Raw genomic sequence first — 72,089 nt, 5'->3', positions numbered from 1 at the left:
GGGCCCATTCTCCCTAGCCGGTCCTAACAGTGACTCCTCAGGAACCTCCCCAGCTCCTGGTTCATCCTCTCCACCTGCCCGTTGGACTGAGGCCTATACACGGAAGTGAGGCTGACAGTGACCCCGAGCTTCTCCATAAAGGCTCTCCATACTCATGATGTGAATTGGGGGCCACGGTCAGAGACGATGTCCTCCGGAAGGCCATAATGCCAGAAGACCTGCTGGAATAGTGCCTCTGCGACCTAGAGAGCAGGAGTGAGTCCAGAGAGGGATAAAATGACAGAATTTGGAAAGTCTATCCACAATCACCAAAATGGTGGTGAAACCGTCAGAGGTGGGGAGATCAGTAACAAAGTCAGTGGATAGATGAGACCAGGGATGAGGAGGCACAGGAAGGGGAAGGAGTTTCCCTGCTGGAGCATTACGGGGGGATTTGGTTTGGGCACATATGGAACAGGAGTTATTGGGTGCAGGCTCCAAAAAAAACATTGTAACCCCTTTATTGTGGTTGGGACCGGCCGCATCCACCTTCTTGACGTCCATCCTCACTCCCTGCGCACTGATTTGGTAGCCTAGGAAGGAGACAGCCTTCTGATGAAACTGGAACTTCTCGGCCTTGACGAACAGGTGGTTAACCACAAGGCGTTCCAGGACTGCTCAAACGTGAGCAATGTGATCCTCCAGGGTAGCCGAGAAGACCAGGATGTCATCGATATACACGACCACCTGGCGTTCGAGCATGTCTCTGAACACCTAGTTAACAAATTCCGGGAAAACTGATAGTGCATTGGCTAAGCCAAATGGCATCACCAAGTATTCGTAGTGACCAGTCATCGTGCTAAAAGCTGTCTTCCATTCATCCCCCTCCCGGACGCGGATGACATTGAATGCACTCTACAGGTCCAGTTTGGCAAAGAACCGGGCCCCGTGGAGCTGCTTGATGGCTGCCGGCACCAACGGGAGAAGGTAACGGTACTTAGTGGTGATTTCATTGAGTCCTCTGTAATCAATACATGGACATGGATGTAACCCTCCATCCTTCTTGGCCACGAAGAAGAAATCAGCTGACGCAGGAGAAGTAGAAGTGCGGATGAAACCTTGTTGGAGTGCCTCTTGAATATGCTCCTCCATGGCCTGGGTCCTAGTGGCTGATTATCGAGGGCTTGAATCGGGAAAGGAGAGGAGAGAGGGTATGATATGATGTTAAGAGAGGCAAGGGTCTGTTCAATAAAGTTCCCTGCAGCACCACTAACACTGTAGACACAGTATATGAGGGACAGTGAACTAGTGGGATGGACACTAAAAAGAGTTTAGCAGAAAGTGATGAAGAGGGATTACTCACTCCTGCCCCAGGAGGTGGAAGATCACGTGACCATCCCTCTGCTCTCGTGGATCCCGAGTTGGGAAGTACTGGACACCGCTGGAGCTGGTGCACTCCTTGACCACAATAAAGACAAAGCCCCGCTGTCTCCATCTGTGTCGCTCTGCCGCGGGAACGCGTGTGACCCTTACCTCCATGGGTTCAGGCTCTGATCCAGAGTGTTCACTGAGGGAGGGAGAAAAGCGATGAGAGTACTGACGCTCCCGAAGTAGGTTATCCAGGCAGATGGCCATCGCAATGAGTGTGTCCAAGGAGAGGTTGTTGTCTCGACAGGCCAGTTCCATCTAGACCTCCTCTCGCAAACCTCTTCTGAATAGAGTACGTAGCGCCGGCTCATTCCATCCACTGGATGCTGCTACTGTCCGGAAGGTGACTGCGTACTAGACGTCTGGTCCCCCTGCCGTAATTGGAGTAGGCGCTCACCCCCTTCTCTGCCTTCCGGTGGATGATCGGAAATACATTTGAACAGAGCCATGAACCCATTCAGCAGAGAAATAACCGTGGCAACCTTGTATTTGTATTTATTATGGATCCCCATTGCATAATCAGGGTTTCAAATGTGGGGCAAGACACATCAGTTGACCATTGGCCAAGGCAGCAGCTACACTTCCTGGGGTCCAGCAAAATTAAGGCAGTTTATACAATTTTAAAAACATTACAATACATTCACTCCAGCACTACCACATCTATACAGTACAAAATCCATGTGTACGTGTCTGTATAGTGCGTATGCTATCTTGTGTGTGTGGATGCATGTGTCTGTGCCTATGTTTGTGTTGCTCCACAGTCCCCTCTGGTCCATAAAATGTTTTTTAATCAGTTTTTTAAATCTAATTTTACTGCTTGCATGAGTTACTTGATGTGGAATAGAGTTCCATGTAGTCATGGCTCTATTTAGTACTGTGCGCATTCCATAGTCTGTTCTGGACTTGGGGACTGTGAAGAGACCTCTTGTGGCATGTCTTGTGGGGTATGCATGGGTGTCCGAGCTGTGCGCAAGTAGTTCAAACAGACAGCTCGGTGCATTCAACATGTCAATACCTCTCATAAATACAAGCAGTGATGAAGTCAATCTCTCCTCCACTTTGAGCCAGGAGAGACTGACATGCATATTATTAATATAAGCTCTCTTTGTACATCCAGAGGCCAGCCGTGCTGCCCTGTTCTGAGCCAATTACAATTTTCCTAAGACCTTTTTTGTGGCACCTGACCACACGACTGAACAGTAGTCCAGGTGCGACAAAACTAGGGCCTGTAGGACCTGCCTTGTTGATAGTGTTGTTAAGAAGGCAGAGCAGCGCCTTATCATGGACATACTTCTCCCCATCTTAGCTACTGTTGTATCAATATGTTTTGACCATGACAGTTTACAATCTAGGGTAACTCCAAACAGTTTAGTCTCTTCAACTTGTTCAATTTCCACATTATTTATCACAAGATTTAGTTGAGGTTCAGGTAGTGAATGATTTGTCCCAAATACAATGCTTTTAGTTTTAGAAATATTTAGGACTAACTTATTCCTTGCCACCCACTCTTAAACTAACTGCAACTCTTTGTTAAGTGTTGCAGTCATTTCAGTCGCTGTAGTAGATGACAGGTATAGTGTTGAGTCATCCGCATACATAGACACTCTGGCTTTCCTCAAAGCCAGTGGCAATTCATTAGTAAAGATTGAAAAAAGTAGTGATTCTACCAGGATTATGTTGGAGAGGCTTCCATTAAACAACACCCTTTGTGTTCTGTTAGACAGGTAACTCTTTATCCACAATATAGCAGGGGGTGTAAAGCCATGACACATACGTTTTGCCAGCAGCAGACTATGATCGATAATGTCAAAGGCCGCACTGAAGTCTAACAAAACCTTGGACCTCTCGGTGGTGGGGGATCCCATCTGGTGCACAAAGAAGAGGGATCACTGAAGTAGGAGGCCACGGCATTTAGATGGGGTGCCGTCATATTTATCCGGGAGGGACAAACGGGCATCCATGACCTGAGTGGGTTGCTGAATGGGCTGTTGTGCTGGCTCGCTGGGTCGACTGGTCATAGAGTATCCTCCGCTAGTTGACGACAACGCCTCCTGGATATGTTCGAGACATTGCACACTGCAAAGAACCTCTTCCATAGCCGTCCCCAGTTGTGCCAGTTGGTCGTGGTGTTGACGAAGAAGGTATCCCTCCTCGTTGACCGCCTGGGAGATATTCTGTTTTCCTGTCACTGAAACATGAGGTGATGGCGGCGGATGAATGGCACGACTATGGGCCTCCGGATTTTATCACGGTATATGTGAGCATTCACAACAATGACACCAGCGAACCGCACGCCCATACGATACCATAAACACTCTCTGCCATTTGCCCGGTACAGTTGAAACCGGGATTCATCCGTGAAGAGCACACTTCTCCAGTGTGCCAGTGGCCATCGAAGGTGAGCACTTTCCACTGAAGTCAGTTACAAAGCCAAACTGCAGTCAGGTCAAAACCCTGGTGAGGATGACGAGCAAGCAGATTAGATTCCCTGAGCCGGTTTCTGACAGTTTGTGTAGAAATTCTTCGGTTGAGCAAACCCACAGTTTTATCAGCTGTCCGGGTGGCCGGTCTCAGATGATCCCGCAGGTGAAAAAGCCGGATGTTAAAACAATTAAAAATACAAAATCAAGCTATGTAGCCTATTGATCCCTTGATCCCAAACTAAAATGTTTTGTTGTTTCTCTGTAATACTATCCACCTAGCAATTTTATGAAGTTGGCTTTAGCTAGCCAGCTAGATATAGGTTCCCAATTTCCCAATCTCATTACTACATTACTACATACCAAGCCATTTCAGGCCATCAATCAAGTTACCGTAGCTTATAACTTATTATTATTCTTATTTCTGATGCAGATCGCGCTGCAAGTCCTGCCTCTCCCATCTCCTCATTGGTTTATAGAAGCAGATACCCAAGTGCCATCTCCTCATTGGTTATACCCACGTGGGTGATTGAAAGACGAACTGTTTTGCCGGTTGTCGTGGTAAAACTATGAAAGTGTAGATGCCAATCACCATATAAGTTCAAAGATGGAAAAGCCTGGAAGGAGGAGAGATTACTAGAAACAATTCGGTTGGCCGTTTTATGTGTGGATTAATTGTCGGAGTAGAGGACCTTGTGCATTTCAGGTAAAATAACAACTCAATGTTTCTATTCCAGGACCAATTAGCTAGCAACAGCAAGCTAGCTAAATAGGACAAATTAGCTAGCAAGTGCAAGCTAACTAGCTAAATTGCCATACATGTTTAATGCTTTTCGACCTGTCCCCAAATTAATGTAATTGGTTCAGAGTTTGTTTTGATATTTTAACCTGCGTGTCGTGATCACGTTTGGTGTAGGAGGACAAAATAAATGTATGCACGATAGCGCACGATGGTGCACGTGCGCAACTGGTTTGGGTTCCGTGTTAGGGATTGACAGACATTTAGATTGTTATTTTCAAAACTGAAATGACAATAAATAGATACACAATTGACAAAAAATACTTTAATTATTGGGTTATGATACTATATACCAGTATGGCAGTTGTACTATATTCACAAGGCATAATAGTTATTAAAAATCAATGTGCATCATTAATTAAAATGCAAATTGAACAGGTAAAGAGGTAGGCTTAGATAACCTATGCAGAAAAATAAACATTTTTATTTTTACAGGTTTTTTTACACAGAATTGGGCATAATTATTATGGCTCTAGATTGCAGGAAAAAGCTGTTTCAGTTGTTTGAAAAATGCAAAATTGCATGATGCCCCTGCACACACCCATACAAACACACACACACCCTCTGGGTGAGCCATTTTGAAAGAGGCCTTGATTAGTGTTAATCCTGGATCAGATTGGGTTAACAGGAGCTGCTCAGTCTTGACCCTGCAGTGCACACTGTTGTTGGATAACAGGCTCTTTTGAACTACTTTTGGAGTCTGTAGTGCAGACCTGCTGTGCTTTATTTGTACTACTCCTGCTGAGACTGAAGCTGTCCTAATATGGACACCGTACTTATGGATAACACAGTGGCTTCATTGTGATTCATCCCGGTCTCCTTTACTTGTATTGTACAAGTCATCATGGGACAGTGTTTTATCATACATCCATGTGGGTCATCATGTACTGTTCTGAAAGAGCTGCAAAACATGGACCCGTATAAATCAGCTGGGCTAGACAATCTGGACCCTCTCTTTCTAAAATTATCAGCTGCCACTGTTGCAATCACTATTACTAGTCTGTTCAACCTCTCTTTCGTATTGTCCGAGATCCCTAAACATTGGAAAGCTGCCGCGGTCATACCCCTCTTCAACATTTTTACATTTACGTCATTTAGCAGACGCTCTTATCCAGAGTGACTTACAAATTGGTGCATTCACCTTATGATATCCAGTGGAACAACCACTTTACAATAGTACATCTCTATCTTTTTTGGGGGGGTAGGGGGGGTGGGTTAGAAGGATTACTTTATCTTATCCCAGGTATTCCTTAAAGAGGTGGGGTTTCAGGTGTCTCCGGAAGGTGGTGATTCACTCCGCTGTCCTGGCGTCGTGAGGGAGCTTGTTCCACCATTGGGGTGTCAGAGCAGTGAACAGTTTTTACTGGGCTGAGCGGGAACTGTGCTTCCGCAGAGGTAGGGAGGCGAGCAGGTCAGAGGTGGATGAACGCAGTGCCCATCTTTGGGTGTAGGGACTGATCAGAGCCTGAAGGTACGGAGGTGCCGTTCCCCTCACAGCTCCGTAGGCAAGCACCATGGTCTTGTAGCAGATGCAAGCTTCAACTGTAAGCCAGTGGAGTGTGCGGCGGAGCGGGGTGACGTGAGAGAACTTGGGAAGGTTGAACACCAGACGGGCTGCGGCGTTCTGGATGAGTTGTAGGGGTTCAATGGCACAGGCAGGCAGCCCCGCCAGCAGCAAGTTGCAGTAATCCAGACGGGAGATGACAAGTGCCTGGATTAGGACCTGCGCCGCTTCCTGTGTGAGGCAGGGCCGTACTCTGCGAATGTTGTAGAGCATGAACCTACAGGATCGGGTCACCGCCTTGATGTTAGCGGAGAACGACAGGGTGTTGTCCAGGGTCACGCCAAGGCTCTTAGCACTCTGGGAGGAGGACACAATGGAGTTGTCAACCGTGATGGCGAGATCATGGAACGGGCAGTCCTTCCCCGGGAGGAAGAGCAGCTCCATCTTGCCGAGGTTCAGCTTGAGGTGGTGATCCGTCATCCACACTGATATGTCTGCCAGACATGCAGAGATGCGATTCGCCACCTGGTTATCAGAACGGGGAAAGGAGAAGATTAATTGTGTGTCGTCTGCGTAGCAATGATAGGAGAGACCATGTGAGGATATGACAGAGCCAAGTGACTTGGTGTATAGCGAGAATAGGAGAAGGCCTAGAACTGAGCCCTGGGGGACACCAGTGGTGAGAGCACGTGGTGTGGAGACGGATTCTCACCATGCCACCTGGTAGGAGCGACCTGTCAGGTAGGATGCAATCCAAGAGTGAGCCGCGCTGGAGATGCCCAACTCAGAGAGGGTGGAGAGGAGGATCTGATGGTTCACACTATCAAAGGCAGCAGATAGGTCTAGAAGGATGAGAGCAGAGGAGAGAGAGTTAGCTTTAGCAGTGCGGAGAGCCTCCGTGACACAGAGAAGAGCAGTCTCAGTTGAATGACCAGTCTTGAAACCTGACTGATTTGGATCAAGAAGGTCATTCTGAGAGATCGCAAGAGAGCTGGCGAAGGACGGCACGCTCAAGAGTTTTGGAGAGAAAAGAAAGAAGGGATACTGGTCTGTAGTTGTTGACATCGGAGGGATCGAGTGTATGTTTTTGAGAAGGGGTGCAACTCTCGCTCTCTTGAAGACGGAAGGAACGTAGCCAGCGGTCAAGGATGAGTTGATGAGCGAGGTGAGGTAGGGGAGAAGGTCTCCGGAAATGGTCTGGAGAAGAGAGGAGGGGATAGGGTCAAGCGGGCAGGTTGTTGGGTGGCCGGCCGTCACAAGTCGCAAGATTTCATCTGGAGAGAGAGGGGAGAAAGAGGTCAAACCATAGGGTAGGGCAATGTGAGCAGGACCAGCGGTGTCGTTTGACTTTACAAACGAGGATCGGATGTCCTCAACCTTCTTTTCAAAATGGTTGATGAAGTCATCCTCAGAGAGGGAGGAGGGGGGGATGAGGATTCAGGAGGGAGGAGAAGGTGGCAAAGAGCTTCCTAGGGTTAGAGGCAGATGCTTGGAATTCAGAGTGGTAGAAAGTGGCTTTAGCAGCAGAAACAGAGGAAGAAAATGTAGAGATGAGGGAGTGAAAAGATGTCAGGTCCGCAGGGAGGCTAGTTTTCCTCCATTTTCGCTCGGCTGCCCGGAGCCCTGTTCTGTGAGCTCGCAATGAGTCGTCAAGCCACGGAGCAGGAGGGGAGGACCGAGCCGGCCGGGAGGTTAGGGGACATAGAGAGTCAAAGGATGCAGAAAGGGAGGAGAGGAGGGTTGGGGAAGCAGAATCAGGAGATTGGTTGGAGAAGGATTGAGCAGAGGGAAGAGATGATAGGATGGAAGAGGAGAGAGTAGCAGGAGAGAGAGAGCGAAGGTTGCGACGGCGCAATACCATCTGAGTAGGGGCGGAGTGAGTAGTGTTGGAGGAGAGCGAGAGGGAAAAGAATACAAGGTAGTGGTCGGAGACTTGGAGGGGAGTTGCAGTGAGATTAGTAGAAGAAAGGCATCTAGTAAAGATGAGGTCAAGCGTATTGCCTGCCTTGTGAGTAGGGGGGGACGGTGAGAGGGTGAGGTCAAAAGAGGAGAGGAGTAAAAAGAAGGAGGCAGAGAGAAATGAGTCAAAGGTAGACGTAGGGAGGTTAACGTCACCCAGAACTGTGAGGGGTGAGCCATCCTCAGGAAAGGAACTTATCAAGGCGTCAAGCTCATTGATGAACTCTCCAAGGGAACCTGGAGGGCGATAAATGATAAGGATGTTAAGCTTGAATGGGCTAGTGACTTTGACAGCATGGAATTCAAAGGAGGAGATAGACAGATGGGTCAGGGGAGAAAGAGAGAATGTCTACTTGGGAGAGATGAGGATTCCAGTGCCACCACCCCGCTGGGGGTGACACTCTAGACCCAAACTGTTATAGACCTATATCCATCCTGTCCTGCTTTTCTAAAGTCTTCAAAAGCCAAGTTAATAAACAGATTACTGGCCATTTCAAATCCCACCGTACCTTCTCCGCTGTGCAATCCGGTTTCCTAGCTGGTCATGGGTGCACCTCAGCCATGCTCAATGTACTAAACGATATCATAACCGCCATCGATAAAAGACAGTACTGTGCAGTCGTCTTCATCGACCTGGCCAAGGCTTTCAACTCTGTCAACCACCGTATTCTTATCGGCAGACTTGGTTTCTCAAATGACTGCCTCGCCTGGTTCACCAACTACTTTGCAGACAGAGTTCAGTGTGTCAAATCGGAGGGCCTGTTGTCCGGACCTCTGGCAGTCTCTATGGGGATACCACAGGGTTCAATTCCCGGGCCGACTCTTTTCTCTGTATATATCAACGGTGTCGCTCTTGCTGCGGGTGATTCCCTGATCCACCTCTATGCAGACGACAACATTCTGTATACATCTAGCACTTCTTTGGACACTGTGTTAACTAACCTCCAAACAAGCTTCAATGCCATACAACACTCCTTCCGTGGCCTCCAACTGCTCTTAAACGCTAGTAAAACCAAATGCATGCTTTTCAACCGTTCGCTGCCCGCACCCGCCCGCCCGACTAGCATCACTACCCTGGATGGTTCTGACCTAGAATATGTGGGCAACTACAAGTACCTAGGTGTCTGGCTAGACTGTAAACTCTCCTTCCAGACTCATATCAAACATCTCCAATCCTTCACTCACGCCGCCAAACTTACCCGAGTAAACTGACTATCCTACCGATCCTCGACTTCGGCGATGTCAACTACAAAATAGCTTCCAATACTCTGCTCAGCAAACTGGATGTAGTCTTTCACAGTGCCATCCGTTTTGTTACCAAAGCCCCTTATGCCACCCACCACTGCGACCTGTATGCTCTCGTCGGCTGGCCCTCGCTACATATTCGTCGCCAGACCCACTGGCTCCAGGTCATCTATAATTCTATGCTAGGTAAAGCTCTGCCTTATCTAAACTCACTGGTCACGATAACAACACCCACCCTTAGCACACGCTCCAGGAGGTATATCTCACTGGTCATCCCCAAAGCCAGCACCCCCTTTGGCCGCCTTTCCTTTCAGTTCTCTGCTGCCAGTGACCAGAACGAATTGCAAAAATCGCTGAAGCTGGAGACTTACATTTCCCTCACTAACTTTAAACATCAGCTATCTGAGCAGCTAACCGATCGCTGCAGCTGTACATAGTCCATCTGTAAATAGCCCACCCAATCTACCTACCTCATCCCAATATTATTTTTATTTACTTATCTGCTCTTTTGCACATTATCATCTGCTCATCTATCACTCCAGTGTTAATCTGCTAAATTGTAATTACTTCGCTACTATGGCCTATTTATTGCCTTACCTCCTCACACTATTTGCAAACACTGTATATAGAGACTTTCTTTTTTTTCTATTGTGTTACTGACTGTACGCTTGTTTATTCCATGTGTAACTCTGTGTTGTTGTTTGTGTCGCACTGCTTTGCTTTATCTTGGCCAGGTCGCAGTTGTAAATGAGAACTTGTTCTCAACTAGCTTACCTGGTTAAATAAAGGTGAAATAAAAAATAATAATAAAATAAATGTACAAACCTTCATGGACAACCGTTGTACAGTCGGTCAACCTCAGCTGTAGTACAGTGACCTCCTGGGTGTTTGCTTTGATGCTTCGTTGTGTGACAAGTTACAAGTAGAGCAATCATTTCAGTGAAGAATTAGTGTTTGCAAAGAGTAAAGTCATGTGTGTACACACACAGACGCATGCACACATGCAGGCACATGCATACAGTGAGGGAAAAAAGTATTTGATCCCCTGCTGATTTTGTACGTTTGCCCACTGACAAAGAAATGATCAGTCTATAATTTTAATGGTAGGTTTATTTGAACAGTGAGAGACAGAATAACAACAAAAAAATCCAGAAAAACACATGTCAAAAATGTTATAAAATGATTTGCATTTTAATGAGGGAAATAAGTATTTTACCCCTCTGCAAAACATGACTTAGTACTTGGTGGCAAAACCCTTGTTGGCAGTCAGAGGTCAGACGTTTCTTGTAGTTGGCCACCAGGTTTGCACACATCTCAGGAGAGATTTTGTCCCACTCCTCTTTGCAGATCTTCTCCAAGTCATTAAGGTTTCAAGGCTGACGTTTGGCAACTCGAACCTTCAGCTCCCTCCACAGATTTTCTATGGGATTAACCTGTTGAGGACAGACGTTCCGCTAGCGGAACCCCATTCCGCCTGCGGAACCCGTAGGTAACAACCAATGGCATCGCACGGCACGAAAAACAAAACCAACTAAAATACCACAATTCAATTTTCTCAAACAATCAACTATTTTACACCATTTTAAAGATAAGACTCTCGTTAATCTAACCACAAAGGCTTTACAGCGAAAGCAAAACATTAGATTATGTTATGAAAGTACCCTGCCAAAAATAATCACACAGCCATTTTCCAAGCAAGCATATATGTGACATAAACCCAAACCACAGCTAAATGCAGCACTAACCTTTGATGATCTTCATCAGATGACACTCCTAGGACATTATGTTATACAATACATGCATGTTTTGTTCAATCAAGTTCATATTTATATCAAAAAACAGCTTTTTACATTAGCATGTGATGTTCAGAACTAGCATACCCACCGAAAACTTCTGGTGAATTTACTAAATTACTCATGATAAACGTTCACAAAATACATAACAATTATTTTAAGAATTATAGATACAGAACTCCTTTATGCAATCGCGGTGTCCGATTTTAAAATAGCTTTTCGGCGAAAGCACATTTTGCAATATTCTGAGTACAAAGCTCGGCCATCACGGCTAGCTATTTTGACACCCACCAAGTTTGGGACAACCTAAACTCAGAATTACTATTAGAAAAATTGGATTACCTTTGCTGTTCTTCGTCAGAATACACTCCCAGGACTTCTACTTCAACAACAAATGTTGTTTTGGTTCCAAATAATCCATAGTTATATTCAAATAGCTCCGTTTTGTTCGTGCGTTCAGGTCACTATCCGAAGGGTGACACGAGCACATTTCGTGACAAAAAAAATCAAAATATTCCATTACCGTACTTAGAAGCATGTCAAACGCTGTTTAAAATCAATTTTTATGCTATTTTTCTCGCAAAATAGCGATATAATTCCAACCGGGCAATGTTGTATTCATTCAAAGGCTGAAAGAAAAAAATGGAGTAGTCTCGTGACCGTGCATCTCCAGTGTCACTGTCTCCAGGCTGACCACTTACAAATTCTGCTGCTGTTCTTCACCCTGAGACAGCAGACACCCCATTCCACTTTCTGGCGGCTTTAGAGACCCAATGGGAGCCTTAGAAAGTGTCACGTTACAGCACACATGCTGTATTTTCGATAGAGATGCAACAGAAGGACAACAAATTGTCAGACAGGGCACTTCCTGTATGGAATCTTCTCAGGTTTTGGCCTGCCATATGAGTTCTGTTATACTCACAGACACCATTCAAACAGTTTTAGAAACTTTAGAGTGTTTTCTATCCAAATCTACTAATTATATGCATATTCTAGTTTCTGGGCAGGAGCAGTAACCAGATTAAACCGGGTACGTTTTTTATCCGGCCGTGAAAATACTGCCCCCTATCCCAAAGAAGTTAAGGTCTGGAGACTGGCTAGGCCACTCCAGGACCTTAATGTGCTTCTTCTTGAGCCACTCCTTTGTTGCCTTGGCCGTGTGTTTTGGGTCATTGTCATGCTGGAATACCCATCTACGACCCATGTTCAATGCCCTGGCTAAGGGAAGGTTCTCACCCAAGATTTGACAGTACATGGCCCCATCCATCGTCCCTTTGATGCGGTGAAGTTGTCCTGTCCCCTTAGCAGAAAAACACCCCCAAAGCATAATGTTTCCACCTCCATGTTTGACGGTGGGGATGGTGTTCTTGGGGTCATAGGCAGCATTCCTCCTCCTCCAAACACGGCGAGTTGAGTTGATGCCAAAGAGCTCCATTTTGGTCTCATCTGACCACAACACTTTCACCCAGTTGTCCTCTGAATCATTCAGATGTTCATTGGCAAACTTCAGATGGGCATGTATATGTGCTTTCTTGAGCAGGGGGACCTTGCGGGCGCTGCAGGATTTCAGTTCTTCACGGCGTAGTGTGTTACCAATTGTTTTCTTGGGGACTATGGTCCCAGCTGCCTTGAGATCATTGACAAGATCCTGTAGTTCTGGGCTGATTCCTCACCGTTCTCATGATCATTGCAACCCCACGAGGTGAGATCTTGCATGGAGCCCCAGGCCGAGGGAGATTGACAGTTCTTTTGTGTTTCTTCCATTTGCGAATAATCGCACCAACTGTTGTCACCTTCTCACCAAGCTGCTTGGCGATGGTCTTGTAGCCCATTCCAGCCTTGTGTAGGTCTACAATCTTGTCCCTGACATCCTTAGAGAGCTCTTTGGTCTAGGCCATGGTGGAGAGTTTGGAATCTGATTGATTGATTGCTTCTGTGGACAGGTGTCTTTTATACAGGTAACAAACTGAGATTAGGAGCACTCCCTTTAAGAGTGTGCTCCTAATCTCAGCCCGCTACCTGTATGAAAGACACCTGGGAGACAGAAATCTTTCTGATTGAGAGGGGGTCAAATACTTATTTCCCTCATTAAAATGCAAATCAATTTATAACATTTTTGATATGCGATTTTCTGGATTTTTTTGTTGTTATTCTGTCTCTCACTGTTCAAATAAACCTACCATTAAAATTATAGACTGATCATTTCTTTGTCAGTGGGCAAACGTACAAAATCAGCAGGGGATCAAATACTTTTTTCCCTCACTGTACATCCACGCACACAGACATGCACACACACAGACATGCACACAGACAGACACTTTTAATATGAAAACCAGTTGTCTGTTTTGTGGAATGCAGGATCAGTCATGGGACGTGTTTGATGGCTCTAATAAACACCATGGATCATTGTAGAACATTAGATTAGGGCAAGAATGTGTCACAGTAGCTAGTTGCCATGATGACGGAGGAGCTTTATTGCCAAGGAAGTGATGTGGAGATCAGAGGATCAGAGAGAAGCCTTGTTCCTAGAGGAAGTAAACAAGAAAATGGATTCCGCACCATAACACATTACACAATACCCCATTGTGTCTTCAGAAACATCAAACCATGAAAGGTCCCTGAATGTCTGGTCTATGGCCTTTCTCCTTGTCAGGCAGGCAGAGAAAGGGCACACACCACACCTCCAGTGTAGGCTGTATATCCTGTGTTTTCTTCCCCTTTGTAAATGTCATATTTTATTTATTAGGGATTCATCAAGCAAACAGTGGATCTGTGCCCATGTCTACATCAGGGCTAAGGGGGGGGGGGGTCTGATTGTTTTTTCATATTGTTTCACATATCTCCCTGGATGTAATCTGCTATTGTGACCCCCCCCCCCCCCTTTAGCACAAGTGTTTAATAACTGAGCAAAATCTGCTTACATACCCCTCACCGTGATAGTCAGGATTTTGCACCCTTCCACCCCAACACACACACACACTCCCACCCTCACGGAATAATCATGTGTTTTGAGACCAAGGTTATCATATTATTAAACTAAACTATTATTTTTGACACCAAAACTAACATCATAAATTATGTTCCGCTTTATTTTTTTCTCTTCTAAACTTTGGGCAAAAATCCCAATGAGGTTTTCGTGCTTTTTTCAAGCAGGTAAATGCTGCCAGGAGATGGCGATGTTTCTAATAGGCCTAGTTTGTGCATCACTTTCACTTGCAGTTTCTCTAGACAGACGGATTTCCTCTCGCAATGTACCAATGTTCCAGCATATTCGTCTGTAAAAGTACCTGCGTCAGTCAAGGCAGAAAGGAGTCAGAACAGGGAAGACAGTCCCTGACTTTTCCGGTGACGTCACCCCCTTGTCCGCTTGCTGCCCTAGCATAAGCATCCCTGCCGGACACAAAGTAGTAGCTAGCCAGTGAGATGGAGAATGCAGAGGTTATTTTTAATGAGTGCATTTTGCTAGTTTGAAACTTAATAATATAAAAACGAAATAGAAATGTTTTATCAAACTAAAACTGAATAAAAACGAGTAAATTAAGTCAGAAAACTAACTGAAACTAAACTGAATTTTTTATAAAAATAGAAAAACACAAAAATATAATAACCTTGTTTGAAACTAATCACTTTTAATTTAGCCACACACAACAATAAACAAGCTGAGTCGTTGAGTTAAGATGACATGAATAGAGTGGGAGAAACAGAGGGATTTAGACCAGCTTAGAGAGAGCGAGAGAGAGAGAGAGAGAAAGAAAGAAAGAAAGAAAGAAAGAAAGAAAGAAAGAAAGAAAGAAAGAAAGAAAGAGAGGGTAGGTCAGTAAAGCAGGCATAAGCAATTGAAAAGCGAGGTTTGGATATAGGAGGTTGAGAGGTTGTAAGGCATGTGTTTTTCCTGATGCTGCTTCTTACTTTATCCCATTTCTCAGTGTATGTTTTAGTTTTGTTTAATTGTACTAGAGGTTACTCATAGGGCTGAGAGTCTCAGTGTCTAAGCCTGTCTACTGGATTAGCAAATCAGATGAGGAGATTTCACACACACAAACACACACCATCCACACTCACCACATTCAAATTATACACACACAAACGCAGACATGCAAAGTCTACAAACATACAAACCTCCCACAAACAAACAAGAATATACAAATACTATGCTGTATGCACACACACACACACACACACACACACACACACAGGGCCATTAGTGTGAGTATAGGCCTATATAGGGGCACATGACCGCAGCAAGTTGCCATTATTAGCCTGAGTTAGGGTATTTCCCAAAGCGTGTATTCATTAGTGTTAAACAAATGCTGTTTATCCAACTACGGAGCCATCTTTGTTCCCCTTGAGCTTTACAGTAACCCATGTCACTCAGATCACTGGTTCATTATAACTGAGCTCTCTGTAAAAACACAAAGTGAATGCCTTTTACAGAGAAACGTTTCAACGTACAGAGACGCATCAAAAGTTGATTGAGATAAATAAAATTGTTTTATTTTACAGACAAAATAATCTTATGCGGTTGAGTGAATTGACAAGTACAGCCCAGAAAAATACTGCTTTCTTTGTTATGTCGTCAGAAAGACAACGTTTCAAAGAGAATGGGGAGATCAAGCAGAATGCCCTAACATACATTAGCACTGTGATGGTGTTTGCTTGAAAGAAAATGTACTTCTCGTGTGTGTGTGTGTGTGTGTGTGTGTGTGTGTGTGTGTGTGTGTGTGTGCGCACACACTTAACCCCCACCACTCTGTAGGGAAAACATGACCAGTGCAGTTCAAACCACAACAAGTCCCAAAAAAAAGCACAATACAAACACACACTGGTGCTGGTACTCTGTCCTAACTGCACATAAGTACTTCTACGTTTCATTGATGAAAGGAAGAGTCTGTCTTTATGCTTTTGATAAATGTCATGCCCTCCACCGGTTAGAGAAATGTGAGCAGAACAGGGTTGCAGTACGGCCTATGTGTTGTTGGGTGGTGTTAAGCATTTCTAATCGGAGGGCAAAGCCCCATCTCTTCACAGAGAGTTTTATGAGCCACTCAGGCATTGGACACCTGATTTGCGTTATGAGTTCCACAGCTACACGTGTAAGGAAACACAGACAGAGCAACCACCACCACCCCTCCTTCTCATCACATACACACGCATGCACGCACGCACGCAACCATGTCACACACATGCACGCACACACTGTTATATTCACAAATACCCTACTGAAAGTATCTAATCTGTGCAGGACACCCATCAGAGCGGCTGTCGCCCATCTGGGCCCAATATCCCGGTCGGAACCAAAGCAGCTCCACATGTTGCCTTTGAAGTGGCTCTGAGCCCAGCTGGGGCTAATAAACCAGGGGGTTTATGTTGGTTCAGAGGTCGGCCTGGAGGGGGGAGGTGGGGGTGCACAGCGTGTCATTTCCATTTGTCTGGTACTCGCCCCCCACATGTTTTCCGTTTTTTTTTTTTTTTCCAGCCCTCCTGTGAAATCTCATAGCCCTTCTTGGGATGGGGCTGCTGTGGCTGCTATGTCGCTGTGTGATCATGGGGTCCGTCTGCTAGTGTCTCTGGTGGATTCACTCACCCCTTTGTGCTGTTCCTAAGTCAGTGCTAGACAAACACACAGACAGAGTTTATTTTTGTCAAATTCTGCCCTTGGATATTAAGACAAGACAGACAGGAATTGTGCCCCCTTTTTGTTTTCAGTTTCATCGCAATCAAACACAATGCATTCAGGGGTTATAAGGGAAATTTGTGAAATATAATGCGGTACCATCTATCAAAAATAAATATCTTACTTAGTCTTCACAATTGAATAACACCATCGTGTGGAACGTCCACAGCTGTGCCTGAACTACTGCACCATAAAGCCGAGTGAAACAAATGACTGGCTCCATAGAACAGCTCAACTGAAAACCTCAAGAAAATGTCCATTGCTGACACACCTCAGGACCATGAATCCTGCGTAGCAGCCCTCTCCTCCTCTATTGTGGTGTGGTGAGTGACTAGAGTGGGATCACTCCATTTAGCCTCCCACACGAAGTTGCTTGTTCAGCCATTATCTGTGAGAGTTTCTCATCACTACAGCAGGACTGACACGGTCACTGTTGAAAAAGCCACTTCTCCTGGCTATCTCTCTTGTTCTTTATAAAAGCACAGTCATTTGTTTAGCCACCAAATCAGAAATGAATGAACATTTGCAAACCAAATGGGGCTTGTTTGCTGGTTATATCTGTCCTTCAAAGCAGGCGATAATGGTGTGCGTCGCCACTCTAAACAAATGTAGGTGGGGGGAACAGAGAAACAGGCCAGAGAGTGGTTTTCGAGGGAAATGAAGTGACACTGATCATGTCATGATCATGTCATGTCAATATCTACCCTGTCTGTCAAAATACAAAAAGACCAAACGTTGTTGAAAATGTCAGGCAGCGTTCTACCTTTGGGGTTTGCCTGGAATACACCTTCTTGTTTACTCTAAACTGGATAGCACAGATGGAATCAACATATAGGATTGGATTGTAGGGTTAGTAAGTCCATGCACTTACATCACTTACTAATTTCGACAAGCATAAGTACTTAGATGTATCTACGGATAAGGTGTACGTATCTAGACGTACAGTGGGGGGAAAAAGTATTTGATCCCCTGCTGATTTTGTACGTTTGCCCACTGACAAAGAAATGATCAGTCTATAATTTTAATGGTAGGTTTATTTGAACAGTGAAAGACAGAATAACAACAAAAAAATAAAGAAAAACGCATGTCAAAAATGTTATAAATTGATTTGCATTTTAATGAGGGAAATAAGTATTTGACCCCTCTGCAAAACATGATTTAGTACTTGGTGGCAAAACCCTTGTTGGCAATCACAGAGGTCAGACGTTTCTTGTAGTTGGCCACCAGGTTTGCACACATCTCAGGAGGGATTTTGTCCCACTCCTCTTTGCAGATCTTCTCCAAGTCATTAAGGTTTCAAGGTTGACGTTTGGCAACCGAACCTTCAGCTCCCTCCACAGATTTTCTATGGGATTAACCTGTTGAAGACAGACGTTCCGCTAGCGGAACCCCGTTCTGCCTGCGGAACCCTTAGCCAACAGCCAATGGCATCGCACGGCGCGAAATACAAAACCAACTAAAATACCACAATTCAACTCAAACCTTCAGCTCCCTCCACGGATTTTCTATGGGATTAAGGTCTGGAGACTGGCTAGGCCACTCCAGGACCTTAATGTGCTTCTTCTTGAGCCACTCCTTTGTTGCCTTGGCCGTGTGTTTTGGGTCATTGTCATGCTGGAATACCCATCCACGACCCATTTTCAATGCACTGGCTGAGGGAAGGAGGTTCTCACCCAAGATTTGACAGTACATGGCCCCGTCAAATGATGCGGTGAAGTTGTCCTGTCCCCATAGCAGAAAAACACCCCCAAAGCATAATGTTTCCACCTCCATGTTTGACGGTGGAGATGGTGTTCTTGGGGTCATAGGCAGCATTCCTCCTCCTCCAAACACGGCGAGTTGAGTTGATGCCAAAGAGCTCCATTTTGGTCTCATCTGACCACAACACTTTCACCAGTTGTCCTCTGAATCATTCAGATGTTCATTGGCAAACTTTAGACGGGCATGTATATGTGCTTTCTTGAGCAGGGGGACCTTGCGGGCGCTGCAGGATTTCAGTCCTTCACGGCGTAGTGTGTTACCAATTGTTTTCTTGGTGACTATGGTCCCAGCTGCCTTGAGATCATTGACAAGATCCTCCCGTGTAGTTCTGGGCTGATTCCTCACCATTCTCATGATCATTGCAACCCCACGAGGTGAGATCTTGCATGGAGCCCCAGGCCAAGGGATATTGACAGTTCTTTTGTGTTTCTTGCATTTGCGAATAATCGCACCAAATGTTGTCACCTTCTCACCAAGCTGCTTGGCGATGGTCTTGTAGCCCATTCCAGCCTTGTGTAGGTCTACAATCTTGTCCCTGACATCCTTGGAGAGCTCTTTGGTCTTGGCCATGGTGGAGAGTTTGGAATCTGATTGATTGATTGCTTCTGTGGACAGGTGTCTTTTTTACAGGTAACAAGTTGCGGTTAGGAGCACTCCCTTTAAGAGCGTGCTCCTAATCTCAGCTCGTTACCTGTATAAAAGACACCTGGGAGCCAGAAATCTTTCTGATTGAGAGGGGGTCAAATACTTATTTCCCTCATTAAAATGCAAATCAATTTATAAAAAATGTTGACATGCGTTTTTCTGGATATTTTTGTTGTTATTCTGTCTCTTACTGTTCAAATAAACCTACCATTAAAATGATAGACTGATCCTTTCTTTATCAGTGGGCAAACGTACAAAATCAGCAGGGGATCAAATACTTTTTTCCCCCACTGTATATGTGTGGCAGAAAGCGCCCTCTAGTATACTTAACAGCTTGTTAAAGTCTACCCAGAACTCCCAATCCCGTAATCTACTCACTCAATACTATAGTTTCCAAATCTTGCCACAGGACAAACATCAATGAGAAAACCATCACATATTCTAAGGTTGAAAACATATTGTAAGGCTTATCCCACCTGTTTTATGACAAGTCCCTCATTGGGTAAAGATAGACATTATGATTGAATCTTGCATATCTATTATCTATACATGTCTATTATGGTTGGGAGAGGCTATACGGACACGTCTGCTGCCCAAATTGATGACGTTTGCGAGTCGAGTGGATACGAACGACTTCGGTTTAGGCAGTTCAGGCAGTGGCAACACTATCTAGCTACTTCCCTCTCCTTACTGCGGCAAGTGGGAGCGACGGACACTGTGTCCGGTGTTGTTGTGTTGTAGACTTGCAGCGCAAACTCTCCCCATTGAGCAGTGTAGACTGTTTCCCTGTGACATCAGACAGTTAGTATCAACATTACAAGCTATTAGTCATGTAGGCTGCTATCCTACTCAAAATAAAAAGAGGGATGGAACAAATTGGAAATGATGACCAAATCCAAATGGTGACCAATACTACAAGTTTTTTCTCCCACGCCCATCAAAATAGACATCACTTTGTTTGACATGTTTTAACTAGCGCCATGCTGCTGTTGTTGCCATCTAGCCAGCATAAACTAGCAAGCTGCGATGGGCTTATCAGGACAACCGACTGAACCAAATCCATTTGTCGCCACACTCAACTGTTGTCATGTGTTGTGTTGTTGTCTTAGGTTTCTCTTTATGTAGTGTTGTGGTGTCTCTTGTCGTGATGTGTGTTTTGTCCTACTTTTTTATTTATCCCAGCCCCGTCCCCACAGGATGCCTTTACCTCTTGGTAGGCTGTCATTGTAAATAAGAATTTGTTCTTAATTGACTTGCCTGGTTAAATAAAGGTTAAATAAATAAAAGTTTTAATTCTTCTTCTTTGGTATTATGGCGGTCCGCAAACAAATGTTATAGGTGTGTAACAGTGTAGGTTCCGTCCCTCTCTTCGCCCCAACCCGGGCTCGAACCAGGGACCCTTGCACACATCAACTACTGACACCCCCACGAAGCATCGTTACCCATCGCGCCACAAAAGCCGCGGCCCTTGCAACGCAAGGGGAAACCCTACTTCAAGTCTCAGAGCGAGTGACGTTACTGATTGAAATGCTATTAGCGCGCACCACCGCTAACTAACTAGCCATTTCACATCGGTTACAGGTGCATGCCGCCACCTACTGTATTGGTTGTGTATCAGCCTACTATTCTGTACTATGAATTCATTACACTTTGTGAGAGAAAAAAGTGTGCCCTACCAACTAACCCTACACCCATTAAAACCTCACCCCTATTCCATTACATTGTCCTCATCTAATCCTACAGAAGGCCAGCAGACTGTGAGGACAAGACATTATCGTTCAAAACACCTTGTAACTCTTCTGCAGTAAAATCTCGTACACCCAAGTACTTATCTGCTGCTGCCACCGCAACATCTAACATCTGTGATTTATGTTCCTTTCCTGATGTACAGTTGACAACCATGGCCATGAACACAAAAAAACAAAAACAAAACATAAATTACTGGAGCACATGTTATTTCTATCACTCTTTATTGGCCTTGGCCAACTCACAGGGATCCTCTTGGGATTCCTCACCCTGGACCCATCTTCCTCTACTACTGTCTTCACTGCCTCAGCATACAACACCGTCTGCACAACTCTGATACTATTCTGATCCTGGCAACCTCAAACTGCCTTTCTCTCACCGGCCTCCTCTGATCTCCAGCACCACGGGTACCCCTACAGTTTACACATACAACTTTTTCCACCGATACTTACTACACATTCCTTTGTCTCATGTCCTCCTGCACGCTTCTCACATCTAAGAATCTCCCTCCTACACACTACTGCCACATGACCATAAGCTTGACACCTAAGACACTGTAATGGGTTCGGGATAGCTCTCACGGGATAACTGACACATTCTAACTTGACTTTATCTGGTAAAGTCTCTGCATCAAACCTCAGTAGTACAGACAGTGTCTTCTCTGTTTCACCACTCTCTCCACTGGGTCTGCGTTGCACGAAATGGCGGGCATCACAGACACCGGGAATCTTCAACTTCAGTTGACCCTCCTCAACATTTAACGCCACTTCAGTACTGACTCTTTTCAACGGCGCCCTGAGAGGAAAGCTAGTCACAGTTCTTGTCCCCAGTTGCGTGGGGCAGAAAACAAGCTCCCCTCTGGATGACAGAAACCCAACAAAATCTACACAATTCCACTTCGAGTCACTTTCACCGACCCAACATTCCCCAACCTCTTCTCCACCCAACCTGACACCACATATGGATCAGCCAGAAGGGAAGGATCCATTCTTCAAAAATCTTACTCCAACTGGGATCAAACTCGGCGGCCTTCACCGCACCTGCCAGAGCAGTTAATTCATCCTCACTCTCGTCATGTTCAATTTCCTTCTGCAGCACTCTATATTTACTCTTAATATGTTCCACTTTCTTCCTTTTTCCCCCTTCCAGCCTTCTTACCAACCTCTATAGGTTCCTCTGACTCCATTCGGGCGTACTTGCCATCTTCCCCTCTTCCTCAAGACCGCTGAGAAAACTTGAGACCACAACTTGTTCTTCTATACTATTGTTGTTTTTATCCCCATCAAGTAAATTATGTTTATTTTCGCCTCCCTCATGGAACCCAGCCCTGTCCATGAATTCGCTTTGTCAACCAGGCTACAGGAAGGGGGTCATCACTGGTTACCACCAAGCCCCCAAACATGACTCTCAGCTGCGTGACATACATCATCCATTTTGGAACCAGGCGTGTCTGTATAGCCTCCCATTATGGCTACAGTAAATTCAACTACAAACTTCAAATAGTAGGGCGTTCAAGGAATTGGTCTGATGGGGGATTCGTGATGTCATCGCGCATTTAAGGACGTTTAACGGCACCACGTTACTTTGATTGACAGCTGAGATCTGTCACTCTTCAGTACGCTAGCTGCTTTGTGCGCCATTCCTCGCTAAACCTATCTGTCATTCGGGATTGGCTAGTGTCTGTGTAGCTCAAAATAATCGCCAGGCTTGAATAGACAATCTATTGGTGGATTCTACAAATCGCATAATTTTGCTACGTGAAAAGACCTGTGGCTATTGGCCTGTGCAATTTTCGGGGGCGGTTCCTTTTCCTGGTTAGCTGGGTGGGGGGCTCGATTATCTGGCACTGGCTTTCCTATGATGGGAGTTTGAACCTGGGTGGAAAGGGATTGCATTCGTTATGGAACTGGGCTACCTCCGGGTGTGTGCCAGGTTCCCCATTAAAAGCCCACGGCTAGATAGGTTCAAAACAAAAGTGAAGTAGCCTAGGCTAGATTAAGCACTTGTAGTAGAGTATGATTCTGTGTTCTGACATGCAAAAGTGATTGCTTATTTGCTTGATAAAAACGCTTTATCTACCTTCCCAATGAAAATTCGTTTAAAAAAAATCGAACATATATTTTATGGAAAAGAGATTTTTATGGACGATGGTTCTATGCTGACAATTTGACCAAGCGGTGCAGACTGTTGTTCGATTTTGAGAAAGGCGCTCCTCACTGCTTTTGCCCGTTCACCATAGAGCGGTGCACCGCGGCTCGGGTTAATAGAACTCCCTCAGTCTGAAACCGCGTGAGAAAGTTGCCTTTGAGGCAAGCTAACGTTATATTTTGTTGTGCTAGTAGTGGGGGTTGTTATTATCAAAACACCAACATTTACGAAACCTTTCTTGCACTACAGCCCCCCCCCCCATTTAATCGAATACAGGTTATTCTTCGGATACCGAATATTAATTTATACCGAGCATTCACCACAAGATATTGCGGCAAGTCAAATTGCAATTAACTTCTGTGGATTTGTTTCAGTAGCCTACGCTTCTCATGATGACCGCGTTGTGGGTTTGGCTTGTTGACTAACTGGAGTTTCTGGCTATTCGGATATTGCTGCGTGGACAGGATTACACAGTCTACATGAATAGGAAGACTAGTAAGGATACTTTTTTTTTTGTCCTCACCTGTTTTTTTCCCTCCTTTTTATGGTTGATATATGATCGTATGCTGGAATAACCTACAGCGAGAGAAAAGGAGATTCTTACACGCATCATTCACCGGAGCACCGCTGATAAAGAGTTGACGGGAGATCTATGAGGACAAATGGTCGGACGTGTTTGTGTCATTTAACGGACAGTCTCGGAAGGAGCTAGGATGAATTTATCGTAATCTGGAGCATCCCCGCGCCTGTCCCTATTTTGTTAGCAGACGGGGTTATCAGGAACCGGGCATCTGCAGAGGTAGAACGATGTATCCCCAGGGTCGACACCCGGTAAGGTTGGCCAGTGAAACGCATTCCCCATCCGTAGATTCTCTGCACTCATGTGTCATGTTGAACCATTTTAGCGTTTGTGTAACTCTGTATGCCCACGATGGCGGGTCGGTCGGAGTTCCTTTGTTTGTCATTGCCTTAGCGGCTGTCGGCCTGTAACATTTCTGTAATGAGTTTATCATGATGCACTCCCAGTAATTAGGGCAAGGCGTATATCGCACATGGCAGCGAATGTCGTATTGCTTTTTTTGTAATTCACTACTAATTAGCCTACAGCTAAAGTATTTGAAATGCTTTATCAGATGCAGAAACACAGGTTTTGAATGATGTGTTTTCTTATTTAAATGTTCTCATTTTTACAGACACCCCACCAGGCCCCAGGCCAACCTTTCAAATTCACCATCCCAGAGTCACTGGACCGCATCAAAGAGGAGTTCCAGTTTCTCCAAGCTCAGTACCACAGGTGAGTGGCAGTTCAACACACAGACACACACACATACTCTGAGGCCAAGATGTCACCGTTTGTGTGCTCAGACTGTATAGGTCTAAGCCATGCAGATGTGCTTGAGCCAGAGGGGTGGCGTCTGAGGTCAGATTATTATAAATCCCCTCTTATTCCCCATGTGTGCAACTGCATGTTGCTGTATTTGGGACTAGTGAGAGGTAAAGCAGTGAGCTGGAATGCCCTGTGTGATCACAGTAGCAGGCAGTAGGCTATATTGCTGCTACTATAGCCCTAGACCTATAACTTCTGTTACTGGAAAAAGGTAAACAAGTATTGCTCTTCCATGATTCCAAGAGGTTTTCCTGACCATGTTTATCTGAACCGAATTTTGAATGTTTTCTGGTTGTGTTCAGGATTGGTGATGGTATCTGAGGCCTCTTGCTTTGTTTTGATTGTGTCCCTGTCTTCGGCAGTTTGAAATTGGAGTGTGAGAAGCTGGCCAGTGAGAAGACAGAGATGCAGAGGCACTATGTTATGGTGAGTCCAATCAGCACAATCTATGTTCAACTCTCAACCAATCAACTCTAGATGTTAACACTGTCAATGTGTGGCTAGATATTATTGCCACATTGTGCAAGCTTACTGTTAACTATTGTTGTTGCTCACACACACATGAACAGGACTACACACACACTCATCATTCACAAACACACATTGTCTCTCACATTCTGTGCTCAATGATCTCCAGTACATTATTGAGTTGGAGTGAATACCACATTTTGAGGTTGTTTTGTCCTTTCAAACACCTGTAGTATTATTCACGTATCTCTCTTATGGCCAAGAAGCAGTCTACATTGAGATGTAGGAAATTGGAATTTACTGTAATTCTAGTAACTCCAACTCTGTCATCCACAGTACTATGAAATGTCTTACGGGCTGAACATTGAAATGCACAAACAGGTAAGCATCACACACTCTTCTCTCTCTCTCCTCTATAGTGTGTGTGGGTTCACCCAGGGAATGAGCTTTTAGCCTGCCAGGGAACTGGAGTGTGTTTTATCAGAGTTTATCAATGATAGATGGTGCTCTGTTTCTCTCTGGTTAGACCCGGTGGCACGAGCCCATAGGCAGGATGAATTACTCTGATTGATTGGTATTGTCTTGGGGAGTAGCCTGTTTTATTGCATTGAAGAGGCTGGGCTGGGGAAGGCATAGGAATCAATCACAGAACTCCCTGATCCAGGAAATGGAAAGGAGCACTCCCATATATCTCACACACACACAGGTTTGCCCCACAGGACCAGAGCACTCTGGCTCACAGCATTTACCAGTAATTACCACAGAAATCGATTGGTCAGGACAGAGGAAATTGGAGGTGGATTGGCCTGGGTGGTTTGCTGAGGAAAGATTTATCTCTCCCCCTCTCTCTGATTCTAATGCATGCCTTCTATTGTGAGGGAGATGCCGTTTCTGCTCATTGTCTCCAGAGGGGGGCGTATTGTGAGTGACGTATCCCTGCTGCCTCCTCACTGTAGCCTGTTGCTCTGGCCACTCCAGCCCCAGGCTAATGTGGCCTCCCCTTGGAGCAGTGGAAGCTGCTGAGGGGAGGACGGCTCATAATAATGGCCGGAACGAAGCAAATGGAATGGCATCAAACGCATGGAAACTATTTAAACTATGACATTTTTGTCCGATAGCTGATATTTTCCTTGCCAAAAAAAACAATACCGACATTTAGAATTTTAGCGGCCTTTTTAAGCATTCTAGTATAGTTAACACATTCACACGTGGACGCAGCGGTCTAAGTCTCTGCATCTCAGTGCAAGAGTTGTCACTACAGTCTCTGGTTCGAATCCAGGCTGTATCACATCCGGTCGTGATTGGGAGTCCCATAGGGCGGCGCGCAATTGGCCCAGTGTCATCCAGGTTTGGCCGGGGTAGGCCGTTATTGTATGTCCCCATTACCAGTAAAGCATAATCAAAACCTATTTCTTTCACTTACTTGCTGTGCTGTTTCGTTGTTCCGTCGTTTCATTCTGAACCAGGATTTCATCATGCATGTCAAGCAGTAAAGTTTCAGCTGTGTCTCTCCGTGGCCTCTCTTCCTCGGTGCGCACTGTCAATGTGTCTGTTTCCATCTTCTCCAGCTGTGTATGTAACATTTCACATAAACCCTGATTTTTGTCTGCAGTGAAGTAGCGGTCCTTGTACATAGCATCGAGCATGGTGGCGACACAGTAAATCGAGTGCCACCGAATCGCTTGTTCACAGCCTGTTTCTGCAGTTTTGTTGCGCAGGCGTTTCAATGCCAAGACAGTGGGTATCACATCTGCTGCAGGCGCAGTTGATGAGCTTATTTCTCGAGTCAGTTGTTCGAATCGAGCTAGTGAGTGTGTTCATGTTCTCAAATGCCATTGAAATGGCAGCAGCGGTATGACAACCAGCACATTCATGAGCATGCAATACGACTTTTCTCAGTACGAAATCCTCAACGACCCGCTTTGCTGTCAGACTCCACATGGTCATGGGGCTGATATCGCTGGTCCAAATGTCAGTCGTGAAGCTAATAGCAGTGACGCAATTGTATTAAAATGGTTATTTTTTTATTTTTTTTGCAGTGACACTATTACTGTGTAACTCCGGTAGGGCAACATCTGAAAAATAGCGCACTTGGTAGTGTGTACCAGTGCTCGACCAGTCGGCGAAAGCCAACATCACCCACGACAGAGAACGGTTGATTGTCAAGGGCAATGAATTCCATTGTCTTGACGTTTTAATGGATTTCGCCTTTGAGTTGTCTAGATGAAATTTTCTTACTCTTTCAAATGACTGATCAACTTGTGGGCAGATATTGTGGGCTAGGTTAGGAATGCTGTGTTGCACGTGTAGCGCAAAATTTTACATTGCGTCATTACATCATGTACCTACATTATATAGGTATGCACATCAGCTTTGATATCGGTTTTGCACATCGGCGTTAAACCAGACATCGGGCTGATGCCGACGTTGCCATTTTTAGCTAATGTTGGCTGATTCCGATAAGTTCACCGATATATCGTGCATCCCTAATGGAAACCATGATGCTCCATCTTGCCCTCTGATAGGTTGACATTTAGCCTATCCAGTCCTCAGGTGAACCAGCAGTACCTGGGAGATAAAGGGCGACTGCACTTCCTGATTTGGCCTTGTTTTTCATCATTTCTTATTAAGAACTGCTAGCGGCCATGACTGAAGGTAAACGAGACTTTGATTTGGGAGTCTTTGACATTCAATCACAGCAAACAGTAGCTAGTCAATTTGAGTTACAACATTATTGAAAGCAAGCTGGCAACATGCATCAAACATGTCATCTGGTTTGCTTGATGATGAGCTAGCTAACATTAAACATGCAGATCTTCCTCTCACATTACACGTTAGGGAGAGGCTATGTAAACTCAGCAAAAAAAGAAATGTCAACTCCATTTATTTTCAGCAAACTTAACATGTGTAAATATTTGTATGAACATAAGATTCAACAACTGAGACATAAACTGAACAAGTTCCACAGACATGTGACTAACAGAAATTGAATAATGTGTCCCTGAACAAAGGGGGGTCAAAATCAAAAGTAACAGTTAGTATCTGGTGTAGCCACTACCTACATTAAGTACTGCAGTGCATCTCCTCCTCATGGACTGCACCAGATTTGCCAGTTCTTGCTGTGAGATGTTACCCCACTCTTCCACCAAGGCACCTGAAAAAGTTCCCGGACATTTCTGGGGGGAATGGTCCTAGCCCTCACCCTCCGCTCTAACAGGTCCCAGACGTGCTCAATGGATTTGAACTCTGGGCTCTTCGCTGGCCATGGCAGAACATTGACATTCCTGTCTTGCAGGAAATTACGAGTAGTATGGCTGGTGTCATTGTCATGCTGGAGGGTCATGTCAGGATGAGCCTGCAGGAAGGGTACCACATGAGGGAGGAGGATGTCCTCCCTGTAATGCACAGCGTTGAGATTGCCTGCAATGACAAGCTCAGTCCGATGATGCTGTGACACACCGCCCCAGACCATGACGGACCCTCCACCTCCAAATCGATCCTGCTCCAGAGTACAGGCCTCGGTGTAACGCTCATTCCTTCGACGATAAACGCGAATCCGACCATCACCCTTGATGAGACAAAACCGCGACTCGTCAGTGAGGAGCACTTTTTGCCAGTTCTGTCTGGTCCAGTGATGGTGGGTTTGTGCCCATAGGCGATGTTGTTGCCGGTGATGTCTGGTGAGGACCTGCCTTACAACAGGCCTACAATCCCTCAGTCCAGCCTCTCTCAGCCTATTGCGGACAGGCTGAGCACTGATGGAGGGATTGTGCTTTCCTGGTGTAACTCGGGCAGTTGTTGCCATCCTGTACCTGTTCCGCAGGTGTGATGTACCGATCCTGTGCAGGTGTTACATGTGGTCTGCCACTGCGAGGACGATCAGCTGTCCGTCCTGTCTCCCTGTAGCGCTGTCTTAGTTGTCTCACAGTACGGACATTGCAATTTATTGCCCTGGCCACATCTGCAGTCCTCATGCCTCCTTGCAGCATGTCTAAAGCACATTCACGCAGATGAGCAGGGACCCTGGGCATCTTTCTTTTGGTCTTTTTCAGAGTCAGTAGAAAGGCCTCTTTGATGTCCTAAGTTTTCATAACTGTGACCTTAATTGCCTACCGTCTGTAAGCTGTTAGTGTCTTAACGACCGTTCCATTTGTGCATGTTCATTAATTGTTTATGGTTCATTGAACAAGCATGGGAAACAGTGTTTAAACCCTTTACAATGAATATCTGTGAAGTTATTTGGATTTCTACAAATGATTTTTGAAAGACAGGTTCCTGAAAAGGGACATTTCTTTTTCTGCTGAGTTTATTTGGCTAGTTACAGCACAGTATCATAGGCTATGCCGCTATGATACTAAGCTATCAAATAATGACCTGTAGCTGTTAATGAACAAAACTTAGCTACTTACCAACACACCAGTCTCAGGTTTGACAGTTGACATCCCGAGTAGAAACTAGTCGGATGTAATCCATATCCTGGCCATCTGCCCATGATTGTTGAACAACTTTATGGAATCCCATTTTCTATAGAGTAGCTATTTCCTGAGAAAGGGCAAGTACTAACCACACGTTTTGTCTGGTGAAGAGGTTCCAGTCGATGGGTTTGTTTTGCGTGACCGGGTGCCCTTGGTGGGCAGGACTTGCTCATTTTCAACCATTCCATTGGTCCTCCACCCGCCCAGGGCACCAGGCCATGTAAAGGCAGCTCGCTCAGTCTTTTCACAGAAAACACTGGGTCACAATAGGCAAAAGGGGGAATGAATTGTTGCCGTACAGTGCATTCAGAAAGTGTTCAGACCCCTCCACTTTCGACATTTTGTTACATTACAGCCTTATTCTAAAATTGTTTAAATTGTTTTTCCCCCTCAATCTCACACTACCCCATAATGACAAAGCAAAAACAGGATTTTTGTTTTCTCAAATGTGTGTATGTTTTACGTAAGTATTCAGACCTTTTACTCAGTACTTTGTTGAAGCACCTTTGGCAGCGATTACAGCCTCGAGTCTTCTTTGGTATGACCCTACAAGCTTGGCAAACCTGTATTTAGGGAGTTTCTCCCATTCTTCTCTGCAGATCCTCTCAAGCTCTGTCAGGTTGGATGGGGAGCGTCGCTGCACAGCTATTTTCAGGTCTCTCCAGAGATGTTAAATCAGGTTTAAGTCCGGACTACTCAAGGACATTGACACTTGTCCCGAATCCACTCCTGCGTTGTTTTGGCTGTGTGCTTAGGGTTGTTGTCCTGTTGGAAGGTGAACCTTCGCCCCAGTCTGAGGTCCTGAGTGCTCTGGAGAAGGTTTTCATCATGTATCTCTCTCTACTTTTGCTCCGTTCATCTTTCCCTCGATCCTTACTAGTCTCCTGGTCTCTGCCGCTGAAAAACTTCCCCATGCTGCCCCCATGTTTCACCGTAGGGATGGTTCCAGGTTTTCTCCAGACGTGACGCTTGGCATTCAGGCCAAAGAGTTTAATCTTGGTTTCATCAGACCAGAGAATCTCCTTTAGGTGCCTTTTAGCAAACTCCAAGCGTGCTGCCATGTGCCTTTTACTGAGGAGTGGCTTCTGTCTCGCCACTCTACCATAAAGGCCTGATTTGGGGGAGTGCTGCAGAGATGGTTGTCCTTTTAGAAGGTTCTCCCATCTCCTCCACAGAGGAGCTCTGTCAGAGTGACCATCGGGTTCTTGTATAGACAGGTGTGTGCCTTTTCTAAATCATGTCCAATCAATTGAATTTACCACAGGTGGACTCCAATCAAGTTGTAGAAACATCTCAAGGATGATCAATGGAAACAACAGGATGCACCGGAGCTGAATTTCGAGTCTCATAGCAAAGAGTCTGAATACTTATGTAAATAAGGTATTTCTGTTTTTTTATTTTTAATAAATGTGCACAATTCTAAGCCCGTGTTTACTTTGAAATGATGGGGTATTGTGTGTAGATTGATGAGGAACATTTTTTATTTAATCAATTTTAGAATAAGGCTGTAACGTAACGAAATGTGGAAAAAGTCAAGGGGTTACTCAAGTAAGCCAAACCCTTAAGTCATGACAGTCACTTACCAAATTCTGTTGATGACCCATATTATCCTATTTACACCTTTTTGTCAATTTTGACACTGGAATTCATGTTTCTGACATGTATTGATTCCACGGGCCATTTCAAACCAGAGAAGTTGGTTATAAAGGGCAGTTGATCTTTAAGAGAGTGGGGTGGTTCTGAAATTCAACACATGTCCTGCTAGTCCCTGTAGGGCTCACTTTCTCTGCCACCTGGCAGGCCCTGTTGCTCAGGTCACACCCTATGACCTGAAGGCCTCCAATCACTGATATCCTAGATGATGACTTGAGAACTCATCATGATTGGGATGTGTGATTTGTTTTGTCACCTACTACCCTAGTTGAACGCACTTATCGTAAGTCTTATGCTCTGCGTAAGAGCGTCAGTCTACTCAATGACGACAGGCGATCCTTTCAATATAATCCTCTGGCATGTGTGATAACCACCATACTGTCTGACTTTTGGAGTGTGGGTTGGGTAAGACACAGGCAGGTAAACATTTTTTTTCAACACTTACCCACTTTGGCCCAAAGCTCTGGGTCACATGATTATTTCTTAACCGCCCCTTAATTAATCCCCTGTTAGCTCCCTCTAGTGATGTTACGTTTGATGCCAGGGCTCCGAGGCATGCATTGAAATAGCTTAGCAGTTTACTTCGAAGCAGTGGGCAGATGCTTGTCACTTTATCAGAAGCACGTAATCACTGACAATTGAAGCGTTGTTTTGTCGAACAACCACCTGATTGGTTTGATAGAAGGCAAAAAGGCTACCCTGGTGCGACATCTATAATAATTTGGCTGCTCTAAATTATTTTGACCAGCAGGTGCAACTACTGTACACTGTGTTGATCAAAGCCTCAAGTAATGAACCTATTTTTGACACAATTGACTGGAAATGCTCAATGCTTCAGGAAGCTTAGTTTCCCTGTAACTATCTCCCTCCCGTGGGTTTAGCTTAGCGGTAGTGTACTGGACACAGCCTATTCCTGGCCTGCAGTACCTATCTGCTGGCTAAGAATACCCCTCAGACATTCTGGGAAAGCACAGTGGGAGAAGCAGGTATTTTATTGCCTAGCGAGGTTTTATAGGTTATCTGCTGTGTTTCTAGGAGCTAGCCTGCAGCCGGTGTGTGTGTGTGTGTGTGTGTGTGTGTGTGTGTGTTAGTGATAAGCCTGTCAGGCCGGGGCTTCTGAGGGCGTGTCACATGAGGACAGGGCCTATGGCTGGGCTGTTAGAACACTGGTTGGAGGAACTCGATTCATCAAATGTATTTTATAAAGCCCTTTTTACATCAATAGTTGTCACAGTGCTTTACAGATACCTAGCATAAAACCCCAAAAAGCAAGCAATGCAGAAGCACAGTGGCTAGAAAAAACTCCCTAGACTGCAGGAACCTAGGAAGAAACCGATAGGAACCAGGCTCAGAGGGATGGCAAGTCCTCTTCTGGTAGAGCCGTGTTTTTATGTTATGGAGATTTGAGGCCGTATGTATCAAGCGTCCCAGAGAAGGAATGCTGATTTTAGGCTCAGTTTAGCCTTTTAGATCACAATGAATACGATTACATGGACAGGGGGGTACCTGATCCTAGGTTGTCCCTTCTGCGATGAGAAACTTGATACATATAGCCCCTGAGCCCGCACTCCATTTTTCTCACCAGCTTTTCAATGGAAAATGGGCTGTGTCTGTGTCGTGAGTGTCTGTGTGTGCATGTGTCTGAGTAATATCCCATTACTGCATTCGGAGGCTCCTCTAGTTCCTCCTGTACCCTGGCCCGCCTCGTATCAATTTGTTTGGCTGATATGTAATTTCAGCTGGATCATCCGATTTGCTGCCTCCGTGGGGATATAGGGTATCCAGGCAATCGCAGTCACCTCTGGGGGGGCCGGATGCCCGGCCATGGTTATGAGAGTGGGACCAAATTAAATTAGGAGTGATGAGATTATTTTAAGCGCCGATGGGAGTGGAAGAATAGAAGAGTGAGACACGGTGAAACCTAATCTAAGGCTGACATGATAGCAAGGCTGGAGCCTGTCTTTGATTCACTGCTTTGTGTGTGTGTGTCTGCACCAGAGTATGTGAGCAAAGCTGGAGTGGCGCTAGGAGTAGAGCATGTCCATTTTAAATAGAGCGCGGAGCGAGTTTCCCAAAGGCTGGAGCATCGTCCTTCTCACCTACTCCAAGAGGAAGAGCGGGAGTGCAGTGATGTAGTGTTCACAACAAAAGAGTCATTGTGAATCTGAAAATACATGGTCTACTTACGTGCACTTGCTAACAAAAAGTAATGAGGTGGGTAGCTAGTGTGTATAAATAAAGAACCTTGCCCTCATCCAGGCCAAGGTGGCGAGACACGGTAGTGATGACACCATAGGCCTTGTTGGTCTCTGCACCAGACAGGATGCTCTTGCCAGCATACTTGGGGTCCAACATGTACGCTGCTGCGTGTATCGGCTTCAAGCAGAAGTCTTCACGCTTTTTGATGTATTTCAGAACTGCAGAGTCTGAACATCAGACAGGATGGCATTGTCTCCCTCAATCCGTGCAATGGCTACTGCTATAGGTTTCAGGCTGCTTACCACTTTCTCCCAAAATACATCATCCAGGAGGATCCTCTTGATGGGGCTGTCCATATCGTCAGACTGTGATATGGCCATTTCTTGGAGAGACTCCTTCCCCTCCAGGAGACTGTTAAACATAATGATAATACCACCCCAACGGGTGTTGCTGGGCAGCTTCAATGTGGTGCTCTTATTCTTTTCACTTTGCTTGGTGAAGTAGATTGCTGTAATTACTTGATGACCCTTCACATACCTAACCATTTCCTTGGCTGTCTTGTAGAGTGTATCCTTTGTTTTAGGTTCCAGGATGTCCTTGAGGAGCAGATTCAATGCATGAGCAGCACAGCCAATGGGTGTGATGTGAGGGTAGGACTCCTCCACTTTAGGCCAAGCAGCCTTCATGTTTGCAGCATTGTCTGTCACCAGTGCAAATACATTCTGTGGTCCAAGGTCATTGATGACTGCCTTCAGCTCATCTGCAATGTAGAGACCGGTGTGTCTGTCCCTTGTGTCTGTGCTCTTGTAGAGTACTGGTTGAGGGGTGGAAATGTAGTTAATTATTACTTGCCCACTGACATTCGACCACCCATCAGAGATTATTGCAATACAGTCTGCTTTCTCTATGATTTGCTTGAACTCTGTTGAACTCTGCATCCAGAAATTGAGTAGATAAAGCATGTCTGGTTCGTGGGGTGTATGCTGGGTGACGTACATTCAGAAATCTCTTCCAATACACATTGCCTGTGGGCATCAGAGGTGAACCAGTTGCATACACAGCTCAAACAAGACATTCATCACCATTTCTCTGACTACGTTCCTCCATTGAGTCAAAAAACTTCTGAATTGAGGAGGACCATGAGCTGTTGCTATCGATAAGATGTCTGATTCATAATTTTCACCTTGAATAGAAGTAGAGGGACTTTTGTCAGAGGGTTGATTGTTGTGAGCGCTGAGGGAACTTTATGCACTTGGCCAGATGATTCTGCATCTTTGTTGCATTCTTTACATATGATTTGGCACAGTATTTGCAAACGTACACAGCACAGCTTTTCCTTCTAGATTAGCTGCAGTGAAATGTCGCCACACATCAGATGGGCATTTTCCTGTAAAGATGACAAACGAGTAGGAAAAAAAAACAAATACAATTCCATGTACAGGTAAATAGTTAAGCAGTTAGATTAAACAACTCCTTTGTAAGATAAATGTTTTAAAATGAAACATGTATGGAAACAGGTGAATTAACATTGTTAGCAGGCTCAAGCAAGCTAAAACCCACAAGATAGCAAAAACTAACTAGCAGACACAGCTCTGACACACACGCTTATCCCACCAGACATGACACCAGGGGTCTTTTCATAGTCCCCAAATCCAGAACAAATTCAAGAAAACGTACAGCATTATATAGAGCCCTCATTGCATGGAACTTCCTTTTAAATATTGCTCAAATAAACTGCAAATCTGATTTAAAAAAAAAACAACAGATAAAGCAACACCTCGTGGCACAACGCCTATTTGATCTAGATAGTTTGTGTGTATGCATTGATATGTAGGCTGCGTGAGCCTTTTTAAAAATGTATGTAGTTCTGTCCTTGAGCTGTTCTTGTCTAATGATGTTCTGTATTATGTCATTGTTTCATGTTTTGTGTGGGCCCCAGGAAGAGTAGCTGCTGCTTTTGCAACAGCTAATGGGGATCCTAATAAAATATCAAATACCAAAAATCTCATTAGTGTGCAAGATCTTGAGAATCAGCTGTACATGTGATGGAAGAGTGCATTGTACATGCAGAGTTGCAATTCCGTTGAATTGGGGATAGTTTAACCAAAATATGTTAAGACCTAGAATTGCCTTATGTGTATCCCACAAAAAAAGGTTCACTGTTATAAGCTAACTTTATTGATGGATTTCAAGCAAAATTCTTCAAATTCCAGGGCTTAACTTCCCATGGAAAAATTCCGGAAAGTTGCAACCCTTGTCCCCAGCAGAAAGTGTGCCTTTCTAATGATCATGTTGTTTAATCAGCTTCTTGCTTCCACATGTGGCAGGTGGATGGATTATCTTGGTCAAAGGAGAATTTCTCACTAATAGGGATGTAAACAAATTTGTTTACAGAATTATAGAGAAATAAGCTTTTTGTGCATATGGAACATTTGAGATCTTTTATTTCTGCTCATGAAACATGGGACCAACACTTGACAAGTTGCGTTTAGATTTTTATTCAGTATAATTCATTTTTGTTAGGCTGCTTGTCTGGCTCTTGACCTATTTCGAGTTTTTATATGCTCTTTAATATAGCATGTAGCCTATTTGAAATGATGAGCGCTTCTTACTGTCACCTTTTCATGTTTATTAAAGTACTTTTCATTCAAATCATATGGTTTTGTTTCAATACTTCAAAACCAAATGGTAGGTCCAAGTAGTCACTGAAATAGATTGGTGTTGGTTAAATTGTGATTTTAATGAATGGGGCAAATTTGCAGTAGCAGCTTTTCCTCACCGCTCGGATTTCCAACAGCTAAACTCCACTCACATGCTCTGGTTTGCACACGTATGTGTGTGACTGCCTGTGTATGCCTGTGGTGCACTCGAACATGTGTGTGCGTGCAACTGCATGTGTTTTCTGTCAACTGTGGCAGCAAGCTGTTAACTAGCCCTCTCTCCCCCAAGTTAATTGTGTGTATGGAGTCATTCATACCCATATTGACTAATATGTGTTGTGTTGTGTGCATTGAGCCCATGTTGTGACCGATAGCAGAAGTTGCTCCTATGAGCAGTTAGATGTCTGCCTATCCTTCAGTAACTCTCCAGCATCACACATACATGGGGGATATCAGGTGGAGTTGACCTATGGTGTACTTGGAAGCAAACAGGCCGAAACGGGGAGGGACATGCCTGAACTTGTCCAATAAGACACTCTAATTTTCATTGCAAAACCTTTTCTCGTTGCAAAAAGTTTTGCTATGGTGTGCACTAATGCATACACCCCAGGTGGAGTTGACCTGAACATACTAGCTGTGAATACAATCGGGAATCCCTTTGGATCTCAGTGCACGGCTGAATGTAGTTGTGCGGCTATTCCAGGTGTTGTTGACATTGCCCATACTTATCCATCCTCTACTCTATCCAACAGACCGAGATTGCCAAGAGGCTCAATACCATCTGTGCACAAGTCATCCCCTTCCTCTCACAGGAGGTAAGTGTGTGTGTTCACAGTACTATGAAAGGTCTTACGGGCGGAACATTGAAAGGCACAAACAGGTAAGCCTCTTGCAATCTTCTTTCGCTCCCCTGTATTGTGTGTGTGCCCATGCAGCACCAACAGCAGGTGATCCAGGCAGTGGAGAGGGCCAAGCAGGTCACCATGGGCGAACTCAATTCTGTCATCGGGGTACGTGGCCTTCCCGGTCTACCACCCACAGTAACTGCACTCTCTACTACAACTTCCTGTGTTTGTGTGTACTGTGATGGTGTGTATGTGACATTTTATTACTGAAATATTACTGAGTTATTTACCCAAGGATATGATACTACTGTGTTTGGCAACCATAAGATCTGCTGTGTGTAGGCTGCTGTTTTGGATTTTCTCAACGGTTCTGGGAATCTTTGGAGGGGGTAGGGGCTTTGCTCGATGGCTGTGGCAGTTGCCATTTGTCTTAATTGCAGGATTCTAGTGTGTGTATAAAAGGGATTTGAGCGTCTGGTCCTCTCACCAAGCTGTCAGTCACCCTGTTTATGTGTTTTAAATAAGTGTAATGAAGCGTGGCCACCCTCTCACCTCTCCCCCTCCGGCTTACCCTAAAGGCGTCAGCATTCTTCAGTTCGGCTGGCACATACTCCCTTAAGACCTTTGCTTGAAAAACAAGAAAAAAAATGTCAATGTCTCTATTTGGAGATGCTGTAGAATTTAATCTAAGATGACTCAAGAAATCTGTCATAAATTTGGACTTTTTTGGCGAGGAGATCTTAGTCGCACAATTTTACATCTAAATAAGATGTTTTGTGCAGTATTTCTCAATTAAAAAAAAAAAAATGTGCATGAAAACGATTAGTCTCTCATTGAAGAATCCCTACTGTTAACCAATCACCGATGAAGGGGCGTAGATAATATATGCACAAACTCTTCCGAACTGTTTCGGCTGGGAAGCATGTGAACACCTTAACACCCCCTAACACACAGGGCTCCCCTTGCCTCCACCAATACCTCCCCTCCATTGACTCTCACCGTGTGTGTGTGTGAGAGAGCGTCCTTTGCTGTGCTGTTTTGGCACAGCGAACAAGGGCTTGGATGGTACGTGTGTGTTTTGGAGGGCAAGCCCAGGGATTAGCGCTGTGAAAGAGTAGGCATGGAGATGGGGATAGAGTGCTGTGGCGTCTCTCCTGTGTTTCTCTGAAGGGGGGGTGCTTAGTCAATTAGGTGAGATAAAGAGGGTTGACCTTCACCACCGCCCCTCCCCCCACTCTACTGCTGAGATCTCCCTCCCCCCGTGGCAAACCTCAGGGGTTTGATTCCCGCGGCTACTGTCTGAAGACGCAATAATTTTTGGAACACAAAAGCATTTCACGCTCAGACGAGCACCTGATTTGGTGTGAAAGACACCGAGACCTGACAGCTAAACGCCCCCAATCCACCAGAGCCCCCACCCTCCCTGGCAGCAGCTGTAGCTCTCTAACCCCCTCTCGTATCCTCCTTCCATCCTCAGGCTCTGGGCTGTGATCCCAGCTGTCACTATTGTTTATTGTTTGACCCCAGAGGGAGGTGTTTGCGTGTGTGTGAGAAACTGTGTGTTAACGGGGAGGTTTACTGCCTCTGACATTATTTGTAAGCATGCCACGTCATTGAAAGCTGCTCTTGATGGAAAAACTGAAGGGTCATGAATTCCTCTATATATTTTCACATTGATCACTCGGCTCCATTTGTGTATTAATGGCTTGTTGTATTGATTGACACACTTTCCAGTGGTAGGCCATATTGATTATGGATTAGTAATTGATTGCTTCTCTCTCTCCTGTAGCATCAGCATCTGTCCCACGCGCACGGCCCCCATGTCCCCCTCACCCCCCACCCGGCTGGGCTCAACCCAGCCCACTTGGGGGGAGGGGCCAGCCTGCTCGCCCTGTCCAGTGCCCTGGGGGCGCCACCGCACCACCTGGTGGGCAAAGAGGACAAGAAACACCCGGCGGAGGCCGAGCAGCTGAGAGGTGAGCAGCAGCCACACCCACTGTTACTGGGCCTGCACCTAAGGATGAGTCTGTCTGGCCCGCCCACATAGACAGATAGACAGACTGAACTGACAAGACCGTATCATCATTGGGTTTGTTTATAATAAATATACTGAAAACTTACAAGTGCAGGGCTCAAGATTAGAATTTCTCTCTTTTTGTGTGTTTTGTCGTGCCTCCCTCGTGTGCGCCCTGATGACCTTATCACCTTGATGCTGTGTCATCGTTGCTATGGGAACAGAGCAAGAGCCGGGCACAGTAAGTACTTCCTGTTACCTCTGGCTGCATCCTCCTCCTCATTCACCTCCCCTACTCATTCCAACGTTCACCCCTGTGTGCGTGTGTCAAATACCTTGAAACAAGCATTATAGTTTTAATAAGAAAAGGATGAAACTAGAGAAGCAACTAGTCCCCGGTGCTAGGGGACCTGATGCTACTTTACGCCACTATACACAACGCCCTAGAACTTTTGAACTTAACCCCTGCTAATCATTTCCTAGACCCTCACTATCTTTCTAACACACACCACTCTATACAACCCACTGTCATTGCTTTGATTCACCTCCATTTTCCCTCATTCTCACAACAACCTGGGCTTCATTTACACATGCATGGCTTTTGTGTGTGTGTGTGTGTGTGTGTGTGTGTGTGTGTGTGTGTGTGTGTACCTCTTTGGTAAACATCATGGCTGGTGGGAGGGGAGGGAATGCGCTGGAGAGAATAGTAGATGTTTTACGGGCTCCTGACCAATTGTGATATTTTGTTTATTTTGCGCTGATTAACTTTTGTACATAATGTTTCCACCATTTCTTATGACTGAAAAAAGCTTCTGGACATCAGAACAGCGATCACTGACCTCGATTTCGATGAGGATTTCTACTTCATTGAGTCAGAGGCAAAGGACATATTGCTCATCCCGGACCAGGCCCAAATCCCTGACATTCGAAAAAAGGAAGAGTCTACGTTGAAGGAGTGGATAAACCGCAGCTACCCGCTGTTGTCGAACTTGCAATCTTTGGAAAATAAACTGGACGAGCTCCGTTCGAGACTTTCCTATCAACGTGATCTGAAGAACTTTAATATCCTATGTATCTCAGTTGTTGCTGAACAAGGACATGGAAAAACTTAATCTAGCTGTTTTTCCTTTACATTCGCAAGACAGAACGGCAGCGTCGGGTAAGCTCGGGGGGGTGTGTGTCTCTTAACAACAGCTGGTGCGCGTTTCTTATCAACAGCTGGTGCGCAATCGCTAATATTAACGAAATCTGCTCGCCTGAGTTAGAATACCTCATGATAAGCTGTAGACCAGGGTTCCCCAGCTGGCGGCCTGGTGGTTTTATTTGGCGGCCTGGTGTGTGTGTACAGTTGAAGTCGGAAGTTTTACATGCACCTTAACCAACTACATTTAAACTCAGTTTTTCACAATTCCTGACATTTAATCCTAGTAAAAATTCCCTGTTTTAGGTCAGTTAGGATCACCACTTTATTATAAGAATGTGAAATGTCAGAATAATAGCAGAGAATTATTTATTTCAGCTTTTATTTCATTCATCACATTCCCAGTGGGTCAGAAGTTTACATACTAATTGAGTGTATTTGGTAGCATTGCCTTTAAATTGTTTAACTTGCGTCAAACGTTTCGGGTAGCCTTCTACAAGCTTCCCACAATAAGTTGGGTGAATTTTGGCCCATTCCTCTTGACAGAGCTGGTGTAACTGAGTCAGGTTTGAATGCCTTCTTGCCCGCACATGCTTTTTCAGTTCTGCCCACAAATTTTCTATAGGATTGAGGTCAGGGCGTTGTGATGGCCACTCCAATACCTTGACTTTGTTGTCCTTAAGCCATTTTGCCACAACTTTGGAAGTATGCTTGGGGTCATTGTCCATTTGGAAGACCCATTTGCGACCAAGCTTTAACTTCCTGACTGATGTTTTGAGATGTTGTGTCAATATATCCACATCATTTTCCCTCTTGATGCCAACTATTTTGTGAAGTGCACCAGTCCCTCCTGCAGCAAAGCACCCCCACAACATGATGCTGCCACTCTCGTGCTTCACGGTTGGGATGGTGTTCTTCGGGTTGCAGGCCTCCCCCTTTTTCCTCCAAACATAACGATGGTCATTATGGCCAAACAGAGGACATTTCTCCAAAAAGTACGATCTTTGTCCCCATGTGCAGTTGCAAACCGTAGTCTGGCTTTTTTATGGCGGTTTTGGAGCAGTGGCTTCTTCCTTGCTGGGCGGCCTTTCAGGTTATGTCTATATAGGACTTATTTTACTGTGGATATAGCGACTTTTGTACATGTTTCCTCCAGCATCTTCACGTTTTCTGGGATTGATTTGCACTTTTCACACCAAAGTACGTTCATCTCTAGGAGACAGAACGCTTCTCCTTCCTCAGCGGTATGACGGCTGCGTGGTCCCATGGTGAATATACTTGGGTACTATTGTTTGTACAGATGAACGTGGTACCTTCAGGCATTTGGAAATTGCTCCCAAGAATGAACCAGACTTGTGGAGGTCTACAATTTTTTTTTCTGAGGTCTTGGCTGATTTCTTTAGATTTCCCATGATGTCAAGTAAAGAGGCACTGAGTTTGAAGGGAGGCCTTGAAATGCATTCACAGGTACACCTCCAATTGACTCAGGCTAATTGACGTCATTTATCAGAAGCTTCTCAAGCCATGACATCATTTTCTCAATTTTTCCAAGCTGTTTAAAGGCACAGTCAACTTAGTGTATGTAAACTTCTGACCCACTGGAATTGATGATACAGTGAATTTTATGTGAAACAATCAGTCTGAAAACAATTGTTGGAAAAATTACTTGTGTCATGCACAAAGTAGATGTCCTAACCGACTTGTCAAAACTATAATTTGTTCACAATAAATTTGTGGAGTGGTTTAAACTTTTTTTTATTGACTCCAACCTAAGTGTATGTAAACTTCTGACTTGAAGTGTGTGTGTGTGTGTGTGTCAGAAATTTGGTTTTTCTTTATTTTTACTATTTTCTACATTGTAGAATAATAGTGAAGACATCAAAACTATGAAATATCACACATGGAATCATGTAGTAACCAAAAAAGTGTTAAACAAATCAAAATATATTTCAGATTCTTCAAAGTAGACACCCTTTGCCTTGATGACCGCTTTGCCAACTCTTGGCATTCTCTCTGCTAGCTTCACCTGAAATGCTTTTCCAACAGTCTTGAAGGGTTTCCCCACATATGCTGAGCACTTGTTGGTATGCCGTTGCCATACGAAGTGGTGATGCAGCCAGTCAAGATGCTCTCTGACCTTGTAGACTGTGTCATTGTCGATCAGGACTACCACAGTTGTGTCGTCTTCAAACGTAATGATGGTGTTGGAGTCATGCGCAGCCACGCAGTCGTGGGTGAACAGGGAGTACAGGAGGGGTCTAAGCACGCCATGACCAGCCCTTCAAAGCACTCACATAGACACACGTTCACACACTTCATATATGCTGCTGCTACTCTGTTTGTCTATCCTGATTGCTTAGTTACTTTTATCCCTACCTACATGTACATATTACCTCAACTGCCTCATGCCCCTGCACATTGACTTAGTACCGGTACTCCTTGTACATTATATTGCCTCGTTATTTTGTTTTACTATATCCCTATTTCTTTTCACATTTTTCAAGTCTGCATTGTTGGGGAAACGGCTCATAAGAAAGCATTTCACTCTAAAGTCTACACCTGTTGTATTTGGTGCATGTGACAAATAACATTTGAGGGGACTGGGGTGTTGGGCTGTATCTCTGGATCGGCTTCTCTCAGTGCGGGGGGGGGGCTCTCCCTTCACTGCCCCTGCATTGTGAGCAGATTGCTCCTCCCACTCTCCTAATCCCACGCTTAAAGGGTCTCATTGTGTTTAATACAGCCACTGACAGGGGGGAGCATTGTATGACCTGAGAGAACGGCGGGAAATTGCTTGTGTTTTGTGGGTCAGCAATCTGCTTTCTAAAGCCTTTAAATAATGTTCCCCCTGAGAGGGAGGGTGTGAAGGAGCCTTTGGCTGGGGAGGAGGAGAGGGGAGGCATGGGGAGAAAGAGGGGGGCCTCCCTCCCCCACGGCCTGTCTGTTGGGGCTGTGTGTATGTCTCTGCTGCTCCTGGAGGCACATTTTCAATGACGGACGTAGGCCTAAATGGACTCCAACATGCATGCTCATCCACAGTCAGTAAAAGCTGGACAGGGCTAGGAGAGGGAGGACTGATAGAGCGGCAGAACAACTCATACTAATCAGGGCCTTCTCGCTGTGTGGTTGTGTTGCTCCAATGTGCCCCAAATGAATATGTACGTGTAACCCCACCACTATCCAAATTGTGTAGTGGGGATTGCATGACACAAGGGCTTTGACTGAAGACTGGCAGACAGCCCCACCTTCCCTTGGCCTATAGCACATATCTTCTGCTATTTCCTTATTTCTTTCCACCTTGCTTCTTCTCATCCTCTCTTCCTGTCTTTGGCAGAGTAATACCCTGCTCGTTGCTGACAGTTTGAGGAACTCAGACAAGCGACGCAACGGACCTGAATTCCCCAACGACACCAAGAAGAGGAAAGTAGAGGACAAGGACTCTAGTCATTATGTAAGCAGCAGCAGTGAGGGTGATAACTGTGTGTGTGTGAATGGTGAATGACATTGACACACCTTTTGTCCCCACAGGATAGTGATGGAGAGAAGAGTGATGACAACCTGGTGGTGGATGTCTCCAATGAGGTACGTGTGTGTGTGTGTGTGTGTGTGTGTGTGTGTGTCACATGTATTTAGCAGATGTTATTGCAGGTGTAGTGAAATGCTTGTGTTCCTAGCTCCAACAGTGCAGTAATATTTAACAATACACACATCTCAAAGTAAAATAATGGAATTAAGAAATATATTAATATTAGGATGAGCAATGTCGGAGTGGTATTGACTAAAATACAGTACAATACAAAATATACATATGAAATGAGTAAAACGGTATGTAAACATTATTAAAGTGACGAGTGTTCCATTATTAAAGTGACCAGGGATTCCATGTCTATGTACATAGGGCAGCAGCCTCTAAGGTGCAGGGTTGAGTAACCAGGTGGAGGCCGGTTATTGACGGCTATGCAGTCTGATGGCCTTGAGATAGAAGCTGTTTTTCAGTCTCTCTGTCCCAGCTTTGATGCACCTGTACTGACCTCACCTTCTGGATGATAGTGGGGTGAACAGGCCGTGACTTGGGTGGTTGATGTCCTTTGGCCGTCCTGTGACTCTTTCTGACGTATACATGCCGGTCTTTTAGGGAAAGGAAAAGGAGGATACCTAGTCAGTTGCACACCTTAATGCATTCAACTGAAATGTGTCTTCCAGATTTAACCCAACCCCTCTGAATCAGGCCTCGCTAAATGGCTCAACTCTATGGATGCTGTATGGGCCCTGGTCAAAAGTAGTGCACTATATAAGAAATAGAGTGCCATTTGGGATGCATATGATAATTTCACATTAGGGGAAGTAGGGCACTGAGTGTGTGTGTGTGTGTGTGTGTGTATGACCCCCCCCCCCTTCCCTCCAGGATCCTGCCTCCCCTCATGGTACGCCCCTGCCCTCCCCCAGAGAGAATGGGCTGGACAAGGCACGCCACCTGAAGAAGGACCCATCCTGTAGCCCCGCCTCCACAGCCTCCTCTGCAAGCTCCTCCTCCCTCAAGTCCAAAGAGATGGGAATGGTGGGTGTGGCCAAAGCTCTCCATACACTAACACTTTTCGCTGTCTGAAGAAGTCTTTAATGCTGGGTCACTTTTTAATGGACCTTCCCATTTCCCTCTAAAGAGTGGTGGAATATCTTTTACCACCTTTCTCCATCCATCCCTTGATTTCTCTCTCTTTAATGGTGTGATATCTGGGTAACAACAGCCTATATGTTTCCATGGCAGCGTGACAAGCCGGGTACGCCTCAACCGAAGTCGAGCACTCCCACTCACCGAGGAGACTCCACCCCCGGACCCAGTGCCACACCCACTCTCCGCCCCAGCCTATCCAAGCCCCCCTCCATGGAGCTACCTCACCCACCTAGTAAGAGAAACTTCACCCCATTTTAATTGTCCTCAGTACCTTTTCCAATCATACATAACAGCCTATAGTACAGACTACCTACTAATATGCATTTGTTTAGTTTAATTAAAGGCATACTACACTCAAACTATATTTTAATATTTTGTTCATTAGGCCACTGTTAGTACATTCCCAAAAAATGTTTTGCATGTCAGAAGTCAAGTTTTGAAGATGGAGCACTTTCAGTAAAGAGTTCAAACTTGCCTTTATGATGTGTTTTGCGTCATATGGTTATGAATATGCTGCACACTGACTGCACTGCAGATACATTAAACCCATCTGAAAACAGCTCTTGTCTACTCCCTAGCTGCTGGTCTGCGGACTCCGCTGGCGGTGTCAGGGCCGTACCCCGGGCCGTTTGGCATGCTGCCGCACACCGCCATGAATGGGGAGCTGGCAAGTGCTGGCGCAGGCTACGCCGGCCTCCACAACATGTCCCCTCAGATGAGCGCTGCGGCGGCCGCCGCTGTGGCTGCCTACGGACGCTCCCCTATGGTGGGTGTGTGTGTGCGAGTGTGTCTAAACAGCTAAATGTCGGTATGTTTATGTGGGATCCGTTGCGGTGTCTACTGACCTCATTTCTCTGTTGTGTGTGCGTGCCCGTGGCTGTTTGAGTATGTACTCCTCATCATCCCTCTGTGTGTGTTCTCCCTCAGGCCGGCTTTGACCCTCATCCTCACATGAGAGTCCCTGGAATGCCCCCAAGCTTATCAGGCATCCCTGGAGGCAAACCGTGAGTTGCGTGTGTTCCGTATATAAACTGTAGAAGAGTGTCTTGTAGCACCATGTTCTCCGTAGTTGCAAGACAAATATGCCCAAATGTGTTTCATGCCTCAATTCCACCTTTCCCCCTCTTACTCGACCTTCTCCTCTCAGAGCCTACTCCTTTCATGTTAGCGCCGATGGACAGATGCAGCCGGTACCGTTCCCTCCAGATGCCCTGGTGGGCCCTGGCATCCCGCGCCATGCACGCCAGATAAACACGCTGAACCATGGTGAGGTGGTCTGTGCTGTCACAATCAGCAACCCCACGCGCCATGTCTACACAGGCGGCAAGGGCTGCGTCAAGGTCTGGGACATCAGTCACCCTGGCAACAAGAGTCCTGTGTCCCAACTGGACTGCCTGGTGAGTGCTAGACCTAATATATACACACTGTTATCCAAAAGCATGTATTCGGTAGCGTTGTTCTTCAACCAACATCACAGGATGTGTTTTTGTGGGCAGGGCACATAGTTTAAATCTACACCTACAGTACCAGTCAAGTTTGGACAAACCTACTTTTTCTTTATTTTTACTTTTTTCTACATTGTAGAATAATAGTGAAGACATCAAAACTATGAAATGACACACATGGAATCATGTAGTAACCAAAAAAGTGTTCAAAAAATCTAAATATACATTGGCATTCTCTCAACCAGCTTCATGAGGAACATTAGTCACACCGAATACATTTCAATTAACAGGTGTGCCTTGGTAAGTTAATTTATGGAATTTCTTTCCTCAATGCGTTTGAGCAAATCAGTTGTGTTGTGACAAGGTAGGGGTGGTATACAGAAGATAGCCCTATTTGGTAAAAGACCAAGTCCATATTATGACAAGAACAGCTCAAATAAGCAAAGCGAAACGACAGTCCATTACTTTAAGAGATGGTCAGTCAATGCAGAAAATTACAAATTTTGAAAGTTTCTTCGTGCAGTCGCAAAAACCATCAAGCGCTATGATGTAACTGTCTCTCATGAGGACCACCACAGGAAAGGACGACCCAGAGTTACCTCCGCTGCAGAGGATGAGTTACCAGCCCCAGAAATTGCAGCCCAAAAAAATGCTTCAGAGTTCAAGTAACAAACACATTTCAACATCGACTGTGTGAATCAGGCCTTCATGGTCGAATTGCTGCATAGAAACCATTACTAAAGGACACCGATAAGAAGAAGAGGCTTGCTTGGGCCAAGAAACACAAGCAATGGACATTAGACTGGTGGAAATCTGTCCTTTGGTTTGATGAGTCCAAATTTGAGATTTTTGGTTCGAACCGCCGTGTCTTTGTGAGACACAGAGGAGGTGAACGGATGATCTCTGCATTTGTTGTTCCCACCGTGAAGCATGGAGGTGGGGGTGTGCTTTGCTGGTGACACTGTTGGTGATTTATTTAGAATTCAAGGCACACTTAACCAGCATGGCTACCTCAGCATTCTGCAGTGATACGCCATCCCATGTGGTTTGTGCTTAGTGGGACTATAATTTTGTTTTTCAACAGGACAATGACCCAACACACCTCCAGGCTGTGTAAGGGCTATTTGACCAAGAAGGAGAGTGATGGAGTGCTGCATCAGATGACCTGGCTTCCACAATCACCTGACCTCAACCCAATTAAGATGGTTTGGGATGAGTTGGACAACAGAGTGAAGAAAAGCAGCCCCCAAGTGCTCAGCATATGTAGGAACTCCTTCAAGACTGTTGGAAAAGCATTCCAGGTGAAGCTGGCTGAGAGCATGCCAAGAGTGTGCAAAGCTGTCAAGGCAAAGAAGAATCTCAAATATATTTTGATTTGTTTAACACATTTTTGCTTACTACATGATTCCATATGTGTTATTTCATAGTTTGGATGTCTTCACTATTATTCTACAATGTAGAAAATAAAAAAAATAAAGAAAAACCCTTGAATGAGTAGGTGTCCAAACTTTTGACTGGTACTGTACGTACCACTTTGTGTGCATAGTTTGTGTATTAGAGACAAAAATTAACTTTGTGCACGCGCTTGTCAGAACCGAGACAACTATATCCGCTCGTGCCGGCTGCTCCCCGACGGCCGGACGCTCATCGTGGGGGGCGAGGCCAGCACACTGTCCATCTGGGACCTAGCCACGCCCACTCCACGCATCAAGGCGGAGCTGACCTCCTCAGCCCCGGCCTGCTATGCCCTGGCCATCTCCCCTGACTCCAAGGTGTGCTTCTCCTGCTGCAGCGATGGGAACATCGCCGTCTGGGACCTGCACAACCAGACCCTGGTCAGGTATGGACCACATGGGAGAATACATTGCCAATAGGTAGCAGGTAGAAATTAGTAGCCTCTAACCACTGGTCCAGTGTCAGATATTGTTTCATCACCCTAATGGTCAGTCATGTGTGCATTCATTTCATTTTCATATGGGTGGCCCCATATGAATTGCAAGGGCCATTCTCTATCAACTGAGCCACACAGGACCACGTATTTGATAACATCTGTTAATTGTGTTTGTTTGTGTGTGTTTATCACAGACAGTTCCAGGGCCACACAGACGGAGCCAGCTGTATTGACATCTCCAACGATGGGACCAAGCTGTGGACGGGGGGGCTGGACAACACCGTACGCTCCTGGGACCTAAGAGAGGGACGCCAGCTGCAGCAGCACGACTTCACCTCACAGGTACATGCTCGCACACACGCACTCCTGAAAGACACACAACAAGCTCCAGCAGCACGACTTGAACCACAGGTTCACACACACCCTGCAAACACACAGGCAGGGCTCTAAAGTGCGACCAATTTGGGCGCATATTCAACAAAATATTTTGCTGTGTGACCAGGGGTTTTATTTTGGGAGCATGGTGCGACTATGATAAAAGTATCCCAGATAATAATAGTTGTAATGATAAGGCTTCGCTGTACCGTTGTTTTTGAGTGCCCTGAAAGGTAAAGCGAGTGCAAATTCGTTAGCGTCATGGTTGCACCATTACAGCGAAAACGGCTTGCTTCTAGCCCTACCAGGTCAAAAGATCTAACCTATATTACCGCCACTACATTTTTATCTACCTATAGTGGATCGCCGGGACCTTTTTTTTAAATTCATAAATCATGTTGTGGGCTGTTCTAAAACTACTCGTGTGTCGATGTTATTAACCATTTGATGACATTTTGTTCAGTCCTATTACCTCATTGGCTAGCTAACAACCTGGTAACTTTTTATTAGGGCCCTATGAAATCCGTTTTATTTTTCCCAAATTCCGTTTTTATTTGTCTGAATTTATTTACGATTTACGTTAATTTTATCATCAAGAGTGTCTAATAATGTGACTGAATAAAAAGTCAATTTAATAAGATAACAGTAAATTTGTATTTATGCAACACACCATTGCACTATTTTTTTTATCAAGGAAAGTGCTTCAATACAGAGTTCTACTAAGTGTTTCATTATAAATGGGGAAAAAAAGTAATGCAAGAATCTAGGCAACAATGCAGCAACCTTCTCTGTTTCAAGCTGGCTGAGGATGTTGGTGACTGCTTGGGAGGACGACTTTTTTCCCACCGAAAACTCTCTGTACAAATGAACATGCTCTGCATGGTACTTCACTGCCTCAAACCAGCTATTCCATCTGGAGCTCACTGCTTCATTAGGAGCCTTGGCCTACACAAACTCTTCATAATGAGGAAGCTCACCTATCTTCTCTTTCGGGCAGGCTTCTTGAAGAAGACGGATCTCATCCATGTCACAAGTGATGCAACTTCAGATAAATATTTGTAGTGCTGCCGGGTCTCACCCACCAGATTGATGACATGGCAGAGTTCCTTTCAGAACCTCCTTGAATGCCTTCAGGCAGTAGGAGGCATTATCTGTGACCACTGCCCAGGCATCATTCAGGCTCAGATTGTTGCTGTGGAGGGAGGCTAGTATAGCTTGGGAAAACGTTGAGTAGTTGCATCTGTCCACGAAAATGACATCCACCAGAAAGCACTGGTTTTCAACACCTACAATGAAAGATAAGGAAAAACTTGAATTATGTTTTAACCTAAAATAATATTGTGACACTAAGTGTTTATTTACATTTCAAGGGTAAAGACAATATAGATACAGCGACAGTTAGCTAGATGGAGAGGCAGACTGCTGCTGACATTATGTATCGCTGTATTTCACCACGATAGCTCGTCGTTTGGAATATCACAATTTGCATGCGTACAATTCACATTGCAGAATGTAAATGTGGGCTATTGCAACGGTATATTAATAGGCTAAGTTAACTCACCAATGACTATGTTTAGAATGCTGCAATCCCTTGCATCTGTTGTCTTGTCAACAACCACCCCAAACTTCTTCCCATGGTCCTTCTGTAGAACGGCAGTCATACGTTGGTCGAACACACTGGGCAGGTGCGTTTGACGGAGGCTGCTCTCATTTTCGGTTATCCTCCCTGTTTGCAATGCCTCACTAGTAACGGCTGTAGCTTTCTTAACTTTTCTAAGGGGATGTCACAAAGTCTTGAATAAATTCTTGTCTTGGAATGTGCTGATGCGCTTGCACTTGTAATGGTTGTTTGAAGAGGCTCTGGCTAACATGGTGCTTTTCCTTGTTCTTCACATGGGCTTTAGACATTATGTGGCCATCACACGTATTTTTACGCGTACAATCAATAGTATGTTGACAGAATTTGCAAAACAGCTTATCGCCTGACTCATAGTCCTTTGGGTATTGCTCTGCTCTGAATTTAGGGGTTAGGGTTGACTTGACCCTCTGACAGCCTCTTCGACATGTTTTTCAAAGTGACAGCCAATTTGTGAGGTGACATAAGGGTAGGTTACAACAATAATTAGACCTACTTTAGATTTTTTTTAAAGTAAATTTCTGCCAAATTATGGAAAATTCTGCAATATTCCACGTTTTACAGTTGATTCTATTTTATTACCAAATTCCACAATTCCATCCACGTTTTCTGCATCGCAGAAATCATAGGGCCTTACTTAACCAGGATATCCAAACATTTGGAGGCACATATAAAGGAAAAGGCATAGCTTCTTCAGGACATCAATGATCATAGCAATAAATGTATTACCTCTACATTTATGATCTCTACATGTCTTTAAAACGACAGTGTAAAATGTTCAATGTTATACATCTCAATGGGAAAATAGTGCTTTTATACAATGTAGAAACCTAATATTCCACAAATGACTTTGTAATTTCAATGACAGGTATTCGTATAAAAATTTTAGCTTTTATAATAAACATATGTATTTCCATTTTTACATATTAGTTTCTATGGCACAAAGTAGCTAGAATTTATAGGCTGCATTTAGACAGGCCAATTCTGTTATTTTTTTCCGCTAATTGGTCTTTTGACTGATCTGATTGAGATTAAGCCAATATTGGGCATTTTAACCAATCTCAATTTATAAAATCTTATTTTCTGTTGCTACCAATGAAAAATAATCATTTGGAGCCCGGCATACCATTTGGTCGCTGCTTGTTTTCTCCTCGCGACGGTGTATTCTTTACAGCCTGCTAGTGCAATAGGCGTATCCAGAGTAATACACTACGTATCTGTTATGTGAAAATAAGGAGCACAATAGTGTAATACATAATAGTGTAATACGCAATAGCACCGGAGGGGATGGCTGCTGTTTTGTGTTGTTCAAATCAAATTTATTTATATAGCCCTTCGTATATCAGCTGAAATCTCAGTGCTGTACAGAAACCCAGCCTAAAACCCCAAACGGCAAGCAATGCATGTGAAATAAGCACGGTGGCTAGGAAAAACTCCCTAGGAAAACCTCCCTAGAAAGGCCAAAAACCTAGGAAGAAACCTAGAGAGGAACCAGGCTATGAGGGGTGGCCAGTCCTCTTCTGGCTGTGCCGGGTGGATATTATAACAGAACATGGTCAAGGTGTTAAAATGTTCATAAATGACCAGCATGGTCAAATAATAATAATCAGAGTAGTTGTCGAGGGTGCAACAAGCACGTCCGGTGAACAGGTCAGGGTTCCGTAGCCGCAGGCAGAACAGTTGAAACTGGAGCAGCAGCGTGGCCAGGTGGACTGGGGACAGCAAGGAGTCATCATGCCAGGTGGTCCTAGGGCTCAGATCCTCCGAGAGAAAGAAAGAAAGAGAGAAAGAGAGACTTAGAGAGAGCATATTTAAATTCACACAGGACACCGGATAAGACAAGAGAATACTCCAGATGTAACAGACTGACCCTAGCCCCCCGACACATAAACTACTGCAGCATAAATACTGGAGGCTGAGACAGGAGGGATCAGAAGACACTGTGGCCCCATCCGATGATACCCCCGGACAGGGCCAAACAGGCAGGATATAACCCCACCCACTTTGCAAAAGCACAGCCCCCACACCACTAGAGGGATGTCTACAACCACCAACCTACCGTCCGAAGACAAGGACGAGTATCGCCCACAAAGATCTCCGCCATGGCACAACCCAAGGGGGGGCGCCAGCCCAGACAGGAAGACCACGTCAGTGACTCAACCCACTCAAGTGACGCACCCCTCCCATGGACGGCATGTTGTGTGTTTGTTTCCCGCATTGTTTAACTTATTTTGTTGATGCTACCGTCTCATATGACCGAAAAGAGCTTCTGGATATCAGAACAGCCATTACTCACCTCGAACTGGATTAAGATTTTTTTTAATGAGTCTGACGCGAAAGATATTATGTTGCTCCCGGACAAGGCCCAAATCCCTGTCATTCACATGTAGAAAAGAAGGAAATACAGGGGGTGCAGATCAAGGTACCTTGTGAGAATTTGTTGGTGAGTGGGTAACCCGCCTTCTACCATCCGTTCTATTGGCCAATGTGCAATGACTGGAGAATAAACTGGATGAGCCCCGTTCGAAACTATCTTACCAACGGGACATTAAACTGTAATAGCTTGAGTTTCACTGAGTCGTGGCTGAACGATGACACAGGTAATATACAGTTGGCTGGCTTTTCCATGCATCGGCTGGACAGAACAGCTACATCCGGTAAGGTGGGGGTGTGTGTCTTTGTCAATATAACAGCTGGTGAGCGATGTCTAATATTTAGTTAGTCTCCAGGTATTTCTCGCCTGACCTAGAGTACCTCATGATAAGCTGTAGACCACACTATCTACCAGGAGAGTTTTTATCTATTTTTTGTAGCTGTATATTTAACACCACACACTGACACTGGCACTAAGATCGTACTCAACGAGCTGTATAAGGCCATAAGCAAACAAGAAAATGCTCATCCAGAAGCGGAGCTGCTAGTGGCCGGAGACTTTAATGCAGGAAATCTTACATCCGTTTTACCTCATTTCTACCAGCATGTCATATGTGCAACCAGAGGGAAAAAAGACACATACCAAGCTCTCCCTCGCACTCCATTTGGCAAATCTGACCATAATTCTATCCTCCTGATTCCTGCTTACAAGCAAAAACTAAAGCAGGAAGTGCCAGTGACCCGTTCAATACGGAAGTGGTCAGATGATGTGGCTGCTACGCTGCTGGACTGCTTTTCACTAGCACAGACTATATGTTCCGGGATTCATCTAATGGCATTGAGGAGTATACCATCTCAGTCACCGGCTTCATCAATAAGTGCATCGACGACGTCGTTCCCACAGTGACTGTACGTACATATCCCAACCAGAAGCCATGGATTACTGGCAACATCCGTACCAAGCTAAAGGCTAGGGCTGACGCTTTCAAGGAGCGGGACACTAAGAAATCCCGGACGCTCATAAGAAATCCCGCTATGCCCTCAGACGAACCATCAAATAGACAAAGCGTCAATACAGGACTAAGATTGAGTCCTACTACACCGGCTCTGTTGCTCGTTGAATGTGGCAGGGCTTGCAAACTATTACGGACTACAAAGGGAAACCCAGCCGCAAGCTGTCCTGTAACGCGAGCCTACCAGATGGGCTAAATGCCTTTATGCTCGCTTCGAGGCAAGCAACACTGAAGCATGCATGAGAGCACCAGCTGTGCCGGACGACTGTGATCACGCTCTCCATAGCAGATGTGAGCAAGACCTTTTAAACAGTAACATTCACAAGGCCGCGGGAACAGACAGATTACCAGGACATATACTCAGAGCATGCGTGGACCAACTGGCAGGTGTCTTCACTGACATTTTCAACCTCTCCCTGATCGAGTCTGTAATACTTAAACGTTTCAAACAGACCACCACAGTCCCTGTGCCCAAGAAATCAAAGGTAACCTGCCTTAATGACTACCGCCCGTAGCACTGAAGTCGATAGCCAAGAAGTGCTTTGAAAGGTTGGTCATGGTTCACAACTCCATCATCCCAGAACCATAGACCCACTCCAATTTGCATACATCCCCAACAGATCCACAGATGAGGCAATTTTAATCGTATTCCACACTGCCCTTTCCCACCTGGACAAAAGGAACACCTATGTGAGAATGCAGTTCAACATTCAACACCATAGTGCTCACAAAGCTCATCGCTAAGTTAAGGACCCTGGGGCTAAACACCTCCCTCTGCAACTGGATCCTGGACTTGACTGGCTGCCCCCAGGTGGTAAGGGTAGGCAACAACACATCTGCCATGCTGATCTTCAACACGCGGACCCCTCGGGTGCGTGCTTAGCCCCCTCCTGTACACCATGTTCACCCACAACTGCATGACCAAGCGCTACTACAACACCATTAAGTTTGCTGACGACACAATGGTGGTAGCCTGATCACCGACAACGATGAGACAGCCTATAGGGAGGAGGACAGAGACCTGGCAGTGTGGTGCCAGGACAACTACCTCTCCCTCAACGTCAGCAAGACAAAGGAGCTGATCGTGGACAACAGGAAAAGGAAGACCAAACACACCCTCATTCACATCGATGGGTCTGGAGTGGAGCAGGGCGAGAGTTTCAAGTTCCTTGGTGTCCACATCACCAGCAAACTATCATGGTCCAAACACACCAAGAAGGTCGTGAAGAGGGCGTGATAACGCTTTTCCCCCTCAGGAGACTGAAAAGATTTGGCATGGGTCCCCAGATCCTCAAAGTTCTACAGCTGCACCATTGAGAGCATCCTGACCGGTTGCATCACTGCCTACTGTTGGGTTCTGAGAATATGAAAATATACTTATTCATGTCACTGATGGAGTGCTAAGGTTGAGGGTCTACACCAGAAGTGAAGGGTTATAGGAGGAAGATGTATATAGTGTGTGCAACTAAGCTTGGAATGTGTTGAGTGCAGGGAAGCGGTTACATGTGGCAGGCATTGAGACGGGTGGAGAGCTTGGAAACTAACAATGTCACTGAGGAAGAGAGGGTAATGTATAAAGTTTACATTATGTCAGGATATGTTATTGTTAGCCATCAGGGATACTCTGAGAGGAGAATAGACACAGTCTGGTATCAATAACCATGACATCCTTGAGTTGGGGAGGAGTGAGCATTTTGGGGTAGAGGTCAGGTTAGATGAAGTGAGGAAGAACCGATGTCACTAAGGTTCTGTCTAGCAACAGAGATGCATTGGCTATTCAGTTATGGAGGAGAAGACTCAGCTTAGGGGAAAGGGTTAAATATCAGTGCTTGTGTCAAATGTTTTTTTTGTCTGAATTTAGAGCTGTATCGACCCTTTGGGAAGAATTCAACTTGGTTAAGCTTCTCTAGTGTCTGTGAGTTATTTACTCAAAATTAGAACCTAACACTGGTATGGCAACTGCTCGGCATCTGACTGTGTGGCGCTACAGAGGTAGTGTGTATGGCCCAGTACATCACTGCGGCAAAGCTTCCTGCCATCCAGGACCTATATATTAGGCAGTGTCAGAGGAAGGCCCAAAAAATGTTAGACTCCTGTCACCCATGTCATAGACTGTTCTCTCTGCTAACGCACGGCAACTAGTACTGGAGCGCCAAGTCTTGGTCCAAAAGGCTCCTTAACAGTTTCTACCCCTAAGCCATAAGACTCCTGAACCATTAATCAAATGGCCACCCGGACTATTACATTGACACCCCCATTTGTTTTTACACTGCTGCTACTCACGGTTTATTATCTATGCATAGTCACTTTACCCCTACCTACATGTACAAATTTCCTCGACTATCCTGTACCCCCGCACATTGACTCGGTGATGGTACTCCCTGTATATAGCCTCCATTGTTATTTTACTGTGATTTTATTTTTTAAGTCATTTTTTTTTACTTAACTCTATTTTCTTAACTGCATTGTTGGTTAAGGGCTTGTAAGTAAGCATTTCACGGTAAGGTCTACACCTGTTGTTTTCGGTGAAATAAATTTTATATAATATATATACTGCTCAAAAAAAATAAAGGGAACACTTAAACAACACAATGTAACTCCAAATCAATCACACTTCTGTGAAATCAAACTGTCCACTTAGGAAGCAACACTGATTGACAATAAATTTCACATGCTGTTGTGCAAATGGAATAGACAACAGGTGGAAATTATAGGCAATTAGCAAGACACCCCCAATAAAGGAGTGGTTCTGCAGGTGGGGACCACAGACCCCTTCTCAGTTCCTATGCTTCCTGGCTGATGTTTTGGTCACTTTTGAATGCTGGTGGTGCTTTCACTCTAGTGGTAGCATGAGACGGCGTCTACAACCCACACAAGTGGCTCAGGTAGTGCAGCTCATCCAGGATGGCACATCAATGCGAGCTGTGGCAAGAAGGTTTGCTGTGTCTGTCAGCGTAGTGTCCAGAGCATGGAGGCGCTACCAGGAGACAGGCCAGTACATCAGGAGACGTGGAGGAGGCCGTAGGAGGGCAACAACCCAGCAGCAGGACCACTACCTCCGCCTTTGTGCAAGGAGGAGCAGGAAAAGCACTGCCAGAGCACTGCAAAATGACCTCCAGCAGGCCACAAATGTGCATGTGTCTGCTCAAACGGTCAGAAACAGACTCCATGAGGGTGGTATGAGGGCCCGACGTCCACAGGTGGGGGTTGTGCTTACAGCCCAACACCGTGCAGGACGTTTGGCATTTGCCAGAGAACACCAAGATTGGCAAATTCGCCACTGGCGCCCTGTGCTCTTCACAGATGAAAGCAGGTTCACACTGAGCACGTGACAGATGTGACAAAGTCTGGAGACGCCGTGGAGAACGTTCTGCTGCCTGCAACATCTTCCAGCATGACCGGTTTGGCGATGGGTCAGTCATGGTGTGGGGTGGCATTTCTTTGGGGGGCCGCACAGCCCTCCATGTGCTCGCCAGAGGTAGCCTGACTGCCATTAGGTACCGAGATAAGATCCTCAGACCCCTTGTGAGACCATATGCTGGTGCGGTTGGCCCTGGGTTCCTCCTAATGCAAGACAATGCTAGACCTCATGTGGCTGGAGTGTGTCAGCAGTTCCTGCAAGAGGAAGGCATTGATGCTATGGACTGGCCCGCCTGTTCCCCAGACCTGAATCCAATTGAGCACATCTGGGACATCATGTCTCGCTCCATCCACCAACGCCACGTTGCACCACAAACTGTCCAGGAGTTGGCGGATGCTTTAGTCCAGGTCTGGGAGGAGATCCCTCAGGAGACCATCCGCCACCTCATCAGGAGCATGCCCAGGCGTTGTAGGGAGGTCATACAGGCACGTGGAGGCCACACACACTACTGAGCCTCATTTTGACTTGTTTTAAGGACATTACATCAAAGTTGGATCAGCCTGTAGTGTGGTTTTCCACTTTAATTTTGGGTGTGACTCCAAATCCAGACCTCCATGGGTTGATAAATTGGATTTCCATTGATTATTTTTGTGTGATTTTGTTGTCAGCACATTCAACTATGTAAAGAAAAAAGTATTTAAGATTATTTCATTCATTCAGATCTAGGATGTGTTATTTTAGTGTTCCCTTTATTTTTTTGAGCAGTATATATTTAAAAATAAATAAACACGTTTAGCCTTCTAGCAGGATGATATTAGCTTAACACTTAAGGAGTGAATTGTAACTGGGAGAAAGGCAGGTTTGTTTGTTGTGGCAGCTGTGTCTGTCTCTGTGTCGATTTCTCACGCCCCTGAACACACACACACACTGATCAGAGACCGGTTTCCCAATAGCGATGGAACTTAAACATTTTTCCTACAATGGCCGAAGATGCAACATGCGTTTCCCCCAAGTACCACGCAGAGAGATTGGTTGCTAAGTTGGAGTATATGTCGATACTGAAAGGATCGAAGGAAAGGAAGTGCTGCTCTCGGATCAGCTTTCTCCATTCACATTTTTCCTTAACATTAGAATTATTTCACAATTCTGACGAGGGATCAACTCATCGAGGGAGATTTACACTTACGGCTGCAAATATCGAGGCACCTTATTCTGTTTACCCAATAAAAATGCACAAATTCACCATGTTAGGCTACAAATTAAATGTATTGAGACAAATTAGACCGTAGCCAACAAGTACCGAAATGGAGCTCAATTGATTGAACGTTAAATGTATTTCAATTGGATTGAAATAGGCCTGTAGCCTACAGTTTTATGTTTTAATGCAGTCATCTCATTTTTAATTTGAAGCGTATTTATTTTATACGTTGCTTGTTTATCAATTGCAAACACATTGGTAACTTTGTATTTGTAGTGAACTTTGTTCTGAAGTTATCGGCGTTCACAAGGAGATAAATCGTATGATTCTATGTTCTTCTCTGTATAAAGTGATGCGGGAGGGCAAAAAAAGCATCTAATGACACACTTAGACCACTTGTAGAACAGCTGAGGCAGGTGTTTAGATTATGAGCGTTTAAGTGCAACGTTAATAACGATGCTTTTGGGAAACCGGGCCCTGGTTGTCCCCTGCCCTTTCTCTAAATCTTCTCTCTGGGGTACTACTGTATGTATCCGTCTCTCTCTCTCACGCACATGAACACACACACTGACCATATTGTCCCTCTGCCCCCTCTCCAGATCTTTTCTCTGGGGTACTGTCCGACGGGAGAGTGGCTGGCGGTGGGGATGGAGAGTAGTAATGTGGAGGTGCTCCATGTCACCAAGCCAGATAAGTACCAGCTCCACCTCCACGAGAGCTGTGTGCTCTCCCTCCAGTTTGCTTCCTGTGGTAAGGCCATGTCACCAGAGCTCTGGGACTGACGTGCTCAAGATTTTTGTATGGGTTTGTCGCAAATGGCACCCTATTCCCTATGTAGTGCACTACTTTTGACCATGCTCAATAGAGCTCTATATAGCATTGGGGGCCATTTGGGACGCATGCTATGTCTTTGTTAGCTGTGTAACTTTATGTACAGTATCAGTCAAAAGTTTGGACACCTACCCATTCCAAGGGTTTTCTTTATTTTTACTATTTTCTACATTGTAGAATAATAGTGACGACATCAAAACTATGAAATAACACATGGAATCACGTAGTAACCAAGAGTGCAAAGCTTTCATCAAGGATGACTACTTTGAAGAATCTGTATGTCTGATGCATCTAAGCAACGATGTTACTGGCTTTTGTCTCCATGTATACTGGGGTTATGTTGGCATTTTCTAACTGATGGAACTGGCCCCCAAATGAGTCGCCTTTCCCTGGTTCATTTTCCACTTTGAACCGAAATGTATTAAACTCCCTGTTTTAATACAGGTATTCAGTTCAACTTTTTTTTACCTAGTAGACAGCCTTACATTCTGTTTTCATTGGAGAATCTCAATTGTATTTCGTTGACTCCTCTCCTGACTTCGTGTCCTCTCTCCTCCTCAAAATCCATTGGAGGAGAAGGTCAGAGGGGAGGGACTTCTGACTTTATCATCCAGTGGGTTTTGAGGAGGCAGAAAGGAGGTGAGGAGTCAAAGAAATGCAATTGGCTCTCTCCTTGTCTCCTCATATACAGTAGCTCTTATCCTAACTTGATGTGATTGTTTTTATTCATTTTATTTATACTCTGGGTTCTCTGGGATTTGGCCCCTGCATCCACAGTAGTATCTGTCCTAGCTCTACTGTATGTCTATGTGATTCCTAAAGCTCGGTCTCCTATTTCTCTGCCTGCCAGGTAAATGGTTTGTGAGCACAGGGAAGGATAACCTGCTGAATGCGTGGAGGACACCGTACGGAGCCAGTATATTCCAGGTACACACATACACCTGTCCACTTGGACAACCGTCTGTTCACTCCGACGGCCTACCTACCAACATGTTTTATTTATCTTGTATTAAGGCTGGGTATTGAGCTTGCACTAATCTTTCCCTCTATCTTTTTCGCCCTCTTGCTCTCTCTCGCTCTCTTGCTCTCCATCTCTATCTAACTCTAGTCGAAGGAGTCTTCGTCGGTGCTAAGCTGTGACATCTCAGTGGATGATAAGTACATAGTTACAGGTTCTGGAGATAAGAAGGCCACTGTCTATGAAGTCATCTACTAGACTGCACTGGTGAGCACTAGGATCAGCAACTGACAACCCAAAGTAGCTTTCACTGTCCTAAAACCAACCCTGGGTCAGGGGATACTGCAGAAATTCTACACCCTTTGACTTTTTCCACATTTTGTTGTGTTACAGCCTGAATTTAGTTTTTTTGTCACTGGCCTACACAAAATACCCCATAATGTCACATGGGTTGTGAGTCAATAAGTATTCAACTCCTTTGTTATGGCAAGCCTAAATAGGAGTAAAAATGTGCTTAACAAGTCACATAATAAGTTGCATGGGCTCTGTGTGCACTAATAGTGTTTAACATCATTTTTGAATGACTACCTCATCTCTGCACCCCACACAGACAGTGCAATTATCTGTAAGGTCCCTCAGTCGAGCAGTGAATTTCAAACACCGATTCAACAACAAAATACCAGGGAGGTTTTCCAATGCTTCGAAATATGTGCACCTATTGGTAGATGGGTAAAAAATGAAAAAGCAGACATTGAATATCCCTTTTTAAATAACTTCCCATAGTGAAGTTATTAGTTACACTTCGGATGGTGTATCAATACACCCAGTCACTACAAAGATACAGGCATCCTTGCTAACACAGTTGCCGGAGAGGAAGGAAACCGCTCAGGGATTTCACCATGATGCCAATTGTGACTTTAAAATAGTTTAATGGCTGTGTTAGGAGAAAACTGATGATGGAAAGCATTGTAGTTACTCCACAGTACTAACCCAAATGACAGCGTGAAAAGAAGGAAACCTGTACAGAATACAAATATTCCAAAACATGCATCCTGTTTGCAACAAGGCACTTTAAAAAATGTGGCAAAGCAATTAACATTTTGTCCTGAATACAAACTGTGATGTTTGGGACAAATCCAATACAACACATTACTGAGTACCACTCTCCATATTTTCAAGCATAGTGATGGCTGCATCATGTTATCGGTATGCTATTAATTGTTAAGGACCGGGCATAAAAAAACAAATAAGGAATGGAGCTAAGCACAGGCAAAATCCGAAAGGATAACCTGGTTCAGTCTGCTTTCCGCTAGACACTGGGAGATTAATTCACCTTCAGCAGGACAATAACCTAAAACACAAGGCCACTGGAGTTGCTTACCAAGAAGTTGTTGTCTAGCAATGACCATAACCAATTTGACAGAGCTTGAATTAATTTTGAACAGAATAGGGGGCAAATATTGCCCAATCCAGGTGTGGAAAGCTCTTAGAGATTTACCCATAAAGACTCACAGCTGTAGTCCCTGCCAAAGGTGCTTCTACAAAGTATTGACTCAGGGATGTGAATACTTATGTAAATGAGATGCCTCATTTAGCAAACATTTCTAAAAACATGTTTTCACTTTGTCATTATGGGGTATTGTGTGGGTGCCTTTAAACCGTTGGGAAAATTCCAGAAAATGTCATGGCTTTAGAAGATTCTTATAGGCTAATTGACCTCATTTGAGTCAATTAGAGGTGTTCCTGTGGATGTATTTCAAGGCCTCCCTTCAAACTCGGTGCCTCTTTGCTTGACATCATGGGAAAGTCAAAAGAAATCAGCCAAGACCTCAGAAAAAAGAAATGTAGACCTCCAGAAGTCTGGTTCATCCTTGGGAGCAATTTCCAAATGCCTGAAGGTACCACGTTCATCTGTACAAACAATAGTACATAAGTATAAACACCATGGGACCACGCAGCTATCATACTGCTCAGGAAGGAGACGCGTTCTGTCTCCTAGAGATGGATGAACTTTGGTGCAAAAAGTGCAAATCAATCCCAGAACAACAGCAAAGGACCTTGTGAAGATGCTGGAGGAAACGGGTACAAAAGTATCTATTAGAGGTCAACCGATTATGATTTTTCAACGCTGATACCGATTATTGGAGGACCAAAAAACCCGCTACCGATTAATCGGCCGATTCTTATACATATATTTGTAATAATGACAATTACAACAATACTGAATAAGCAATGAACACTTTTACTTTAATATAATACATCAATAAAATCAATTTAGTCTTAAATAAATAATGAAACGTGTTCAATTTGGTTTAAATAATGCAAAAACAGTGTTGGAGAAGAAAGTAAAAGTGCAATATGTGCCATGTTAAAAAGCTAACATTTAAGTTCCTTGCTCAGAACAGGAGAACATATGAAAGCTGGTGGTTCCTTTCAACATGAGTCTTCAATATTCCCAGGTAAGAAGTTTTAGGTTGTAGTTATTATAGGACTATTTCTCTCTGTACCACTTGCATTTCATATACCTTTGACTATTGGATGTTCTTATAGGTACTTTAGTATTGCCAGCCTAATCTCAGGAGTTGATAGGCTTGAAGTCATAAACAGCGCAATGCTTGAAGGATTGCGAAGAGCTGCTGGCAAACGCAGTAAAGTGCTGTTTGAATGAATGCTTATGAGCCTGCTGCTGCCTACCACTGCTCAGTCAGACTGCTCTATCAAATCATAGACTTAATTATAATATAATAACACACAGAAATACAAGCCTTAGGTCATTAATATGGTCGAATACGGAAACTATCATTTCAAAAACAAAACGTTTATTTCAGTGAAAATACGGAACGGTTCCGTATTTATCTAACGGGTGGCATCCATAAGTCTAAATTTTGCTGTTACATTGCACAACCTTCAATGTTATGTCATCATTACGTAAAATTCTGGCAAATTAATTTGCAACGAGCCAGGCGGCCCAAACTGCTGCATATACCCTGACTCTGTTGCACAGAACGCAAGAGAAGTGACACAATTTCAGAAATTCATGTTAGCAGGCAATATTAACTAAATATACAGGTTTAAAAATATATACTTGTGTATTGATTTTAAGAAAGGCATGGATGTTTATGGTTAGGTACACATTTGGTGCAACGACAGTGCTTTTTTTGCGCAAATGCGCTTGTTAAATCACCTGTTTGGTGAAGTAGGCTGTGATTCAATGATAAATTAACAGGCTCCGCTTTGATTATATGCAACGCAGGACAAGCTAGATAAACTGTAGTTAACTAGTGATTATGTTAAGATTGATTTTTTTTTTTTATAAGATACGTTTAATGCTAGCTAGCACCTTACCTTGGCTCCTTGCTGCACTCACATAACAGGTAGTCAGCCTGCCACGCAGTCTCCTCGTGGAGTGCAATGTAATCGGCCATGATCAGTGTCCAAAAATGCCGATTAACGATTGTTATGAAAACTTGAAGTCTGCCCTAATTAATCGGCCATTCCGATTAATCGATCGACCTCTAGTATCTACAGCCACAGTAAAACGAGTCCTATATCGACATAACCTGAAAGTCCGCTCAACACGAAGAAGCCACTGCTCCAAAACCGCCATTAAAAAAGTCAGACTACGGTTTGCAATTGCACATGGGGACAAAGATCTAACTTTTTGGAGAAATGTCCTCTGGTCTGATGAAACATTTAAATAGAATTGTTTGGCCATAATCACCGTCGTTATGTTTGGAGGAAAAAGGGGGACGCTTGCAAGCCGAAGAACACCATCCCAACCGTAAAGCACAGGGGTGGCAGCATCATGTTGTGTGGGTGCTTTGCTGCAGGAGGGACTGGTGCGCTTCACAAAATAGATGGCATCATGAGGTAGGAAGATTATGTGGATATATTGAAGCAACATCTCAAGACATCAGGAAGTTAAAGCTTGGTCGCAAATGGGTCTTCCAAATGGACAATGACCCCAAGCATACTTCCAAAGTTGTGGCAAAATAGCTTAAGGACAACAAAGTCAAGGTAATGGAGTGGCCATCACAAAGCCCTGACCTCAATCATATAGAACATTTGTGGGCAGAACAGAAAAAGTATGTGTGAACAAGGAGGCCTACAAACCTGACTCTGTTGCACCAGCTCTGTCAGGAGGAATTGGCCAAAATTCACCTAACTTATTGTGGGAAGCTTGTGGAAGGCTACCTGAAACGTTTGACCCAAGTTAAACCATTTTTAAGGCAATGCTACCCAATACTAGTTGAGTGTATGTAAACTTCTGACCCACTGGGAATGTGATGAAAGAAATAAAAGCTGAAATAAATAATTCTCTCTACTATCAGTCTGACATTTCACATTCTTAAAATAAAGTGGTGATCCTAACTGACCTAAAACTGGATTTTTCCTAGGATTAAATGTCAGGAATTGTGAATAACTGAGGTTAAATGTATTTGGCTAAGGTGTATGTAAACTTCCGACTTCTTCAACTGTATATTTAATCCAATTTTTAATTCAGGCTGTAACGCAACAAAATGTGTAATAAGTCAAAGGGTATGAGAACTTTCTGAAGGCACTGTATATACGTGACCGTTGAACTGTACAACTGACCCTGGGTCATGGGATCCTACAGAATATTCTCTATACATGACCATTCATGGGCAGAGCTTCCAGAACAATTGATGATGGACAGACAGGCGGATGGATGCATGGATGTAGAGAGATGGACCGAAACCTCATAGATAGATGGACCGAAACCTCAGAGGTGCCAAATTAATGGCATTGTAGTTTATTTTTCCAGACAAAGAATGTGAATGGCCTGTTGACCTCTACCCTTTGTGACCTCTGACCTCCGCTTGCTCTTCTTTTAGACATGACTCTCCACTCAGACCTTTCACACCCTAGTACTGTGTCCCTTCCTACATGTCTGCAATTGCTATCGTGTAATTAGTTTTCTTTTTTTTGTATTTTATCGGTCGAGTACTTGTAAAAAGTGTATATATTTGTTTTCTTACAGTAATTGCTTTAGAAATAACAAATGTTTGGTATGTCTTTTACATGGAAAATATCTAACCAGGAAAAAACACTAAATGGTCTTAATGCTAGCTAATATAAATAAATTGAAATGTCTAGACAATAAATGTTCTTTTTCTTCTAACATGTCTTTTCTCTGGCTTACAAAGTGAACTGTGACATTCTTGGGCATGGTCTTTCATCCAACAAGGCCTATATTCAAAGACTACATGGGTTAACTCATATGTAGAGACTTATCAGATATGGGTGAGAATGTCAAATGGCACTCATTGCTATAGTCATAATCTCGATTTTCATCTTAAAGCTCATCAATGGCAGACGTGTTGAGGTTAACGTTGAAACGTAGAGCTGACAAGGTAAAAATGTGTCGTTCTGCCCCTGAACAAGGCACTGTTCCCTGGTAGGCCTTTGTAAATAAGAATTTGTTCTTAACTGACTTGCCTAGTAAAATAAAAAATATTCATTGCTAGAGGTGTCTGGGCTGCATTGTTAGCTCCCCACTGCACAGAAGTTATAACACACTTGAATAATGTAACATGGCATGTAGAAATTGAAACTGTTCATTACTGTTCACAAGACAATGTCCAGGCTAGAAGTTACACTTTACAATGGAGGACGATACCGGTAACGTTCCTTGAATTCACTACTTTGTTTGTGATAATATGCACACCGTAACGCATAATATGCTGATTTCAAAGCAGATTGTGATGAATAACTTTATTAATTCACTTCGTCTCCCTCGCCACCGAAAATTCATTCACTTCTTCCTCGCCTCCTGTCTGGTTTCCACTAGATACCTTAGCCACAAAGTCATATTCCACAGCCACATCAAACTGCTTCTCCAATAGAAATCCCCGATCACACTATATACTTTTACAACATTCATTGCATTTGAATAATGTTAAGTACTAACTAACAATGGAATGTTCCTCAATACAGTTGAATAAGATGGTACTTTAAACGGGTGTCCCAACTCTGTGGTCACTGAAGAGCCCATGGCACTTATGCCGCGTTCAAAACAACTGGGAACTCGGAAATCTCTGACTTCAGTGGATTCAAGACAACTGGGAACTCTGGGGGGGGAAAAAATAAGCTCCAGCTAGGAAACATCATTTGGAATGGTCATCCAAGTCGGAAACTCTGGCATCTTTCTAGAGCTCTGACTTTCCGACCTGAAGATCACTGACGTCATGATTTGACCTTGTTTTTTTTTTTTCAAGTTCCCAGTTGTCTTTAAAGCACCAATTCTTTTGCAATTGAGTACAACATTATGAGTCACGGAAATGGTTCCAATAATTTTTCCACCATTTAAATTGTAGGTTTAGAAACTCTGTGGCCACATTCTGCCTCACCAATGACATCATTACATTCTTAGAGACAATGCACAGTTTTATAAATTAAGCGATTGCTTCTTTTATGAAAATGTTGTTCAGCACAATAAAATATGCTCTCATAGCAGTTGCCAATAAAATAAGTCTTAAATGGAAGGGATTGTTTGTCATCTGTAGCCCTGTGAAGTCAGCTAAAACAAGCTCAATAACTCAATGCATGCACACACTCCTATTGAATAATATGCATTCACCTGTACTGTGAGTAGACTGGCTACATCTTGATTTACCTAGTTTCTCAGTAGAGATTTACCATTCAAATAAATTATTGAGTTGCAGCAGCTACTTTCCTGGGGTCCAGCAAAATTAAGGCAGTTTATACAATTGTAAAAACATTACAATACATTCACAGATTTCACAACACACTGCTTAGAGGACAATCTGCAGCACACGGTCCGCTGGAAGGTTGCATTTTAATACGGGGATCCCAAAACAAAGAGAAACTCAACACTTTTGTCAATCACTCATCGATTGCGTTTGAGGGGGAGATGAAGTTGCACGTACTGTTAAATCTAACACAGTTCAAAAACCACACGGAATCTGGGAATAATGTGTACACTGGTTAGAGGACAATTTGTTAGTGCTGAGTGATTCGTGCTTCTTGAGGTCGTCTCAGTTCGATTATTAAAAAAGAATCACGGATTTTGGTTTCAATTTATGCTTTTTTTAATCATGAAATGCGTTATGAAATAATGGCGTTAGTGAGTTTAGAGCTTTAATGTAAATTCCAAAGCCAAAAATAGTGAACATTCAATTGCCAAAACCATTGATAATATTGTCTCTATCAGGTCCACATTGGGTAGACATCAATAGAAAAATAGGAAATTATGAAATATTTCAGCTGTGTATATTACTTAATTTTTATTTGTCTATTTTTCATTCCTTAAAGTAATCATCTCTGCTCAAGCAGTTGCAGCCAGCCAGGCCATATAACGTCATGTACTCCCCATACTGTACAGTCATTATATTTAGCTAGCCTGCTGCAGAGCTGTCTGAAATCCTTTTACTAGTTCTTCAAAGTAGATAAGGCAAACTTTCACGAACTCTCTCTGTCCTTCTAGTTATTGTGCTGTGTACATTCCTCTCTCATGTGGTCTACGCAGTCTGTGTGTATTTAACCTAACCTAGCATAGCATAAAAGTGTATCTGTCCAGAGATCTGTATATAATGACGAGATGCTCATGCCTACGCACTAATAATGGGAGTCGTTGTCCCAAAGGCGGGAAGGTAGGTGACAAGCTTAGGTCCAAAATAAGCCCATAGAAATGCATTGGACAGATTTTGGCGAAAGTGAAACCACTCGCTTCACCTCTTCCTCTGATCCATTGGCCAGAAGAAGAAAAAAAATGTTGCAATGGATTATGGTCATTGTGCTTAATTATAGTGTTTCTGCTCTGAACTAGGTTGAATATTTGCTTAATGAAAACAACTCCCACATAGTTGTTGACTTATACATTCACGAGTAATCATGTCGCACTATATTGGATCATTCCAATATGGCATCCTTCCGCTCGGCAGGATACATTCCGAGCACTACTCCCAGCTCTTTCTTTTCTCGGCTCGTTCCAGAGAGGATTCGCTTGGTAAAAGCTCTGTTATAAGCACATAAGTATACCTGCATCTATTCAATAACTTGGAGCAGCTAACTTCGCCACCTGGGTGCTCTGCTGTCCCCAACTCAGTTTGGCTTGTGCCATCTCGTTTGGTCCAGTATTGCGGCGCTGAGGGCTTGTCCTAGTTGTCTGTTGTCTGTCCACCGGAACCCTCCCGGTTAGCCTTCGGGCTCGGGGACCGCGTCTAACCTTGCAAGATCGGGAGTCTGTGTGTGTTTCACTCCGGCGGGCTTGCAGTTCTCCCCAGAGAGTGAGTCACGTGTGGCTAGGCGCACCACACTTATCTCTCACAGGGAGCAGCCATCTTGCCTAGACTCTTGTGTGTTCTATGGTGAACGAGCTATGCAGTAGCTGGCTTAACGAGAGCAGACCACTGCAGGACTAAGAGCACTCCTTACATGCTGCCAACACCCCCACGTAAAGTAGAATAAACTATAACGTGGCGTGAGTTACAGCCAACCCACATGTACAAGCTAAGATTGAACTAAAGTGTGTGAGTTCATCTGCTCTGCCCCCCCCCCCCCCCCCCCCCCCCCATGATCAGGCAGTTCACACCCCATTCACGTCTCCTCTCCTTCAGATAGTGTATGAGACTAAGGCTGGAACTGTAGGGCTGTAGTATTTGACTATTATGGTATTGCGCAGTGTATACCATACACACATTAGTAATATCACACTGTTGAATTCCCTTTATCAAAGAAGCTACATAACTATTATGGTGTTTCAATTATATATTTTTTTGGTAACACTTTCTATTGGTATTTTCTTTCACAGTTACGGTAAACAATGCTAGAAAAACAGTACATTGCACATGTGGTTTTATATATTGATATACCATGGGAATATGCTTTTTTTATGAGGTAGGAATGTACAGTTGAAGTCAGAAGTTTGCATACACCTTAGCGAAATACATTTAAACTCAGTTTTTCACAATTCCTGACATTTAATTCTAGTACAAATTCCCTGTCTTAGGTCAGTTAGGATCACCACGTTATTTTAAGAATGTGAAATGTCAGAATAATAGTAGAGTGATTTTATTTCAGCTTTTATTTCTTTCATCACATTCCCAGTGGGTCAGAAGTTTACATACACTCAAATGGTATTGGGTAGCATTGCCTTTAAATTGTTTAACTTGGGTCAACCGTTTCGGGTAGCCTTCCACAAGCTTCCCACAATAAACTGGGTGAATTTTGGCCCATTCCTCCTGACAGAGCTGGTGTAACTTAGTCAGGTTTGTAGGCCTCCTTGCTCACATGTTTTTTTTCTTCAGTTCTGCCCACATTTTCTATGGGATTGAGGTCAGGGCTTTGTGATGGCCACTCCAATACCTTGACTTTATTGTCCTTAAGCCATTTTGCCACAACTTTGGAAGTATGCTTGGGGTCATTGTCCATTTGGAAGACCCATTTGCGATCAAGCTTTAACTTCCTGATGTCTTGAGATGTTGCTTCAATATACCCACAATTTTCCTACCTCATGATGCCATCTATTTTGTGAAGTGCACCAGTCCCTCCTGCAGCAAAGCACCCCCACAACATGATGCTGCCACCCCCGTGCTTCATGGTTGGGATGGTGTTCTTTGGTTTGCAAGCCTCCCCCTTTTTCCTCCAAACATAACGATGGTCATAATGTCCAAACGGTTCTGTTTTTGTTTCATCAGACCGGAGGACATTTCTCCAAAAAGTACGATCTTTGTCCCAATGTGCAGTTGCAAACCGTAGTCTGTTTTTTATGGCGATTTGGGAGCAGTGGCTTCTTCCTTGCTGAGCAGCCTTTCAGGTTATGTCGATATAGGACTTGTTTTACTGTGGATTTACTGTGTACTTTTGTACCCATTTCCTCCAGCATCTTCACAAGGTCCTTTGCTGTTTTCCTGGGATTGATTTGCACTTTTCGCACCAAAGTACGTTCAGCTCTAGGAGACTGAGCGGTTTGATGGCTGCGTGGTCCCATGGTGTTTATACTTGCGTACGATTGTTTTTACAGATGAATGTGTTACCTTCAGGCGTTTGGAAATTGCTCCCAAGGATGAACCAGACTTGTGGAGGTCTACATTTTTTTTTTTTACGAGGTCTTGGCTGATTTTCTTTTGATTTTCCCATGATGTCAAGCAAAGAGGCACTGAGTTTGAAGGTAGGCCTTGAAATACATCCACAGGACACCTCCAATTGACTCAAATGATGTCAATTAGCGTATCAGAAGCTTCTAAAGCCATGATATCACTTTCTCCAATTTTTTAAGCTGTTTAAAGGCACAGTCAATTGAGTGTATGTAAACTTCTGACCCACTGGAATTGTGATACAGTGAATTATAAGTGAAATAATCTGACTGTGAACAGTTGTTGGAAAAATGACTTGTCATGCACAAAGTAGATGTCCTAACCGACTTGCCAAAAACTATAGATTGTTAACAAGAAATTTGTGGTGGTTGAAAAACAAGTTTTAATGACTCCAACTTAAGTGTATGTAAACTTCCCGACTTCAACTGTATATGCCCATATGAAAATATAAAATTATGATTTCATAACAAAACATACATTAGAAGCAAAGTACACATAAACAAAACATTGCTGGTCTTTGAAATTAATAGAACAATTGTAATACGACTAATATTAAACACTCACAAAGGTAGATCAATTAAATACAAAGCTTAGGAAGGCAGTTTACTGAGAATAGAGGGAAATTGCAGTGTCTCTACATAGGTAAAGAAAGGTTGCCACATTCGGTAGAATTTGTCAGAACTCCGTAGGGTATATTTTATCTCCTCCAATTTACTAAAGTGTAAAACATATTTAATCCACACAAAATGACAGGGTGAATTCTACAGAAGTAAAACTAACCTTCTTGCCAACAAACTCACAAAAGCTACAAAGTCCATGTATTTTGATTAGTGTTATAGTATCAGGTATATCCCCAAATAATGATGTTATGGCAGTAGGAACATAAGGCACGTGTATCACTTTAGATATGGTATCAAAGATGGCAGACCAATAATTATGTAGAAAACAGAAAGACCAAAACGCATGGATTAATGAAGCAGGAGTTTGAAAACACTTGTCGCAAACAGGGTCGACATCAGGATGGATAGATCTTAGAAAGCCTGAGTTTAGACCAGTGAGTGTGGTGGAGGATTTTGCGTTGGATCAAACCATGTTTGGCACAAATAGAAGAGGAGTGGACACGGTACAGAATATCTTCCCATGTGTCATCAGTAAACTCACCTAGATCCTGTTCCCATAAAGTTTTAATATCTATGAATTAAGGATTGTGAAGATAGCTATGAAAAAATGTACTATAAGAAATAATACCTTTTACTGTTGGGGATGGAGTGAAAAATGCATCAGTGGGTGGGCCCACGGGAAGAGTGGGGAATTGAGAGGTCATGTCAAGGACAAAGCTGCGCACTTATAGATATCTAAAGAAATGTATATTAGGAAGGTGGAATTTAGCTGAGTTTGTTGGAACAATGCAAACGTGCCGTCAATATACAAATCATTGTATGATTTGATGCCAAGGCTGAACCACATGGAGAAGGCTCCTTCTACTAGGGATGGATGGAAAACGTGATTTCTGATTAGAGGGGCCCTTAATGAATAGGTTTACCAACCTATTCATTGACGTCTAAACTGGTTCCAGACCCTAAGTGGTTTTTTACAAAAATGTTTTTGGTATAACTTGAAGTAGCAGAATGAATAGGGAATGTGCCAAAGCAGCCAGTGAGGATGGTATACATGAGGAAGATTTTATCTTCAACCACGCTGGAATGATATGTGGGGTATCTGCACGGATCCAGTACTGAATTACACGGAAGTTGCCAGCCCAGTAATCAAACTGGAAATTACGTAGGGCCATGCCCCCTATGGGTTTAGGCCTTTTAAAGGAACACCTTGCTTAGGTTGTTTTTTTAAATTCCAGATAAAGTGTGAGATAATCCCATCGAGTTTTCGGAAAAAAGATTTGGGAATAAAAATAGGTATATATTGAAAGAGTTAGGAGAATTTAGGGAGGGTATTTATTTTAACCAAATTAATTAGAGTAAAGAGAGGATTAAAATTAGCCTTAAAAAGGTTGTCAAATTTGTCCATGACAAGTATGTAAATTTGTTGAACTACTCTGAAAGGCAATGTGGGTAGTTAAGAGCTGCCACATTTTAAAGGGAAAAGCTCGCTCTTATTCAGAATGAACTTGTAACCAGATACTAGGCCAAATGCATTAACCTCTTACATCTAGACGTTCCGCTAGCGGAACACCTGCTCCAATATCCAATGATGGGCGTGGCGCGAAATACAAACTCCTCTAAAATCCGAAAACTTCCATTTTTCAAACATATGACTATTTTATAGCATTTTAAAGACAAGACTCTCGTTAATCTAA

General features: G+C 44.2%; 1 protein-coding gene across 7 annotated transcripts; it reads left to right on the top strand.

The window, feature by feature from the left end:
- Positions 1-22,871: 22,871 nt before the first annotated feature.
- Positions 22,872-64,841, top strand: LOC115199713 (transducin-like enhancer protein 1). Of its 7 annotated transcripts, XM_029762053.1 has the most exons (21): positions 22,872-23,932; positions 24,295-24,395; positions 24,851-24,914; positions 25,293-25,337; positions 36,696-36,758; positions 36,879-36,983; positions 38,578-38,764; positions 39,027-39,043; positions 43,278-43,394; positions 43,472-43,525; positions 44,349-44,501; positions 44,709-44,847; positions 45,176-45,381; positions 45,543-45,619; positions 45,763-46,012; positions 47,653-47,900; positions 48,146-48,293; positions 58,507-58,657; positions 59,589-59,665; positions 59,847-59,963; positions 64,315-64,841. In XM_029762053.1, the coding sequence occupies exons 1-20, from the start codon at positions 23,909-23,911 to the stop codon at positions 59,952-59,954; spliced, it is 2,334 nt and encodes a 777-aa protein (XP_029617913.1). In that variant the 5' UTR covers positions 22,872-23,908; the 3' UTR covers positions 59,955-59,963; positions 64,315-64,841. The 7 variants fall into 7 exon arrangements, with proteins under 7 accessions (XP_029617913.1, XP_029617917.1, XP_029617915.1 ...); XM_029762057.1 differs by lacking the exon at positions 64,315-64,841 and having other exon boundaries at positions 22,873-23,596; positions 59,847-60,137; XM_029762055.1 differs by lacking the exon at positions 64,315-64,841 and having other exon boundaries at positions 22,873-23,932; positions 36,879-36,953; positions 59,847-60,137.
- Positions 64,842-72,089: the final 7,248 nt, after the last annotated feature.

The sequence above is a fragment of the Salmo trutta genome, chromosome 9 (genome assembly GCF_901001165.1).
Source record: "Salmo trutta chromosome 9, fSalTru1.1, whole genome shotgun sequence".
In the NCBI taxonomy this organism is placed as follows: Eukaryota; Metazoa; Chordata; class Actinopteri; order Salmoniformes; family Salmonidae; genus Salmo; species Salmo trutta.
This window is presented reverse-complemented; position numbering and strand designations above follow the sequence as displayed.

What these genes read in the sequence shown, in the direction of transcription:
- LOC115199713 (XM_029762053.1), top strand. Translation starts at nt 23,909, where the DNA reads ATGTATCCCCAGGGTCGACACCCG. An exon ending in TGTCCCAACTGGACTGCCTG is followed by an intron (nt 46,013 to 47,652) that starts GTGAGTGCTAGA and finishes CGCGCTTGTCAG; the next exon opens with AACCGAGACAACTATATCCG. An exon ending in CCTCCAGTTTGCTTCCTGTG is followed by an intron (nt 58,658 to 59,588) that starts GTAAGGCCATGT and finishes TCTGCCTGCCAG; the next exon opens with GTAAATGGTTTGTGAGCACA.